Source organism: Palaemon carinicauda, chromosome 29 (assembly GCF_036898095.1).
Source record: "Palaemon carinicauda isolate YSFRI2023 chromosome 29, ASM3689809v2, whole genome shotgun sequence".
Taxonomy (NCBI): domain Eukaryota; kingdom Metazoa; phylum Arthropoda; class Malacostraca; order Decapoda; family Palaemonidae; genus Palaemon; species Palaemon carinicauda.
In genome coordinates this window covers 67,861,592-67,921,591 of record NC_090753.1, presented here as the reverse complement: position 1 = coordinate 67,921,591, position 60,000 = coordinate 67,861,592, and the positions used below count along the sequence as shown (strand labels likewise).

The following is a 60,000-nucleotide window of genomic DNA, read 5'->3' as shown; positions in this document are numbered from 1 at the left end:
AAGAGAACTCCAACCCAAGACAGTGGAAGACCATGGTACAGAGGCTATGGCACTACCCAAAACTAGAGAACAATGGTTTGATTTTGGAGTGTCTTTCTCCTAGAAGAGCTGCTTACCATAGCTAGAAAGTCTCTTCTACCCTTACTAAGAAGAAAGTAGCCACTGAACAATTACAGTGCAGTAGTTAACCCCTTGGGTGAAGAAGAATTGTTTGGTAATCTCAGGGTTGTCAAGTGTATGAGGACAGAGGAGAATATGCAAAGAATAGGCCAGACTATTCGGTGTCTGTGTATGCAAAAGGAAAGAACTGTAACCAGAGAGAAGGATCCAATGTAGCACTGTCTGGCTAGTCAAAGGACCCCATAACTCTCTAGCGGTAGTATCACAACCTGCTGCATTTCAAGCTGTAATATTCTATGATTCTAACCTTTTCTTACATTTATTCATTGCATCTACTCCTAAATATTCACATGATTTAACATCTCCTATTCTGCCATTATGCATTTTTATACTCATAGTTCCACCTTTCTGCTTTCCATCAACCCTCATTAGGGTGTACTTGCACACATTTATTCTTATCTCCAATAGTTCAGTGGCTACTTTCCTCTTGGTAAGGGTAGAAGAGACTCTTTAGCTATGGTAAGCAGCTCCTCCAGGAGGACACTCCAAAACCAAACCATTGATCTCTAGTCTTGGGTAGTGCCATAGTTTCAGTTGGTCGCTGCAACCTCACCATTCTTGTGAGCTAAGGATGGGGGTTTTGAGGGAGCCTATAGGTCTATCTGCTGAGTCATCAGCACCCATTACCTGGCCCTCCTTGGTCCTAGCTTGGATGGCGAGGAGGCTTGTGCGCTGATCATATGTATATATGGTCAGTCTCTAGGGCATTGTCCTATCTAAAGGGGCAATATCAGTGTCCCTTGCCTCTGCCATTCGTGAGCGGCCTCTATACCTTTAAACAATAATTCTCAGTTTAATCGTAGCTAGACTAAGAAACTGATGACTAGATAGTTGGAAGGGGAGGGCTGTAATCTGTAATCGACAGAAGAGTTTGCGCATAGGAGATCGGTCATTAAACTGATTAGGAGCTTTTTAGTAAACATGCATTAAACAGCTGTTTGCATAATATGTTGCTGTTCCCTTTGGTTGTTCTTGGTTTATCATTACTGAACGAATGCGTTGGTTAGGAAGGGACTTGGGGAAAATTGTTGTGAATGAGACCTAGGATTGTAAGAAAGGTGATATTCAAATGAAAAGGTGTAAATGTAAAATAAGAAAATAATTTGATAACAAACCTAATTCAAAAACAGTATACAGGGAGAAATTAAATGGTTTAAGTATGAAAATTGAATTTAGCCATGGTATAAGCTGTGTAGCTCAGGAACAAACTTTTCTTTTTCTGATTTACTCATGTATAAATACGATAAAAATACAATTATGAGGTTTTTACTACCTCATTAAACAGAGATGGATTATATTTTTGTACAAAATGGAAGTCATGAATAGACTAGAGGAATAAACTGACTAAATTTAGTAAGAAAAGGAGATGAGCTCACCATCATCTCTTACACCTATTGACGCAAAAGACCTAAAAAAATGAGTTGAAAGGAGAAAATATGAGTAAAACAGTAAGGTAAAGAACGGTCATTTATAAACTGGACCGAAAAAATATTTATAAACGATGGAAAGCCAGAAAATAAATTCTAAACTAAAACCCAAAGCTAGAAAAAGTATAAAATCAAGAAAAACCAAAGGGTAGCCATTACAGAGGCTACGAACCAACTATATACTGGACTAGACTGAACTTATACGTCTGGAAATCATTACAAAGTGCCTTCAAAATGAAACGAAGGAGAAGAACAAGCCCGAAAAGTGGAAAAAGTCAAAAACGAAAATGATAAAAAAAGTAAAGAAACCCACAGTAAAAGATCTAAGACCAATTGCCCTGACAAATGCCTCATACAAAATATTTATGGCCCTCATGAAAGATGAAATAGAAGAACACCTTGAGAGAAATATGGAGATGAAAGAAACGCAAGCCGGGTTCACAAAAGGAGGAAGAGTAGAAGATAACATATTCATTTTACAATACTGCGTAGAAGAAAGCTACAAAAGGAAGGAAAGTTTAATAGTAATTTCAATAGATTTCAAGAAAGCATACGACTCAATAAAGAGGGAAAAAATAATAGAAATTATGAAAGAATATAGAATACACCCAAATGTAATAGACACAGTGGAAAAAATCTACGAAGGAGACAAAACAAAAATAAACATAGGATATGAAGTAGATAAAGAATTAGAAGTAACGAGTGGGATAAAACAGGGATGTACGGGGTCAACTACTCTATTTAAACTGATCACATATAAAATAATAAATGAATTAGAAAAAAAAAGGAAAAGGCTTTGAAAACGAAATAATAAAAATTAGGGCATTGTTCTTTGCAGATGACGGTCTAATAATAGCAAAAAATATAGTAGATGCAGAAGCAAACATAAGAATACTAGTAGAAATATGTAGAGAATGTGGGCTAGAAATAAACAAGAATAAGAGTCATATAATCATATATAATATGAAAGAAAAACCGGAAGAAATAGAGGGTATTAAAGTAGCAGATAGTATAAAATATTTAGGAATAGAGATAGAAGGGAAAAGAAATATGTTTAAAAAACAAAAGAAGAAAATGATGGAAAAGGCAGAAAAGCTAGCAAACTTAACCTACTCAAGTATTGCGAAAAGCTGCCACAAAATACTAATATGAAAAACATATTGGAAAAATGTAGCCTTACCCGGAATACTGTATGGCACGGCAGTAATGAACATAACAGAAAGTGAAATAAAACGATTACAACAGATTGAAAACGGAGTAGGAAGAAAAATTTTGGGAGCACCATCATATGCAGCAGTAGCAACACTACGGGGAGAGATAGGAATGTCCGAAATGAAAACTAGGATAGCAGGAGGAAGGCTAAGGTTTGTGAAAGGGATAGAAGAGGGGAGAAATGATTTGCTGAAGACAATTCTAGAAGAAATGAAAGAAAATGAAAATAACAGGTGGATGAAAGAGACTAAGAAATGGATTAAAGATATGGAAATGAACGATAGAACCTTTAGGAGAATGGGAAGAGAAGAGCTTAAGGCCAAAATTAGAGAAGTAGATGGTAAAAAGTGGAGGGATGAGATAAAAGAGAAAAATAGTTTAGAAATATACGAACAAGAAAAAGGGCAAATAGGAGAAGAAATGTTTTATGATAACAAACCAAATTCTATTATTATGTACAGAGCTAGGGCCAACTGTTTGAAATTAAACGATAGGAAAAGACATGAAGCAGGAGGTAGGGTAGAATGTAAACTATGTGGGGCAGTTAATGAAGACCTCGCCCACTTTATTCTTGAGTGTCCAGACCTCAGCGACGAAAGAAGAAAAATAGTGGAATTGCAACAGCCGTATGAAGAAGAAAAGAAGAAGATAATAGGAAACGTGCTGTTCAAGAAAGAAGGAATAGAGAAAAGAAAAGAATATATCTATCAAATGTGGAAAAAAAGAGAGAAGAAAATAAAAGAATTAGAATAAAGAAGAAACCCAAGGAGGTGCCGATGGAAAGGCAAATCCCTCCGCCCAACAACAAGAACAAGAACTCGTTTTTAGGGGTTCGAACTGATTTCAGACAGCTTTTATTTTAAAGTAAAAACATTAATCTTTTTTATGAATTCAATAAGTTTGGTACGACGACTAAGCATTTTTCGTATATCAATACATAACAAAAATAACTCAACGTGGTCCTCTAATAGACCATGCATTCTTGTCCGATGTACGATAATGCCCAATAAAGCTCGATACTCATTTGAAGTTGGCTTGGATGTTTTATTTTTATTAGAAATTTATCAATTTATGATGAATCAGACATTATTTGTAGAAAGACCCATACCATAATAATTTTTTTTTATATACAGTGTAGACTACTGGTATTGCATTATAAATAAAAGCAATTTTCGCATTGTTAAATGTAATGTTAATGCTCTTAGGCCCATTCTTTTTTTAAATGTAGGAACCTAAATGTTGAAATTGGTTCCTTATCTATCCTTTAGTATTGTGCTTAATATTGAATTTAATTCCGTAACATTTATCAATCTTATATAACCATGATGAATGATTTATTCTATCAAATGCGAGAACTATGCTATCTTATCCTGCAAAAAAAGGGAGTTTCTTGCTTTAATTCACATATACATATAAGCACTACCATAAACAGTTAATTCGAAACTTCTAGAAATATCTCATTAATGCCAGTAATGCTGTACCTAGCTCACGTGACCTTTGGCAATGCCAATATAGTAGATGTTTCTAGATCCAACTAGAAAATTGGCACTCTACGAGTACGACAACTTTCTCGCGATGTACGAAGCTCAGATAGTATAACCATAGTACAGGGTTGCCAGTTTGGCCTTTTTCAAGTCAGAATAACTCAAATTTAGCCTTTTTCGAAAACTTGGCTGACCTTTAGTAATATGAAAAAAAGGCGGGCCTTAAATACTATAAATTTGGCCTTTTTTCTATTAATCGGTTGGCCTTTAAAAGCTTCTGTTGATTAGAAGTTGGCCTTTTCTCATTTATAAAACCTGGCAACCCTGCCCAAGGACAGGGCTGCCATTCGTACGATAATTATAGTACATGTACGATTATTTTGGGTCCGGTACGATGTACGATACATACCTTATATGTATATATACAATGTAGGTGTGTGTGTTTAATTCAACAATTATACTAAAATCTTTTGAAATAAGTCAATCATAGACTCCTTAATAATTATATTGAAAATGTGTACGATAATTTTGGTTAAAATACGAGAATTTTAAGGCTCATGTACGATAGTTCAGTCGAAATTAATAACATGGCAACCCTGACCAGAATCAAAATAAACACACGAGGCACGACGTCCATAACGTGAACAAATCACTAAAAAACTTTAATTAACTGTTATTTACTTTGTGATTATTAGTTTATTTATATAAAATGTCCGAGGATTCAACTCCAGAAGGCACAGTTGAACTTGGTTTTGTGGAAAAGGCGCCTTTATGGAAATTGAGGTCAAAGTTTTTCCCGAGTAAGGTGAGGAAACTATTTCGTATGTTATAAAGACTTCATTTATGACTAATTAATTATTATAAGCCTTTTAGAATATTTATTAAATATATGATTTAGTTTTCTGCAAGTATATTAATCGTAAAGTCTTAAAACTTAAGTGGTTTAGTTTTACGATATTTTGACATTTTACTCTGCAAACCAAACTAGTGTTCCCGGCTCTGTTATTATTATTATTATTATTATTATTATTATTATTATGATGATGCCCTAGTTGGAAAAGTAGGATACTATAAACCCAAGGACTCCAACAGGGAAAAATAGCCGAGCGAGTAAAGGAAATATGGAAATAAACTACATGAGAAATAGTATAGTTACCCTTAACATAACCTAATATTATATTTTAATTTGTCGTCAGATACATAAATCATACATTATTTTAGTTAGTCATGTTTTGTTTTATATACTTTTGGCTAGTATATATTTACTTGAACACTGAGCCTTTGTATATCAGCGGCCAGTTCCTCACGCTTTCATTAAAAATGGACATCAACTAACCTAAACTTTCCCCCCCTAACCTAACCTACAAGCCGTGGCCTTACCTACTTAACTAATGGGGGTGCCAACCCCCCCCCCCCCCCCTGCCATCCTCTTTACTCTGCCGTATTAAGTGAGTTTTCGTCCGTGGGAAGTATGCGCACACTGAAACCTTAGTTAGGTTTAGAGTAAGGGAACATTATGTTTTTATATTGGTAATGGTGCACCTGTAAATAAATACAGTTCTGACCATTATTGTTTGTGTAGATAACTTTATTTTTAATTTCGGGGTGTATGTCTGGTAACGGCTGACTTAGAATACGACAGTGGGGGTGTATGTATGATAGCGGCCACCTGTATGTATTATTTTGGCTAACCTAGAATACGATAGTGTTAGGGGTTCGCAGAGGGGCGTTAGCTAAGTAGGTAAGGACACGGCTTGTAGGGTAGGTTAGGGGGGAAAGTATAAGTTAGTTGATGTCCGTTTTTAATCACTGAGTGAGGAACTGGCCGCTTATATACAAAGGCTCCTGACGGTGTAAGGGGGTTTCGCCAGTGGGCGTTATCCCCCGTTAGGTAAGTAGGTAAGGACACAGCTTGTAGTTTAGGTTAGGGGGGATGTTTAGGGTAGATGATTACCATTTTTTATGCACATGGGAGGAACTGGCCGCCGATATACAAAGACTCCTAAATTTCTCCTGTTCCCCTTATATAACATTGAAAAAATTAATGTACTGCATTGTAATGGTAACCAGACACCAGTCTGAAATGGCCAAGCTACAACCCTAGTTGGAAAAGCAAGATGCTATAAGCCCAAGGGCTCCAACAAGGGAAAATAGCCTTGGGAGGAAAGGAAATAAATAAATGATAAGACCAAGTTAACAATAAATCATTCTAAAAACAGTAACAACGTCAAAACATATATGTCATATATAAACTATAAAAAGACTTTTGTCAGCCTGTTCAACATAAAAACATTTACTGCAAGTTTGAACTTTTGAAGTTCTATTGATTTAACTACCCGATTAGGAAGATCATCCCACAATGAATTGCGCTCTAACCTGTTTTGTCATCCTTGAAAATTTGCAATCCTTTTCTCACTTATCACCTACCATAACCTATTTTGCCATTATCGCTGGTGTAGTGTATGTATTCATCCTTGTCTATTTTTTTGGCTTTTTAGTTTATTTGTTGTTTTTATCTCAGTTTAATTAATGCTATAAGATTTTTCTGGGTCGACCTGTGGCGGCCGGTGAAAAGAGTCCTTCTTATATACCTTTTCTGATAAAACCTTCCAATTATACCAGAGAAAGATAAAAGCATGGAATGCTGAGGTTACAACCCTTGCGCGAGCACCTATAGTACATTGGATTCCTCTTTGGTTATGGCTTATTTTTCCTTTGCTTACACATACACCAAATAGTACAGTGGTAATGTGTTTGCCAAGCATTCGCATGGCGGAAGATTGATCTCAGCTCTGGACCGTGAGTTTAAGCTGTTTACTGGGGAGGCCTTTCCTGTGCTTGGGATCTACAATGGCGGGTTGGGCTTGCCTGGTTGATGTTCTGGTGAAACTGAAACCAAATATACATATCTCATTACCATGTTTTATCATTGCTGTCATTTTGATATTAATGTTCGGAGTTAGTTGTTGAATTGGCTACACACAATAAAACATTTTAGAGAACATAAAATGACTTTGTTCCGTAACCGATATACAAACCACGCTATTTACATAGGGTTTCCTTTCGGCGTAGCTGAAATGACGAGCCATTAAAGTTTTAACGAGGGTTTAACTACCCCTGCGCTAGTTAGCGGGGGGGGGGGGGTGTAGGAGAGCGGTAGCTAGCTACCCCTTCCCCCTCCACACACCGGTGAGCTGCCTCACTTCACTTTTGGCTCGGACGATGTACAGATGTTCTTTCGCGTCTTGCATATTGACAGCCTTAATTTGTTTGCTTTTTCTTCCAGTGTGTGTTTGTTGAAGTTGGCATCTACCTTTGCTTTCCACCATGTGGAAATGCCTTGGACTTCCCGATCGCCCCTGCGGAACTTTTATGTCGGCGATCGAGACAGACCCACTCTTTGCCCGCAGTGTCGAGGTCAACGGTGTAGTAATGATAATCTATGTATGGAATGTCGGGAGTGGCCTACCTCCCAGTGGGAGAAGTTTGCGCGGCGGTGTAAGAAGAATTCTAAGAGATACCGTTCTTCCCCCCAGGGGAAGGAAGGCTCCAAGGACTCTTCTTCTGTTGCCCGAACCTCCTCTGAAGCTACCACTCGTTCGGTCTCTTGTGAGAGGCCTCCGAATGGTAGCATAGGCCCTTCTTGTTCCCAAACTCGGTGTGTGGGAGAGGGCGTTACTTCCCATAGCAAGGCAGTTCCCCCTTGCCGCTGGGGGAGGATTTTATTGACTTTGTAGACTATGATCAAACATTGTCTAATAATGATCTCTTCCAGCTTTGGACTTCCTTGGGGCTTAAGGGCTCGCCCTCCAAGGAAGCCCTGATTGATCTGATCCAGTTAGGGGCAGTTGTCCAACAATCGCCGGTAATACCAGAGGTAGATCCTTTGGCTATTGATGACCTTGTTGTGACAGAGGCGTCTGACGGGTCGGGTCAAACCCCTGCTGATACTGTTGCTGTTGCTGCTGAAGACCCAGGGTCCCCCTCCGAACATCTTTCGAGGGGGAAGCTGGGTCCAACGGTCTCTCCTGCGGTGTTGCTTTCCCTCAGGGGAGTGCACTAACAGAGGCTCCTCTTCGGAGGACCGACGATGCTGATACCCTGCCACGTGGTCGCCTTCGCCATAAGGCTCGCCCTCCTCTTCGTCGCCGAGGCCTTCCTTCTCCTTACAAGGGAGTCAAGAGGCTCCTCCTCTTTGGGTCATCCTCGTCGTCCCCTGCGGAGGATTCTTCTCGTCGGGAGCAGACCGTAACAGGAGCACCTCTGGACCTCTCTGCTGATCGTTCGCGATCTCCTGTGCCTGCCAGATCTCCCTTGCCTACCCAAGCACCGGTCCCTTCGGGGCAGAAGGACTTCTCCCACAATGTGGGTGAGGCCCTTCCGCGCCAGTTTACACCTGTGTGCCCATCTGAAGTGCGCAAGCGCCGCCACTCACCTGATCGCCAACGCCCTCCTGCTCGCCAACGCCCTCCTGCTCGCCAGTGCTCTCCTGCTCGTCAGCGCCCTCCTGCTCGCCAGCGCTCTCCTGCCATAGAGTCTCCTGACTCTCCTTGCCAGCGCTCTCCTGTTCGCCAGCGCTCCCCTGCTCGTCAGCTCTCTACGGCAGATGAGTCGTCAGACTCTTCTTGCCAGCGCTCTTGCACCCTTCTGATCGTCAGCGCTCTCCTGATCGTCAGCGCTCTCCTGATCGCCGACGCGCCCCTGTTCGCCAGCGCTCTCCTGATCGCCAGCTTTCACCTGCTCAGCGATCGCCTGCACGCTCGCGCACTTCAGCCCCTGCTGCGCGTCAACAGTCTCCTGAGCGCCGCCCACATCCCGCGCATCAGCACACTGCAACACGCCCAGTTCCTGATACGCGCCCAGCGTGCCAACGCTCGCCCACGATCTTCGGATCTGGGCGCTGGCAAGGACATTGTTCCTCTGCCTCGTCAGCATTCCCCTACGCGCCGACCACCGCCTGCATTCCAGTCTCCAGCACGCACTAGAGTGCATATGTGCCCGCGCGCCCACGAACCAGATCCTGAGCCCGCCCACGAGACTTCACCATCGAGACCTTCAGCCCCGATGTGCCATCCTACGCGCCAGCATTCTCCTGCGCCCCCGCGCGATTCTTCACCTGTGCACGAGCGTTCATCAACGCGCCACCGCGCCCACGCTTATGATCGCCACAGGGCTCCGACCCGTCCACGCGCCAACTCTCCTGTACGCGGTCGGTCGCCCACGCGTTCCATGCATCATCGATCTCCAACGCGCCGTCGTCCGCCAGCACTCCGTCACTCGCCTAGGCCACATCGTTCGCCTACGCTCCATCACTCTCCTGATCGCCAGCGATCACCCAGGCTCTCCCGCTCGCCTGCGCTTTCACGCACACCCTCGCCTGCGCGCCCTCACGCGCCTGCTCCCTCATTTACACGCGCCTGCGTGCCAACGGTCGCCGGCTCGCGATCCAGCGCCCGCGCGCGACCCCACGGTTCTGCCATCGCGCGAGCACCAGCGCGAACCAGCGATCCTTCCATCGCGCGATCGCCAGCTCGAACCACCGATCCGCCCATCGCGCGAGCACCAGCGCGATTCCCGCTGGGTTTCGCAGCGCGCCCAACCTTGCGAGGCACCAGGCCCGCATACTTCTAAGTCATCCTCGCGATCGCCATCACGGAAGTGCCGAGCACGCATCCAGGAACAAGAAGAGTCTTCAGAGAGGTCCGGACAACTTTCTTCTTCCCTTTCTTCTTTCCAGACAGGACCTGTAGTATCCACTCCGAAGGATCAACCGATCCCCTTCCCTCCAGCGGGGATCACTGACACTGCGTCAGTCAGCCGTCAGCCTTGGTTCGGTTCCCTGATGAAAGCGGTGGTGCAGGCTATGAAGCCAGCTCTCGCTGATCTGGGACTGAAACCAAAGGCTCCCTTGCCCCCACTGAAGAGAAGGAGAGGAGTGGACTTCTCGGTGACTTCTCCCCGGGTTAAGCTGGCTCCCAAGAGGTCCGTCGGGAAGGCCTCATCCCCCTCGCAGACGCTTTCTCCTCCTGTGGATGAACCTGTCCCGTCCTCGGGAGAATCCAGCGAGGTGAGACACACTCCCACAGCACCAATGGGAGGAACCCCACCTCAAGGAAGAGAAACGTCTCGCGTAGGAAGTACCTTCCAGACCACTTTGCTGGAGTCCTGTATCCCTCCCAGGAGGGAGCCCAAGGACTCCAAGACGTTACCCAAATCATCGTCAAGGGTTCGTCCAGAGCCAGCCCTTCCCCCGAGAGAACGCCCGCATTTCTCCCCATGAAGAGCCAATGGGGACAGGAGACTTAGCTGCCAGTCCACAAGGAGGAGAGCAGCGAGAATCGGAGCACGCCTTCTGGCAGGTCCTTGGACTAATGAGGCAACTCAATAGTTTCAAGGATCCCGAGACCGCCCCTCGCGAAGGCAAGGATACGGTCCTGGACCAAGTTTATGGCACTCAGAAGACCCCCAAGACCAGTGCAGCCCTGCCCTGGTCCCAAGGGATGAAGAGTGCCAGGGACAAGGTCGAGGGCCAGCTTTCCGAGCTTGCCTCCTCCAGCCGTTCTCCTGCCGGGAACAAGCTCCTCCGATCTCCTCGCGTACAGCAGAGGAGGTACTTCGAGATCATGGAGGAGCCTTGTTTAACTCTTCCCCTGCACCACTCCGTGGAAGAGCTCGCTCACCAGGGGTCTCTCTGTGGAGAAACTAAATGCCCGGCAGGTGACATTCACAGCGTCGGAGGTCCTGAGCCAGGAGAAGGTCGCGAAGTGTGCCATGCAGGCCACTTCGTGGCTGGATGTCTGGCTAGGATCTCTGGGCATCCTATTGCGCTCTGAGGACTTGTCCAAGGAGAGCAATAGGAAGGCCCTGGAGACCTTCCTCCTCTCAGGAACGCGCTCCATCGAGTTTTTAGCTCACCAGGTCACTAACCTTAGGGCTGACTCGATCCTCAAGCGCCCTGACACGGTGACCGAGAGTTTCCACCCGAAGGTCCCCGCGATGGATGTCAGCAAGCTCAGACACTCCTCCATCATTGGAGGAAGCCTGTTCGAGCCCAAGGACGTAGAATGGACAGCTGAGAGGTGGAGGAAAACGAGTCAAGATTCGCTCTTCCAGAAGGCCCTTACATCCCGGCCCTACAAGCCTCCAGTTCCTCAACAACAACAGCAGCAGCCTCGCAGGACACCGAAGCAGGCTCCGGCAGCCAAGACCAAGGTGTCTAAACCGCAGCCCTTTCCTGTCAAAGACAAGTAGGGCACAAAGTCCTCCAGGGGAGGCAAAAATCCTAGAAGGAGCGACCGAGGCCGCAAGCGCTATGATTGGCAATCCCCCTGCGTGTCCACCCGTGGGGGGATGCCTTCAAAGTTGCGTGCTCAGGTGGCAGCAACTCGGGGCCGATTCTTGGACGACCTCTGTGGTCGGACAAGGATATCGCGTCCCGTTCATTTCATCTCTACCTCCCCTGACAGCGAATCCAGTGTCGTTGAGCTCCTATGCCACGGGATTGGCAAAGGGGCTAGCCCTTCGGGCAGAAGTCAAGACCATACTCAAGAAGAATGCTCTCCAGGAGGTCGTGGACGGCTCCCCAGGCTTCTTCAGTCGACTCTCTTGTAAAGAAGGCGTCTGGAGGCTGGAGACCCGTCATCGACCTCTCAGCCCTGAACAAGTTTGTCAAGCAAACTTCGTTCAGCATGGAGACAGCAGACACGGTCAGACTTGCAGTGAGACCGCAAGACTTCATGTGCACACTGGATCTGAAGGACGCGTACTTCCAGATCCCAATCCATCTGTCTGCCAGGAAATACCTATGTTTCAGCCTAGACAACAAGATCTACCAGTTCAAGGTACTGTATTTCGGTCTCTCCACAACACCTCAGGTGTTCACCAGCGTGTTCACACTGATATCTTCATGGGCGCACAGGAACGGCATCCGTCTCCTTCGTTATCTGGACGACTGGCTGATCCTGGCAGACTCGGAGTCGACCCTTCTTCGACACCGAGACAGGCTTCTGGGAATTTGCCAAGATCTAGGGATCATGGTAAATCTCGAGAAGTCCTCTCTGCTCCCAACACAGCGACTGGTATATCTAGGCATGATATTAGACACCGATCTCCACAGAGCCTTTCCATCAGACAACAGGATAGCAAGGCTGAGGATGGTTGCAAAGCCTTTCCTCAGTCGAGAAGACCTTCCAGCCCAATCGTGGTTACGTCTGTTAGGTCACCTAGCCTCCCTGTCCCGTCTAGTTCCCAACGGCCGCCTCAGGATGAGATCTCTGCAGTGGCGGCTCAAGTCCCGGTGGCATCAAGGCAACGATTCCCCGGACTTCCTGGTCTCAATAGGACATGCGGAACGGACGGACCTGCGGTGGTGGCTGGCCGACGACAACCTCCGAAAGGGAGTGGATCTTCTCGTCCTTCCCCCGGATTTGATGCTGTTTTCGGACGCGTCAAAAGAAGGGTGGGGGGCCCACGTTCTGAACCAGAGGGCCTCAGGCCTATGGTCAGAATCAGGGGCCTCAGGCCTATGGTCAGAATCAGGGGCCTCAGGCCTATGGTCAGAATCAGAAAAGTACCTCCACATCAACCTGCTAGAGCTGAAGGCCGTTACTCTGGCCCTTCAACAGTTCCAACAGACCCTGGCGGGCCACTCTATAGTTGTGATGAGCGACACCACGGTAGTGGCTTATATCAACAAGCAGGGAGGTACCTTTTCACAACAGCTATCCCATCTTGCAGTAGAGATACTGAGATGGACCGAAGTCCACTCGATACGTCTATCAGCTCGCTTCATTCCTGGGAAAAGGAATGTGCTCGCAGACAATCTGAGCAGAGTTTCGCAGATAGTAAGTACCGAGTGGTCTTTGGATCCTCAAGTAGCCAACAAAGTCTTGACTTTGTGGGGTTCCCCGGCAGTGGACTTGTTCGTGACAGCCTTGAATTTCAAGCTGCCGCTGTACTGCTCCCCAGTCCCGGACCCCAAGGCACTCTGGCAAGATGCCTTCCAACAACGGTGGGACAACATTGATGTCTACGCCTTCCCACCGTTCTGTCTGATGAGAAGGGTGCTCGACAAGACCAGACTATCGGTCAACCTGTCGATGACCTTAATAGCTCCGCTATGGCATCATGCAGAGTGGTTCCCAGACCTTCTGCAGCTCCTGACGCAACCCCCGAGAGAGCTTCCCCCATGACACGAGCTACTCAGACAACCACACTGGAACATCTTCCACAAAGCCGTAGCATCGCTTCGGCTTCACGCCTGGAGACTATCCAGAGAGGCTTTTCGCAACAAGTAGCGGAAAGGCTGTCTTGACACCTGCGAAAGTCATCCACAGGTGTCTACCTGGCGAAGTGGAGTCTTCTGTGGTTGGTGTCGTGGGAGGGGTATCTCTCCCCTCGATGTTTCTATTCCAGCAATAGCGGAGTTCCTCGTTTATGTGCGGGAGGAAATGCGCCTTTCGGTCTCGGCGGTGAAAGGCTATCACTCAGCCTTAAGCCTTGCCTTCAGGCTGAAAGGAATAGACATTTCCTCCTCGCTGGAACTTTCCTTACTCATACGTAGCTATGAGCTTACCTGCCCTCAGTCGGAAGTGAGACCGCCTCCTTGGAACGTATTTTGGGTCCTCAGGGCTCTGAAGAGAACTCCATTACGCCAGGCATCTGACCAACACCTGACTTGGAAGACGGTATTCCTGCTCGCTCTGGCTTCGGCCAAGCGAGTCAGTGAACTTCATGGTCCCTCATACGACATCGCCCATTCAAGGGGATGTGGGGAGGTAACGTTCAAGTTTGTCCCTGAGTTTGTTGCCAAGACTCACAACCCTGGAGTTCCGGACCCACGGTTCGACTCCTTCAGGGTTGTGAGTTTCCGCTCTGTAACAGATGACCCAGATCATCTGCTACTCTGCCCAGTGAGAAGTCTGAGACGTTATCTGAAGAGAACAGCTGCAGCCCGTCCCCGCGTGCAAGCCCTGTTTGTGAGCACTGGTAGGACGAAGAGGAGAGTCACCAAGAACACCATCTCAGCCTGGATTCGACGCCCCATCCATCACGCCTTGAATCCAGACCCTCCTCCGTCACGTCGCCCTAGGGCACATGTCAGGGGCATCGCCACATCCCTGGCCTTCAAGAGAAACTTCTCTGTGATGCAGGTTCTACAAGCTGAAGTCTGGAAGCGTCAGACGACCTTCACAGCCCACTACCTGCAGGACGTGACCCACAGGAGCCTCGATACCTTTTCTATTGGCCCTGTGGTGGCTGCACAACAGCTGGTCTAACCTCAGGCTCCTTAATGGACAGATAGCAGAAGGTTGAGGGCACTGTTACCCGGTTTTAGTCTGCGTGAATGAAAAAGTATATCTGGCCCTTACTTCTTTCTTCATCCTCCCCTCTCTTGGGGAATGCAGCATCCTGGGTCTCTGCATATCTGACCGTAAAGCATGCTTCCTTGTGTTCCTAGTATTAAGTACAATACTGTCATGTCCCCCATACCCTGACGAGGTGGTATGGGGACGTCCTAGCCTGGAATTCCATATAAAGGACTTCAGGTCAACTTCCTAGGACGAGTCACACTTCATCTCTCCACACACATTTATGTAGGCCTCTCGTTTCTTGCATAGCAACAAACTTGTGAGGTGCAGGGACTCTTTCTCGAAATGCTGCGCACTCAGATTCTGAGTCCCCGGGTAAGCCAAAGCCAGTAAGGCTGGGGACTTTCCACCCTGCCTAAGGGTAAGTTACCCTATGTAAATAGCGAGGTTTGTATTTCGGTTACGGAACAAATGACAAATTCAAAGATAATTTGTATTTTTCCTAACCATACAAACCTTAGCTATTTACACATATTTGCTCGCCAGCCCTGTCCCCCGAGACAAGTCCTACCTCTAAGTGAAGTGAGGCAGCTCACCGGTGTGTGGAGGGGGGAGGGGTAGCTAGCTACCACTCCCCTACCCCCCCCCCCCCCCCCCCCCCCCCGCTAACTAGCGCGGGGATAGTTAAACCCTCGTTAAAACTTTAATGGCTCGTTATTTCAGCTACGCCGAAAGGAAACCCTATGTAAATAGCTAAGGTTTGTATGGTTAGGAAAAATACAGATTATCTTCGAATTTGTCATTCTCTCTCTCTCTCTCTCTCTCTCTCTCTCTCTCTCTCTCTCTCTCTCTCTCTCTCTCTCTCTCTCTCTCTCTCTCTCTCTCTCTCTCTCTCAAATTTTTCTTTTTTTCAGGAGACAAGCTATTCTAACCATTTTGCAGTTATATGTAGTTTCATATAGGGTTGAAGATATTCTATTTGGAGTACCCTTTCAGATTTGTTTATCTGGTTTGGTGCAGTCTTGGTCTCTACACGATCATTGTATTATTCAACTTTTGGTGGGGTGTAATGTAAGCTTTATTATGTATACTGTATATACATTTTATAACTTGCTTGTCCTCGTTATTAATTTGAATTAACAAGGAAACTAGATTTGTAAAGGAATGTGATTATTGTTTCATTATAATTTATAAAGTATGCATTTTAGGAATCAAGCCAAAAGTCAGTAAACCTTGCAGATAAGTATTGTAGAAAGTACAGTGCCCTCTTGTAAAAATAAAGAATTAAAAGATCCACAGAAAAACATGAAAGTTGAGTTGATACAGATGAAATTGATTGCATAATTTATCACGGACACTCAAGAAATTCTATTTATTAAAAGCTCAGTTGTTTACTTTATGTAAATTCATTCAGTAATTTCATTTCAGGTTGGTGGATATCCAGCTTGGTTGGCTCTCAAGCATCTTCCAAGAACTGAAGATTTGTCATGCAAGAAATGTGGCAATCCTCTGGCCTTTCTGTGCCAGTTGTATGCACCCTACCACGATAAACCTGAATGCTTCCACAGGTAAGATACCAAATACTTTGAATGGATAAGCACTTTTCAAGTCGATTAAATTGTATGTGGGTGAGTTCATTTATATTTTGTTTGGTTTTTATTGATGTAGTATACATAGTCTACATTGCTCTTGTATATAAAGGATCCTTTTCTGATATTTGTTAAGATAATAGTTTGTATTTGAGTATCAACCTTGTTCTGTCAAAAGTTTTGTTTGTTTCGACACTTACTACAGACCTTATGCTATTTATTAGGGGATTATCTTTTGATGAAGCTGGAAGACTAGCCTTTAAGACTTTTAGCAAGGTGGCAATTACCCAAACTGCTAGTTAGCGAGGCTTAGTGATGGTGGCCAGCTACCCTTCTCACTCACACTAGTGAATCCAAGCCACTTTTTCTTTTAGCTCTCTGCTTCCTCCAAAGACTCTGACCATTGATCTTTCAGATCCTTTTTTTTCAGGTGTGTGTGCTCCTACTTCTGCAACCTCATGCGTACTTGTCCAGGGCCTAAAGGCCGCTTTTACGGTACCTTAATGTCCTCCGTCGAGACCGACCCCCCTTTTTTGTAACCGACTTGCAGGGGACGCCCCTGTGACCAGGGTAACACCTGTGAGGGGTGTAGGGAGTGGTCAGCCTCCCTGTGGGAGAGATTTGTGTGTTGACGCAAGAAGTATTCCAGGATGGATTCTTGGCCTTCAGGGTCTTCCTCAAACTCAAGAGCAAAGAAACCTCTGACATCTTCCTTGACCCCCGGTCTCTTCCCGAAGCTCCTGTTCACTTGATCTCTTTCGAGGGGCGGTTGAGTAACAGCGTAGACCAGCTAACTCCAGGGCAAGCTGCTGCTGCTTCCTCTAGAGAAGCAACTTTGGCCCCTCCCTTGGGTGAGTCTTCCTCACTTTCTGATTTGTTGCAGGTTTGGCCGTAGCTGGTTGTTGCAGGGCCGCCTTCCAAAGATGTTTTGGTGGAACTTCCTATAGAAGTCGTACCACTGGAGCTTCAACCCATCTCCAGGCCACCACCGAAAGACAAGGAACCTCCTATGGTTGGAAAAGCAGGATGCTATATGCTATGGGGCTCCAACAGGAAAAATAGCCCATTGAGGAAAGGAAACAAGAAAAATAAAATATATTAATTACAGAAACAACATTAAAATAAATATTTCCTAAATAAATTATAAAAACTTTAACAAAACAAGAGGAAGAGAAATAATATAGAATAGTGTGCCCAAATGTACAAATCCCTCAAGCAAGAGAACTCTAACCCAAGACAGTGGAAGACCATCGTAGAGAGGCTATGGCACTACTCACGACTAGAGAACAATGGTTTGATTTTGAAGTGTCCTTGTCCTAGAAGAGCTGCTTACCATAGCTAAAGAGTCTCTTCTACTCTAACCAAGAGGAAAGTGGCCACTGAACAATTACAGTGCAGTAGTTGACCCCTTGGGTGAAGAAGAATTGTTTGGTAATCACAGTGTTGTCAGGTGTATGAGGAGAGAGGAGAATCTGTAAAGAATAGGCCAGACTATTCGGTGTATGTGTAGGCAAAGGGAAAATGAACCGTAACCAGAAAGAAGGATCCAATGTAGTACTGTCTGGCCAGTCAAAGGACCCCATTACTCTCTAGCAGTAGAGAGGTTCAAACTTCCACAGGATGGCAGAAACTTTCCAGACCTTTGCTGGAGGACTACCTGCCATCACACACAGATAGTGCCCAAGAACTCCTAGGCATGAGCAGCTCTCCTTCAAGAGAGAGGTAGGAGATTTCTAGTTGCAGGAATGTCAGCAAGCGACATTCCCTCATTTGACAATCACAACTCAACCCAGGCTCCTATAGGTGAGAGCTTGGAGGTGGATGAAGACATGGACTCTAAGGATGGCTACCTCCTTAGGGTCGCTAGTCCTAAGTCCAGCTCAGATGCCGAGCGGAGGGTGTCTGAATACTCCTTCTGGCAAGTCCTAGCCTACATGAGGGCCATCAATAGGTTGGCTAACCCTGAGACGGCTCCTCGGGAAGGCAAAGACACGATCTTGGACCATAGATATGGTACCCAACAACTACTGAAGGCCAATGCAGCCCTGCCCTGGTCGAAGGGATTAACAGCAGTCAGAAAGAAAGCGTTCTCACAGATCACTGGCTTCTCTGGCTCGCTTCGAGCAGTCTTGTCCTCCAAACTCATCCCGCCTCCCTCTATCCACCAGAGGAGATATTATGAGGTCACGGAGGAACCCCTTCTGACTTTGCCTCTTGATTCCTCCGTAGAGGACCTCTCAACGGGGGTCCCATTCGAGAGGCTTTCTGGGCTCTCAGCCTTGTTTTCAGCGTCTGAGATCCTGAACATGGAGAAGGTGGCGAAGTATGCCATGCTGGCTACTTAGTGGTTTGATCGGTTGTTGGGATCAGTGGGCCACCTTGTTAGAACTGTAGATTGGTCCAAGGAGTCTACAAAGATGTCCATGGAAACCATTCTCTTGTTGGGCACTTGAAACTTGGAATTCCTCACCCACCAGGTTGTTAACCTATGGGCGAACGCATTTCTTAGGAGGCAGTATGCTATGGTTGAAAGGTTCTACAGGCATGTCCCCAAGGCCGAGATCGGTGCTCTTTAAGCCAGAAGAGGTCGAGAGGGCAGCTGAGCGATGGTGGAAGTCTTTCAAGGACTCTCTTCTCCACAGGGCATCACTCTAAAGACAGTGATCCTACTCGCTTTGGCTTCAGCCAGAAGTTTGTGAATTTCATGGTCTCTCTTATGACATCGCTCATTCAAGTGGATGGGGAAAGGTAAGTCTCAGCTTCGTCATTGAGTTTATTGCAAAGACTCAAAATCTGGGGTTAGCGGATCCTAGATTCGATTCCTTCCGCATTAAGAGTCTCTGTTCTGTAACCGATGACCCAGATCAACTGTTACTATGCCCATTAAGGAGTTTAGGTACTGTTTTACCTCCAAAGGACATCTGTAGCTTGCCCCCGAGTGTCGGCACTCTTCGTCAGCACGGGGAAGGTCAAGAGAAAGATCACAAAGAACACCCTCTCGGCTTGGATTCACAATGTCATTGACCTGGCCCTGAATCCCGATCCTCCTCTTATACGTCAACCCAGAATTCACGACGTCAGGGGCATTGCAGCGTCCTTGTTATTCAAGGGTGGTTGTGGAAGCATCAGACGACCTTCACCACCCACTACCTGCAAGAAGTAACCCACAGGAATATGGAAACTTTTTCCATTTGTACTGTGGTGGCTGCACAAGTGGTTCTACACCTGAAGCTTCTTGATGGACAAGTAGCAGAGGGTTGAGGGCAAAGGTTATCTGGCATTAGTCTGGGATGAATGTTCAAGAATCACTGGCTCTTTCTTTTCTTCAACTTCCCCTCTCTTGGGGAAGCAGCACCCAGGGTCCTCTGCAAAGCTGAACTCATTTACCTGCAGGTAAACCATTTCCCCTTGTGTAACCTGGTATTGTTTCAATACTTGTTGCTTCCCCATACCCTAACGAGGCGGGTATTGGGTAATGTCTTGGTAACCCTTGAAAATTCCTATGACTCAGAAGAGTTCTTTCGTAGACAGTCACATTGCTAGTATCACAAGTACACAGCTTGTGTAGGCTGTGGACCATGTTTAAAGGTTATTACTGTTCTTAAAATATTTTGTTTTAATTGTTCATTACTTCTCATATAGACTACTGTAGTTTATTTCCTTATTTCCCTAACTCACTTGGCTATTTTTTCATGTTGGAGCCCTTGGGCTTATAGCGTCCTGCTTTTCCAACTAGAGTTGTAGCTTAGCTAGTAATAATAATAACAATAGTGATTATTTTGCTGATCGGGGCAGACATTGGGACCCTAGAAAGTGTCCCATTTGTTTGAAGTGGATCAATTTTGCCCTGAATGCTGATCCACTGGTGGAAGATTTGAGAGCTAAGGCTGTTTTTTCCTTGCCATATGGGTGAAAATATTCGCTAAGATTGCAATAGATTATTCAAGCATTTATGATAAGGAGAAAAATAAATGGTATATTTTATGGATAATCAAGATAATTTTGTATACTTCAATACAAAATTCCTAGTTGTAGGGGTACTGTCCCCAACTCTTTTGAATGGTTTCATCCAGATCTATCTTTAATATGCATCTACCAAGGCACTTCCCCCAGTTTTGGGAGGTAGCCATCATAAAAAACAAAAACAAAAGGGGACTTTTCTTCTCATAGCTCCTCCTAGCCTGACAAGGGATTCAGCCAATTTTGGTTGGTAACGCTAGGGTACCAGAGCCCACCCTCCCTCTATTGTCCACCACAAATGAAGCTTCATATGCTGAATCCCATACTGCTGCTACCTCAGTAGTTACCAAGGCAACCGGAGGAAGCAACAGGACCTATTGGAACTTCATCAAAATTGCTCGCCCATTCATTCCTATTTCTAGCACACACTTTTGCCTCTCACATCTATCTTCCTATCACCTAGAGCTTTCTGCACTCCATCCATCCACTCAAACCTAGGCCCTCCTCTTGTACTTTTTCCATCATCACTTGCATTGATCACCTTCTTCAGCAAATGGGAATTTTCCATTCTTTCAACATGGCCAAGCCACCTCAACACATTCATATCCACTCTAGCTGCTAAATCATTTCTTACACCTGTTCTCACCCTCACTACTTCGTCCCTAACCCTATATAATCAAGATACACCAGCCATACTCCTCTGACACTTCGTCTCGAACACATTCAATTTCTGCCTTTCCGTCGCTTTCATTCCCCACAACTCCGATCCATACGTCACAGTTGGTACAATCCCTTTCTCATACAGAACTCTCTCTGCATTTATTCCTAACCATCTATTCTTTACCACTCCCTTCACTGCTCCTAACACTTTAAATCCATCATTCACTCTCTGACGTACATCTGCTTCTACTCAACCATTTGCAGCAACAACAGACCACAAGTACTTAAAATGAGCTACTTCCTCAAGTACCTCACCATTCAACATACATTCAACCTACCACCACCCTCCCTTAATCATAATCTTACTCTTACCCACATTAACTCTCAATTTCCTTCTCTCACACAACCTTCCAAACTGTCACTAATCGACCTAGCTTTTCCTTCGAGTCTGCAATCAGTACTATATCATCTGCAAACAACAACTGATTTACCTCCCACTCATGGTCACTAATCTTCTTCTTCTTTGTCTGCATCTTTTCCCACATTATGTGGGGTTGATGTTTCTGGCCAGCGTTCTCTATCTACCTCTGTCCCACACTTCATCTTATATACAGTATACCCTAGCATTAATTCTAATCTCACAATTTCCACTGGTCATATTGGTTTTGACTAATTTTTCATGGCCGGATGCCTTTTCTCCTGCCAACCCTCCCCATTTACCCGGGCTTGGGACCGGCACCAAGTTGAGGCTGCCTTGCCCCCCTCAGTGGCTGGGTTCATGGTCACTAATCTATCATTTTAAATATTTAACTTAGCCGGTGAATATATAATAGCTGAGCCTCCGGCGGCTCGACAGAAAAACACAAAAACTCGCGAGCGATCGCTATGAAGGTTGCGGGTGTGCCCACTAGCGCCAACTATCGGCCAGATACCGCATATGCATGTAAACAGACCCAATTCTTCTCTGTCGGTCTGATCGACAAGATGTACCATTACTCGCTGTTAACCTGGAGTTTTTCAACAGTCTTGGTGAAGTACTTCCTTTTGGTTTGAGCTTTTGCAGTGCAGGTGTTTTATCTTCAACTTAAATCTTGAACTTTTTTTGGATAGGTTTAATTGTTGATGACTTTGGATTGTTTTTTGGACTTTCTTTGACTTTTAAAAATGGCTGACCCTTCCCTTAGTATGGAAGTGTGTTTTAGGCTTTTAGCAATTATCTTATCACGTTATAAATTGTTGTTGTTAATTATAGATTTTCCTCTATATATTTTATATCTCAACCGCCTTTTTAGGCCTCTTCGATTAGCTTTCCATTTATAATAAACATCAAGATAAATTTTAATGATTTGTTTATATGCGACCTTACCTATTCCTCCCCTAATCCGAGAGTAGGCGGTCCTAACTTGGAAACCGAAGTTAAACAACGTTGAGCCCTTTCAATCGTAAATAACTTTTACAGAGCAAATGATTTAAAACTTATTAAATGAATATTTTTTAGTAGATATTTTATGAAAGATTTTCTTTGAATAGTCTTCGTACTGTTTCAAAGATGAACTAACGTTTGGTTTATTTATGCTACGCAGTTTGCGCTCTATCGTTACGATAGAGAGAGAGAGAATCACGGTTTCACTTTGCAGAAAGAGTAAATCGATTCTGACGTTTTGTTCATTCTTCTTTCAAACTTAAATGTTTTAAATACTAATTTAAAGGAACTTGTTAATTTTCAATTTCTTAGTCCTTTCAGTTTTTTCCTTTGGTCAAATAACCTGTTTATTGACGAAAGGTGTGTGGGCTTTTCTCTACGGTGTGAAATCAAGAGAGAGAGAGAGAGAGAGAGAGAGGAAGAGAGAACGTTCCGATCTTTATTCTCGTCCCAAGCGAGTAACGTTCTCGAGTCAGTTTTTTACTCTCGTCCCAAGTCTCTGTACGGGGAGAAAGGATAAAACGTTTTTAGTTTTTATTCTCGTCCCAAGGCACTGTACGGTGAGAGATTGAAAACGTAGTTTTGAATGAACTAGTGTTTAGTCTCCTCCCCAGTCACTGATCTTTTTATCTTAATATATGTTTACTGTTTTTTGCTTGTATTAATGTGCTTACATTATACGACTTATTTCGCAATTATAACCTTTTGATGTAGGGTAGAATTGCGTGCTTCAGGTAGAAATCAGTTTTATTCATGCCCAATGTGAATTGTTGAAAAATTCGATTTCAGTGAAGTAAGTGTAAAACAGAAAATCGTAGTGATAAAGTGATAATTGCGCAAAGTGTTATCAGTGTTGCGACCGAGGGTTCGTCTGTTCGTGCCTGTCGTTCGCCTAGTCCGGGACCTCTTGCAAGCTCCCAAGCCCCAGGAAGAAGTAATGTCGTACGACTTATGGGTTCGAGAGGCCTTGATCAGCGAACAGACGTTCCCTCTATGGTTTCAGGTGTGTCTCATCAAGACCGCCCCTACCATAAGACGAGCGAGACGATTTTCTCCTCGTCATCCGAAGGCTTTTGGCGTAAGAAACCGTGGAGCAAGGTTTCGAGGCCCTTAAAGCGAAAGTCAGTCCCTTCAGGACAGGTCCAGCGTCCTGGTTGTAGCCATTGGGACAGCTCTGACCCTATGCAGTCATCGGAAGACTGCTCGCCGCCTAAACAAAAGCGTAACACAGGCTCCGAGAGTCTTATTGTAGGCAAGGTTTTGCAGTCACAGACGTTACCCTCGTCTCTTACCGCACCCATTCCCGTTGATCCTAAATGGGTTGTACTGCAAGACATGCAGAATAAGCTTGCCTCTCTTATGGAGGACTATTCTGCTGAGCAGGTTCACGATGATCCTCGCCGCTTAGCTGATCGAGATCCTGGCCGTCAGCCGCCCAAACGAGCCTTTGCTCGTCCTGTTGACATTGACGTTACAAAGTCACGTCAATCATGTTTTGTAGAGCCTCACTCGATGCAGTCCCGTGTTGACTCTCAGCCGCTTGTGGACGTTCAGCCGCTGCCGCTTGCTCTTGTTGACGTTCAGGACTTTCGCCAACCAGCATAGTTGACTTGTTTTGACGTTGAGCGTCAAGCACCGCAGTCAAGAGTTGTTTTGACTGCTCAGTCTAGGCAGTCAAGGCAGTCTCGAGTTGACGTCGAGCGTCCTCCCGCACCTGTTGTTGTTGCTGGTCAGTCCTTTAAGCAGTTACATGACATAGCGTCCTTGACTGCTACTGTTGCTCCTTTGCGTGTGGACTCTGCTTGTCAAGCATTGCCACCACGGCAGGTCTCTCCCTTGCTTGAGACTCGGCAATTGTCGGACAAGGTTCCTTCAGATGAGGAAGTTGCTGATCCCCCTCCTACTGATATTCCCTTGAGGACTCTGTCAGACGGAGAGGAGCCTAAAGCTGCTCAGCCCTCTATGGACTTTAAATAAATCATGCTGATTTTTAAGGATCTTTGTCCGGATCTTTTTGTAACTGCTGCTCCTCGTTCGCCTAAACGTCAGAGTTTACACTAGGCCTAGCTACTTCGAAGCCGTTGTTTTCTAAGCTAGTGCTCTCTCGCTCTTCTAAGAGAGCTTTACGTTTGCTAGGCGACTGGTTTTTCACCAGGAGGAGTTTGGGGGAGTCAGCCTTTGCTTTTCCTACTTTTAAGCTGGCTTATAGAGCGAGAGTCTGGTATGACACGGGAGAAGTTCTCGGCTTGGGAGTTCCTGCCTCTGCCCAGATAGACTTCTCAAACCTCATAGACTCTCCCTGGCGCCTGGCCATGAGACGCTCCAAGATTTTATGGTCGGCTTCAGAGCTAGACCATCTCCTGTTAGGAGTTTTTTTTTTTTTTCGAGCGTTTGAAGTTTTGCTGTACAATTATGTCATGCATAAACAAGGCTATCAGGGATGGCTCCAATAATCTGACAGCCACGTTCTCTGCAGAAACAAGTCTATCAGGGATGGTTCCAATGATCTGGCAGCCACGTTCACTGCAGGAGTACGTAAGAGGCAAGTGCGCTCAATGTGTTCATTGTCAAGACAAACTTCACGATGAAGTCTACCAGGCTGTCTTGACAGCATTAATGGAAGGCGACTGGATGGTCTCTCTCGACCTTCAGGATGCATACTTCCACATTCCTTTACACCCGGATTCCCAACCGTTTCTGAGGTTTGTTTACAGGAATGTGGGGTACCAGTTTCGAGCCCTGTGCTTTGGCCTCAGTCCTGCTCCTCTCGTGTTTACGAGGCTCATGAGGAATGTGGCAAAATTCCTCCATCTATCGGGAATCCGAGCCTCCCTGTACTTGGACGACTGGCTTCTCAGAGCATCGTCCAGTCTTTGCTCTCTGCAGGATCTACATTGGACGTTGAGTCTGGCCAGGGAGTTGGGACTTTTGGTCAACCTAGAAAAGTCCCAACTGATCCTATCCCAGATTATTCTATATTTGGGGATGGAGATTCGCAGTCCAGTTTTTTCGGGCTTTTCCGTCTGCCACCCGAATAGAACAAGCCCTGCTCAAAGTCCAACTAATGCTGAAAAGAGAACGTTTGTTCAGTCAGGAGTTGGAACAGTCTCGTAGGGACTCTCTCATCCCTGGAGCAGTTTGTCTCGCTTGGGAGACTACACCTTCGGCCTCTCCAGTTCCATCTAGCCTCTCACTGGAACAAGGACAAGACGTTAGAGACGGTATCATTCCCAGTCTCCGAATCAGTAAAGGCATGCCTGAAATGGTGGGACAGCAATATCAGTCTGAGAGAGGGACTATCCCTAGCAGTCAAGAACCCAAACCACGTGTTGTTCTCAGACGCGTCGGATTTGGGTTGGGGTGCGACCCTGGACGGTCGGGAATGCTCGGGTCTGTGGACCTCAAGTCAGAAGAGCATGCACATCAACGGCAAGGAGCTATTAGCAGTCCACTTGGCCTTGATGAAATTCGAAAGCTTTCTTCGAAACTAAGTGGTAGAAGTCAACTCAGACAACACCACAGCTTTGGCGTACATCTCCAAGCAAGGAGGCACACACTCCCTCACGCTGTACGAGATCGCAAGGGACCTTCTCATATGGTCAAGAAATCGAGGCATCTCCCTGTTGACGAGATTCATCCAGGGGGACTTGAACGTCTTGGCAGACTGTCTCAGTCGGAGGGGTCAGGTGATACCCACGGAATGGACCCTCCACAAGGATGTGGGCAAGAGTCTTTGGGCTACTTGGGGTCAACCCACCATAGACCTCTTTGCCACCTCGTTGACCAAAAGGTTACCAATCTATTGCTCACCAGTCCTAGATCCAGAAGCAATCCACATAGACGCGTTTCTACTGGATTGGTCTCATCTGGACTTATATGCATTCCCACCATTCAAGATAGTCAACAAGGTACTGCAGAAGTTCGCCTCTCACGAAGGGACAAGGTTGACGTTGGTTGCTACCCTCTGGCCCGCGAGAGAGTGGTTCACCGAGGTACTTCAATGGCTGGTAGACATTCCAAGAAGTCTTCCTCTAAGGGTAGATCTCTTACGTCAGCCCCACGTAAAGAATGTTCATCAAAGCCTCCCCGTGCTTCGTCTGACTGCCTTCAGACTATCGAGAGACTCTCAAGAGCTCGAGGCTTTTCGAAGGAGGCAGCCAGTGCGATTGCGAGAGCTAGGAGAGCTTCTACCATCAGAGTATACCAGTCGAAGTGGGAAGTCTTTCGAGACTGGTGCAAGCCAGCATGTGTGTCCTCTTCCAGTACCTCTGTAGCCCAAATCGGAGATTTTCTTTTACATCTGAGAAATGTTCGCTCCCTCTCAGCTCCCACGATTAAGGGCTACAGGAGCATGTTGGCTTCGGTCTTTCGTCATAGAGGCTTAGATCTTTCCAACAATAAAGATCTCCAAGATCTCCTTAAGTCTTTCGAGACCTCTAAGGAACGTCGTTTGGCAACTCCTGGATGGAACTTAGACGTGGTCTTAGGTTCCTCATGTCAGACAGGTTTGAGCCATTACATTCAGCCTCCCTGAAGGATCTCACCCTCAAGACGCTTTTCCTAGTGTGCTTGGCTTCGGCTAAAAGGGTCAGTGAAATTCATGCCTTCAGTAAGAACATCGGCTTTTCTACAGAAAAAGCCACATGTTCACTTCAACTTGGTTTCCTGGCCAAAAATGAACTGCCTTCTCGTCCTTGGCCTAAGTCTTTTGATATACCTTGCCTGTCAGAGATCGTAGGCAACGAACTTGAAAGAGTGCTGTGTCCAGTTAGAGCTCTTAAGTTCTACTTAGCTCGTACTAAGTCCTTACGAGGTGGATCTGAGGCATTATGGTGCTCAGTTAAGAAACCATCATTGCCTATGTCAAAGAATGCTTTGTCACATTTTATCAGATTTTTAATACGAGAGGCTCATTCTCACTTGAACGCTTGCTTAAGGTTAAGACGCACGAAGTAAGAGCTATAGCAACTTCCGTGGCCTTTAAGCAAAATAAATCTCTGCAAAGTATTATGGACGCGACCGTTTGGAGAAGCAAGTCGGTATTCGTGTCATTTTACTTAAAAGATGTCCAGACTCTTTACGAGGACTGCTACACACTGGGTCCATTCGTTACAGCGAATGCAGTAGTGGGTAAGGGTTCTACCACTACATTCCCTTAATTCCAATATCCTTTTAATCTTCTCTTGAAATGTTTTTTAATTGGGTTGTACGGAAGGCTAAGAAGCCTTTCGCATCCTTTTTTGATTTGGCGGTTGGTCAAATATCATTTCTTGAGAGCGCCCAGATTAGGGGTTTAATGAGGTCCTGTTGTATGGGTTGCAGCCCTTGATACTTCAGCTCCTGGGAGTCTTTCAGCATCCTAAGAGGATCGCTGGGCTTCGTGAGGAAGACAGACTAATAAGGCAGAGTAATCGTCTAAGTCAACTTCCTTACCAGGTACCTATATATATTTGGGTTTTGTTATGATATAACTGTCAAAAACTCTAAGCATATACGCTGTAAACTTAGTTAACTCTGGTCTCTACCCACCACCATGGGTGTGAATCAGCTATTATATATTCACCGGCTAAGTTAAATATTTAAAAATGATATTTTAATTATAAAATAAATTTTTGAATATACTTACCCGGTGAATATATAAATTTAAGGCCCCCCTTCCTCCCCGATAGAGACCCAGCGGGATGAGAAGAATTGGGTCTGTTTACATGTATATGCGGTATCTGGCCGATAGTTGGTGCTAGTGGGCACACCCGCAACCTTCATAGCGATCGCTCGCGAGTTTTTGTGTTTTTCTGTCGAGCCTCCGGAGGCTCAGCTATTATATATTCACTGGGTAAGTATATTAAAAATTTATTTTATAATTAAAATATCATGTTTCAATCCTCGGCCAAGCGCTCGAGCATTCACCTCTCTCACAGGTCTACTGTAGTGTAGTAGTAAAATACAAATTTTAGAGAGCACTCTAAATTTCTCCAACCCATTCTATGCTGGATAATATCATGAAGAAATTTAGAATCTTGTTTGCAGTATGTTCTGTATTTGATTATTATGAAAATTATACATATGTTTCTTGCAATGTCGTGTTTAAGGTTATGTAATTTATCTTTGCAGGACAGTGTTTGTGTTCGTCTGTCGTAACTCAGACTGCTGCGAGGAAAATGACGCCTCAAACATTCGCGTTTTCAGATCGCAGCTTCCCAGAGAAAACGATTACTACCGTACCATACCAGCTGAGGTAATATTCAACTTTCTCAACTTTGCTATTTGTCACACAAAGTTACATACAAACTATTTATAGTAAAAAGGTAGCTGAAAGGTAAAGGTAGCTGGTTTCAGTTCCGGTTCCATCAGAATAGATGCTCACCAGAACGTCAGCCGGGCAAGCCCAACCCCCCACTGTGGTGCCCTACCACAGCAGTAGCCTCCCCAGTAAACAGCTTAAACTCACGGTCCTGGGCGGGGATCGATCTCTTGCCACGCGAATGCGAGGCAAACACGTTACCACTGTACTAGCCAGTACTTGAATAATTTTGCTGATCCCTTTTATTTTGTATTTCCTCTCATTGCTTCCATTGCCTGCACATAGATATACAAAAAGTTTTAAGTCATTATGCTTCAATTGCTCTGAATGTTCATGTCTGTAACTATCATTTGTTGTTCTTCCTATAGTACTGTAATGTTATGTATCCAAATCTAATGTGCCCATGACATAAATTGTTTGTGGATCCATTTGTATCTTGTTTTTGTGTTGATGATAATTTGCAAGGCAGAGTTTTTTTTTGTGTTAATTACAGTTTAGATTATGGTAGTAATTGTAGGGAATTATATAATTTTGGATGTTTAATATCTTGAATTTTCTAGGCTATATGTTATTTTTACTTGACAGATTTTGTTTAATGATAATTTGCAAGGCACAGATTTTTTGTGTTAATTACAGTTTAGATTACGGTAGTAATTATAGGGAATTATATAATATTGGATGTTTAATATCTTGAATTTTCTAGGCTATATGTTATTTTTTACTTAACAGATTTTGTTTGATTTCAAAAGTCTGGATACTCAATGTACCAGATAACTTAAAGATCTTCTTTAGTGATTTATTAGATCAAGTATTTTCAGTGTCTTGCTTCTGCATTTTGTTTGTTCCTACACGTAATATAAGCCATCATCCTTTAATAGGAGTAAGACTTTAATGAAGGTGGAATGGCTATTAAACTTTTAACGAGGTAAACGTCGTTACCTGTCGGGTGGAGGAACCCTTACTTTTTGCATTTGCTTTTTCTCTTGACAGTGTTTGTACTGCTCATTTCTGATTGTGAGTCCATGGGTGGACTTGCGGCATTGTCTTAGCATGCTCAGCTGTAATTGTGGCTGCTAGTGAGTAAACCTCATTTGGATTACTATCAACTCTATCTTTTGTAGTGGACATAACTGTTCGCAGTCATCTTGCGATGATTGCAGGAGTCACTTCCTCTTCAGTGAGTGGAGTTTACAAAGAAGAGGGATTTATTAGCATCTGACTTGCCAACACCCAAGCTTATGGCGAAGAAACTTTTTAGTTCCTTCCAAGCTTTTTGGGCAATAGACATGTGGTTAGGCTGACAGAATTTTTATTCTGGGGAAATGGAATGATAGAAATAAACTGAGCTGGAGAGGCCAAATGCTTGGGTCAGAGAAGTCCCTTCTTCATCAAGTGGTGAAGACACCAGTAACTTTGTGAGGTTTCCCAATGATAGACCTGTTTGTAACCAGACCAAACCACAAACTCCCATTCAGTGGATTGTCTGTCCTGAACCCTGCGGCATTCATCAAGGGTACGTTTCAACACCCCTCAGACGAGATGGATATGCAGGATTCCCCTCCGTTTTTGCCTGATCAGAAGATTCCTAAATAGGGTCCTAATAGCACCAAAACTCCGGCTAACCCTATTGGCACTAAGGTGGCACCACTTGGAGTGGTACCCAGACCTAGTCTCCCTCCCTGTGGAAGAACCTTGAAAGCTACCACTGAGGCCAGACCTGTGCACCAGACCTAGTCTCTCTCCCTGTGGAAGAACCTTGAAAGCTACCACTGAGGCCAGGCCTGTGCACCAGACCTAGTCTCCCTCCCTGTGGAAGAACCTTGAAAGCTACCACTGAGGCCAGACCTGTGCCAGCCCCACATGCAAAGATACCACAGTGCACTGTTGTCCCTGTCTTATTCACAAGTGGAGGCTACCCAGTTGGGAAAAAAGGGAAATTTCAAGAACTACGAGAGAGAAGTCCAGATTCCTCAGAGAATCCTCCTCAGCAGTATACCAAGAAATGGTCAGTCTTCTGTGCTTGGTGTCAGGGGAAGGACATCACTACAATACCAGCTTTGGTGTGTGTGATAAAGGTCTTCTTGTTCTCTCTTCTATTAGACATACAGTGGTCATTACCATTGGTTAAAGGTGGCCCGACTGCATTTAGGTCAAGTCTTCCTACTCAAAGGAGGAGTTTCGAACAGCTATTCCCACTCGCGTCTTCCAGAATGGTATGTCAGGGAAAAAAAAAAAAAAACATTCCAGGAAGCTTCAGAGAGAGACTTAACCCGCAAGGTGGTTTTTTTCTCTTGGCACAAGCATTGACCAAGAGAGTCAGTGAAATCCTCTTTATCTCGTACCAGGTCTCACACTTTGAAGGTTGGAGAAAGAATACAGTGATCCCTCGCTACTTCGCGGTTCGACCATCGCGGATTCACCACTTTGCGGATTTTTTTCATAATGCATGTATATACATATATCGCGGATTTTCCGGAAATTTCGAAAATACCGCGATGTGACCGATGGTGCGAGATTGGAGAAAGTAATGAAAATTGAATCATGATTGATTTTCAATATAAATGAAACTTTGAGGAGCAACAAAGATATCATTTGTTAGAGAGATAGAGAGAGGTAGGGAATGGAGGTAGTGAAAAGTAGCCCACAGAGAGAGAGAGAGAGTGTGTTGTTTTAAATGTAATAAACAAAAAAATTTGATAGGTTATAACACATTGGTGCTTATGTAATATCAACTGTATACTGTACTGTAGACGGTTTGAATAAGTTAAGAAATTGTATAAACGATACTTTGTTAGTGTATTCGTACAATCTCAAGAGCGGCAGATAGACGTCACTTGATCTAATCACAGCCAAAAGTAAAACAAAAAGAAGTCAACAATACTCGATTTTTAAAACACACCCGAAATTTAAAAACAAAAGTAGACGCTTTCTTAATGTGCAATTAACTATTTAAAGAGTAGCAATTTTCTAGAATAAAATGATGTTTCCCAAAAAATAGTGGTTTGCTGATGAAATCGGATGCCGTATTTTTAGCAACGATTGAAATGGATGTAAACTCGGCATAATTTTTTCGTTTTGTATTTAATTGACACTAAGGAAACTAATTTTAGTTTCTTCATCTATATGTAAGTATTGTATAACACGAAGAGAGAGAGAGAGAGAGAATGAATCAGCTGTTGTAATCGAATGCCGTGTTTTTGTTTCGTGAGAATTTCATCGCCACGACTAACAACGACATACTTTACTGAACTTTACAGTATTATACAGACTACTGTAATATAATAAAGTAAAATATTTGTAATAACCTATTTTATATGAAATGGGACTATTTTTTTGTTTAAAATTTACATTTACGTATGCAAAACAACTCTCTCTCTCTCTCTCTCTCTCTCTCTCTCTCTCTCTCTCTCTCTCTCTCTCTCTCTCTCTCTCTCTCTCTCTCGTAAATTGTTTTCCTGCTTTGCTACGTATGTATGATTTTATATAGATACGGTAAATAAGGGATTTTGACAAAGGAAAAATCTATTTCTGGGGAGAGACCTGTGGTGCCCGGTGAAAAGAGTCCTTCTTATATATCTTTTCTGATAAAACCTTCCAATTATACCAGAGAAAGATAAAAGCATGGAATGCTGAGGTTACAACCCTTGCGCGAGCACCTTTTGGGTGTCGTGTATAAAGCAAAGGCGCGTGAAATCCACTATTCACAGGTTGTCTTCCATTTAGTTAATTCCTTCGTCAAAGGGATGGGGCGATACAAAGGCCCTAGCCAACCCCCACCGCCACACCACCCACGCCACGACGCGAGCACCATCTGAACAACATCCTTCTTTTTGGAATCTTAAGTGTTGAATTTTTTTGTGGTGCTCTCGGTCTTTTTTATCAATCGTGGATTTATTTTGTCATGTCCGAAGCTCCATCTTCACACATTCCAATGTTAAGTACCATAGTTTGTTTTGACAGTTTTTTATTGTACCGGGCTTTTGTTTTATATCCCGTATAGTCTGTTCTAAAAGCTTTTACTGTAATATCATTATTTATCACTTTCATCATGCGCGTTAAATGCCTTCGTTTGTTTACTGAGCGTACTTTATGATGCCGTCGTTTCAGGCGGCGTCATAAAGAAAAACATTTCATTTGGAAGTCCTAAGAAAAATTAAGTAAAACATTGGTAATAACAAAATCAACATACTGTACTGAATAATCAATATAATCGATGCAAAAACTAACCTATACACATATGTGTAAATGTGTTTGTTTCTTCATTATGATCAGAGATAAACGTAAACAAAACATTGGTTGCCATTTTTTATCGTGCTTTTTGGCGTGTTTAGGAAATGCATGATATAAAATCGCCTTTAATATTTGTGCCTGTTTTAGTTTAGGGTACTGTAGTACATGCATTAAGTGTTCTCTACATTAAAGGGTAGTTTGTTAAGAGTACTACGTACAAGGGAAGGTTTTAAAAGTCTGAATATACATGTTAAATAAATACGTAAATATGGTGTCACTACTTCGCGGATTTTCACCTATCGTGGTCGGGTCTGGAACCTATCTACTGCGATAAACGAGGGCTCACTGTACATTCAAATTCGTGTAGGAATTTGTGACAAAGAACCCTGCTGTTCGGGACAAACGGTTGTAATCTTCCTCCATTTCCTACCTGTAGACTATTTGTGATGAGCCAGAAGAGCTTCTTTTCTGCCCTGTCAGTACCTGAAATGGATATCAAACTACATACCAACCATTCATAACATGCTGTGGACACGGGTATGGTAAAGAAGAATTTTTGTAGGAACACCATCTCTTTTTGACTATAGGGAAACGATGAAGAGGACATTCAAGAGTAGAGACAACATGACCCTTATCGATTTTCAAGTTACTGAAATGCGATGGGGGAGGACCATGTGGTTTTCAGGAAGAACTTTTGAAAGCAGGAGTATGGAAGAGAAAATTGATCATATGCCTCTACCTTTTGGAGGTTACTCACAGGCCTCTGAACACATTGGTACCCATTGTAGTTCCCCTAAAAGTGATTTAAGATCTTGGTCAGATTGATTCTGGATCCAGACGTGAGAAAATGCATAAAGGGCTGATACAGGCCTTTATGTCCCCCTTTTTCCCTATTCCAATTAATAACACATGGTCTTTCACCCAAGCAAAGAGTAGCTTACCAGATGAGACTTATAATGAAATGTTGGTACATAAAACGATCTCCTCCTCAGAAAGAGTGAGAAGGTTAGACTGGATGAACCCAGATACTCTGATTTAGCCTAGAAGGATGACATCTTCCAAGACCCAAGGGTTCCCCTCCTTTCAGGGGTAGCCTGTGAAGAGCTACATCTAGGTGGCCTAGTAAGGATGGCTAAAATACAATCCTAGTTGGAAAAGCAGGATGTTATAAGCCCAATGGCTTGGACAGGGAAGATAGGCCAGTGAGGAAAGAAAATAAAGAAATGGAAATAGATAGAATAGTGTGCCTGAGTGTACCCTTAAGCAAGGAACTCTAACCCAAGACAGTGGAAGACCATGATACACAGAGGCTATGGCACTATCCAAAACTAGAGATCAAAGGTTTGTTTTGAGTGCCCCCCTAGAAGAACTGCTTACCATAGCTAAAGAGTCTCTTCCACCCTTACCATGGGAAAGTAGTCACTGAATATTTACAGTGCAGTAGTTAACCTCTTGGATGAAGAAGAATTTTTCAATTATCTTAGTGTTGTTAGGTATATGAGGAAAGAGGATAATGTGTAAAGAATAGCCTAGACTATTCGGTATCGTTTAAGCAAAGGAACAATGAACCATAATCTGAGATGGGTCCAATACAAATTTATCTGGACAGTCAAAGGACCCAATAACTCTAGTGGTATTATCTTACAGGTGGTTGCCTTGACCAACTTACTACCATTCTAATCAAGTTTTCCCCTTTGGTCCAAGAACAGATGTTGAGAGAGTAGGGTTCCTTCTCAAGGCATTTTTGTTTTTTGGGTTTCCCCCTTTTAACTGTCTTATTTAAAAGGATGAGGTTTATGATTGTATCGGAACAAATCACAAACTTTAATCGTTTGTACTTTTTATAATGACATAAACCCAAGTCCATTTAAAATATATTGTCTACCTCATCCTTCCTGGAAGCCCTAGGCTGGGACATTCAGAATGGTGTTTTGGGGTGTGCAGAACAGCCAAAACTCCTTCCTCACACTCCAGCTACTCTCCCCCACGTGATATGTTATTTTTCTACCATTGGAGTTGGACTTTACTCTTATTTAAAAGGACTCTAGTTTGTATAGTTTGGGAAAATACAAATGACTAAAATTCTGGATTTTTATTAATTTTGCAAAAATTTCCTCTGTTGCTCATAATCTTATAGCAATTGTTAGTTCTCTGGATTTCACATGTCAGCCTGAAGACTAGTTTATTGTTCTGGTGATACTGGTTTCTTTGCTGATGATGCAGACTTTAAATTAGGTGCAAGGAATTAGTCCCTATGAATCATTGTTAAGTAAACTGATTAATAAAAGTGCAGATGGCCAGGGATACAATACCTGGTATACAGTACTATCAAAGTATTCAGATGTATCAGAAAAGAACGACATGAGTGCGATTCCATTCTTGCAACGGAAAACAGTTGTGTGTTGGCAGATCGACAGTCAGAAGAAACTGATACTAGTTCTTGGCCTGGACTGGAACTAGGATCCTGTGAAGGCAACTGATAGAACAAGCAAATACAATTGTGGTTCTTGTCATGTAACATGTTTAGTGTCGAGTATCTGGTAGGAATAACAAAAAAAGAGAAAAAAAAATGGACAGTGTCATAACCATGTTACTGTACCACGACTGCACATCAAAAGAGTTATGAGGATGACTGATGTAACAAGTGGTAATGGCTTCCAGGATTGGAAGCACTGTAGATATGACCAACTAAAGAAACATTTTACAGTCTTGGATATACAACTTGCCTTAGGTCATGCATTTAATATGTCTGGGAATCTTGTGAGAAAAAATGATAGCTTTTGGTATCTGCAAGACCATTCCGGGATCAACTGCAATGATTGAACAAGGATTGCCAGGATTTTTTCTTGTAGCAGAAACCTATTTGTTAACCTTAAGCTTGCTAATCTATAAGAATTGGGAGGTTTAACTCTTTTAGGTTTGTAGTTTAAAGTCTCGTGCAGAAGCAGACCTCCCAGTTTTACCAACACCAAATCTTTGATAATTTTCATCTCTCTTGAGTCTTTGATCTCTTGAGACTTAGTTACTTCTGAAATTGTTATTTGATAATTGAATATAATCAGCATAAGTCAATAGCTTTAGGTTCTTTTATGATTATTTCTCCTCTGCAGCATAAAGGAAAGGGTCGGGCTGTCACAACTTCACTTATAGCTAGAATGTATCTCCAAATAATCAGGATTTCAACCTTGTTACCTTCACCTTTTAGAGATTAAATTGCGTGTTTTCTTCTCATCGAAGTACAGGATGTTATTTACCTATTTTATTATTCATTTTGTAGGTAGATTTCAAGGCCGTTCATCTTCACCAGTAGTTACTGGAAGTATGGCCAATAAGCTTGTGTTTACTGAGGCTCATACATTTAGCTAAGTAATTAATGGTTGAATTGAGTAGCCTTAACATTTTTCCCTTACCCGATTCTCTCCTTTCTGTCTTACGGGAAATTCTATCATTCTTGTAACCATCACACAGTTATAAGATATTTACAATCGTCTGAGGTTGTGGGTGGGGTAGGGACCACACACACATGACTGGTACTTGGACAGTCTTAACCTGCGATGAAGTTGACAGTCCTGATATGTTCCATTGTGAAAGGTTGACAGATTCACGCATATCCTTTTATTCATCCTTTTGTTTTAGGATAACATCCTTCAAAACATGATCCTAAGTACAGTATATTGACTTGTCTTCACAGACATCGTAGCTTAATGTCTTGATGGCTTGATAGTTTCATTATAACTTGATGTATACTTACAAGTCTTGGATCCTATGTTAATCTCAATCCTATCTTTTAAAATCAGATCCTTATTCAAAGTCAGCTAATTATTATTATTACTTGCTAAGCCACAATCCTAGTTGGAAAAGCAGGATGCTATAAGCCCGAGGACTCCATCAGGGAAAATAGCCCAGTGAGGAAAGGAAATGGGGAACTAAAAGAGAAATAATTAACAATTAACATAAGATATTTTAAAATCAGTAACATTAAAATAAATCTTTCATATATAAACTATAAAAACTTTAACAAAAGAGGAAGAGAAATAAGATAGAATAGTGTGTCTGTGTGTACCCTCAAGCAAGAGAACTTTACCCCAAGACAGTGACAGATCACGGTACAGAGACTCTGGCACTATCCAAGGCCAGAGAACAATGCTTCTCAAATACAAGACTATCATTTATATCAAATGCCCAACCTCCCAACCACACTGTTTGCTTGCAGTTATAACCTGACTGCCTGGGACCCGTTGTCTAAGGGGCTCATCTAGATTTTGATTATCCATTCTTCAGACATTTTTATTTGTCTTGCTGCTTCCTCCGGTGCCTTAGATGACCGCGGAGGTAGCAGCAGTAGGGGACTCAGCAGTATGAAGCTTCATCTGTGGTGGAAATGTGGGAGGTTGGGCTGTGGCACCCTAGCAGTACCAGCTGAACTCGGCTGAGTCCCTGGTTAGGCTGGAGGAACGTAGAGTGTAGAGGTCCCCTTTTTTGTTTGCTTCTTGTTGATGTCGGCTACCCCCCAAAATTGGGGGAAGTGCCTTTGGTATATGTATGTATATGTATGAATGAAGTGTCTGTGATTCATGAAGTCCATGAAAGTTAGGCTAAAATTGTTGTTTTTTTCTTTGAAAAAAAATTTTGTTTTAAAACTCATTTTAATTTGTTTAAACATTAGAGGAGAATCTTTTACCAATTTTCTATTTATATTTTTATTATTATTATTATTATTTGCTAACCTACAACCCAAGTTGGTAAAGTGGGATGTTATGAGCCCAAGAGCTCCAACAGGGAAAATAGCCCAGTAAGGAAAGGAATTAAGGAAAATTTACAAGAGAAGTTGCAGAACAATAAATAATATTAAAATAAATCTTTCAAATATAAAATATAAAAACTTCAGAATAACAAAAGGAGAAACAAGATAGAATAGTGTGCTCGAGTGTACCCTCAAGCATGAGATCTCTAACCCAAGACAGTGGAAAACCATGGTACAGAGGCTATGGCACTACCCAAAACTAGAGAACAATGGCATGATTTTGGAGTATCCTTCTTCTAGAAGAGCTGCTTACCATAGCCAGAGAGTCTTCTACCCCTACCAAGAGGAAAGTAGCCACTGAACAATGACAGTGCAGTAATTAACCCCTTGGATGGAGAAGAATTCTTTGGTAATTTCAGTGTCGTCAAGTGTATGAGGAAAGAGGAGAATGTGTAAAGAATAGGCCAGACTATTCTTTGTATGTGTCAGCAAAGATGAAATGTGCCATAACATAGAGAGGGATCCAATCTGGTACTGTCTGGCCAGTACCACTAAAAGGTCTATTAATTTTTCCTATTGGTAAATTATTTCTCTGAACCTCCCCTGAAGTTCATATTACATTTCTTGATGCTGGTTAATTATTAATGTCTACTTCATATCTATAAATGTCTCATTTTCCTTTCTTTTAATAATCCTGCTGCTTTATTGCAATCTTGATATTATATACTGGTGTATGGAAATACTTGCAAGCCCACTTTGAAAAGTATTTGTACTAGTGCTCTAGATTGTGATTTTGTGATTTGTATGAGTTATATACTAATTATTAGTTATTATAGAATAATAGGGGATGTCTTCTGATTCTGCTATGCATTCATATTCATTCGACTGATGTGTAACTGTTGAATGTTCTTTGGTTATTCTTTCACATAATCTTTTAGTAGTTTTACTTGAATAGAATGGTTATTAATCTATTTTATATTTGTATCATAACTTTAAAAAGGCTACCTGATTATTTGAAATGATAAAAGTACAATATTACTTTTTTTTTTCCAGGAGAAAGAGGAAGGCTCAGAGAGTCCTAATGCTGCCGACTTTAATCCACTATGCCGTGTTTGTGGAGCTTTGGGACCAAAGGTAAATTTATATGAATATTTTTCTCTTCATTACACAGGAAAACCATGACACTTACACTTTCATGCACAACTTTTTTACCTTCTACACAACTTTTTTACCTTCTATTCATTTTAAAAAATCTCTTAGAAGAAGTGGTGTAAAGTTTATTCTATGCTTATGAAATATAAACGGTAATACAGGTACGAAAGAGCTCATCAAATTATGCTTTAGTATCAAAGCAGTCACGATGGAGATTGAAAAGGATGCAAAGGAAAAAACTCAGTAAGGGAAGTAGCCCTGTCGCTGCAGTGAGAAAGATGTAGCACAAGAGATGTATAGGACTACAAAATATACGAGGAGCTTGAGATTTTCAATTCCTTGAATGATTAATGAGCAAATGATGGACAAAATGTAGTTGAGAACTTTTAATGGTAGATGGACAGGTTCTAGAAGGGGTAGAGCATTTCCTATAGCTTGCCAATTTGCTAGACTGTGATAGAAGAGTAAAATAGAAAGTTATTACAGCAAGAATAAAATTGAGATAAATAGACCGACTACTGGTAGATCTGTTTCATTAGTTAAGAGAGCAAAGACTTTTGATGGATAAAAGAAGGCTTTACAGCCAGCCCTTAAGAGTTGTGGTGGTGGTTATTTAGGAAGATATCTAGAATGTTGGAAACCTGCTTATAGATATGTTACCCCTTAATTTCTTGTACTGTACTGCAAAGCTCAACAAAATCCTTTGTGTACATTAATCTTGACAAAAAGACATTAAGACAGTGATATTTGAATTATATAACACCAAATACAAAGAAAAAAGAAGCCATTGCTGTATTCTGCAAGGGGCTAAAAATTTATATATACAGTATATCAGTATTAGTCTCCTTAGCTTACTATTCCCTGTAGTATAACTGAATGCTGTCTTCTATTTGCTCTTACATAACTGGGAATACTACATATTGCTTTTAGTCTTTTTTGTGAAGCTTTTCTCATTGCTTGTAGAGCTTTCTTTAGAGGAGAAGATCTTTCTTCATAACAAATCCATGTTTTCAAGCCCTGTCGCAAAAATATATTTTATCTTTTCCATTAAGATGCTCTTACATAATTGTGAATATTCTCTTTTATTTACTGTTACCAAAAATATAACTTTTGAGGAATTTTCATCCATTCTTGTAAATAATAGAATTTTCAAATGTTAAAGGCTGACTGTACTACACCATGCTGGAGAAACATCGACATTGAAAAGGAAAAGGAAAGATATTTTAAATAGATATGTCTATAGAATTTTAGAATTCATTTGTATGAGGTATGTTGGAAAATTCGTATTCTAAAAGAGGACTTGGCAGAAAGGTGGAGTGTGTGGATATTGTACTTGAAAAAAATATACAGAGAACTCAAAGACTGAGGTGTTTTTGGACAGGCTATGAGGTCTGTCTGTGGAAATTTGTTGACAATGAATGGTTGGTTGTATAGTTATGGGGTAAGTATGAAATTATTTTTGTTTATTAAAAATTGAAATGTCCAATCCTTTGGCAATTGGAAATTAATAGAATTTATCTTTTAAATAATCTTTAAATTTTGATTATTGTATCAACTTAAATTTCATTTAAACTTTAAGATAATGATTGTATTGTGCTATTTTCTTTATTTTAATAGACTTGCGGAGGTTGCAAGGTAGCTCGTTATTGTTCAAAACCACATCAAGCCAAAGACTGGAAAGCTGGTCATCGGCAAGAGTGTCAGCATCCAGGTACGTTAATGAACTATACTGTAATGACGAATTTGTGTTAGTATTTAATACCTGTATACAAATTCATTTTAAGAAAATTCACTTTATTATTTCCTTTAATAGGATTATCAGTAACAAGACTTTTTTATGATTTTTCTATTACAGTACTGTAATTGTTTGTAGAAGATAAAAAAAAAAAGATTTTGACAAATGAAAATCCTATTTTGCATATTTTTTTTTTTTTTTTTTTTTTTTCTTTTGACAAAGGAATCGAGTTTTAGGTATTTAGTTAAAAAGTGTTTGTGTCGTGGAAATGGTTCGGAAATCTACAACCACCACAGACCTTTTGAGACTATTCTCTGTCCCCACTGAGAAGACAGTCCGTTGCTCTTGAAAACGAGGATGACGACCCCTTGCATGCTAGAAATAGGAATAAAGGCCGAACAATTGTGGCGCAGTTCTCGTAGGCTCTGCTGCTACCTTTGGTGATTCTCTCTCTCTCTCTCTCTCTCTCTCTCTCTCTCTCTCTCTCTCTCTCTCTCTCTCTCTCTCTCTCTCTCTCTCTCTCTCTCTAACAGATACTAGATGTAGTACTGTAAAACATGATATATGACATAATTTATTTCTCAGTAAATCTAATACATCTCTCAAATATACACATATGAAATAAAAAAGTACCCTAAAATTGTACAGTCACTTGTACAGAAGTTGTAGGTTGCCAATTAGTAGATTCAATCATGTTTTTACCCTACTGTGACATACAGGTGTAAGATACTAGTTAGCAGCTAGAGGGGATATGAATGTGTTGAGGTGGTTTGGCCATGTTGAGAGAATGGAAAATGGTTGTCTGCTAAAGAAGGTGATGAATGCAAGAGTTGATGGGAGAAGTACAAGAGGAAGGCCAAGGTTTGGGTGGATGGATGGTGTGAAGAAAGCTCTGGGTGATAGGAGGATAGATGTGAGAGAGGCAAGAAAGCATGCTAGAAATAGGAATGAATGGCGAGCAATTGTGACGCAGTTCCGGTAGGCCTTGCTGCTTCCTCTGGTCGCCTTGGATAACCGCGGAGGTAGCAGCAGTAGGGGATTCAGCGTTATAAAGCTTCATCTGTGGTGGATAACGGGGGAGGGTGGGTTGTGGCACCCTAGCAGTACCAGCCAAACTCAATTGAGTCCCTTGTCAGGCTGGTAGGAACGTAAAGAGGAAAGGTCCCCCTTTTTTTCATTTGTTGATGTCGGCTACCCCCCCAAAATTGGGGAAAGTGCCTTGGTATATGGATGATGTAACATACTCTTCCTTTGGTCCTTAGGTTCCAAGAAGACAGGTTAGCAATATTCACTTACTTTATTTAGGGTATTAATGATAAGTATGCAGAGCCATACTGCGAGTTTAACAGTTCATGTATGTAGGGAGACAGACAACAACAACTCCCAGAAGGTTCAACACAGTAGCATGAGAGATTAGAGTTTCTCAATACATCACACCTACAAACCATTGAATTTGATTTTCTCTCTTGTAGTTCTTACAGAATACCTATATGTCAATAGACGCTAGCAGCGGCATGAAATCGAAGGCTACAGATGCACATCTAATGATGGTTAAAACCCCTTTTGAATTTTCAGCCTCATTTGAGGATTTTTGTCAATTTTCAGAAATCTGTTCTAGAACCAGCTAGACAGATTATCCATTTGAATTTTATGTTACAGTTCAAGTTGTTTTGTGTGGAAAAGGATTCTATTCCGCCTTTTCTGATTGTGAAAAGAATGATGTCATATTTAAAGTTATTCAATATTTTCAAAACAAGAAAATCCTTAGACAGCTCACTTGTGTATGTGACTTTTGGTGAAGTTTTTGTTCCTTTGAAACTTCTACAAAAAAGAACTGGAAATTTTCTTTGTTTGTAGAAAAGATGTATATCCAAAAAGTTACTCATAAATCCATGCTTGAGTGTGACCTGTTTAATTCTACGGTGAGACAAACTACTCTCTTTAACTAGGGTCATGAGTTTGAAGATTCTGATTCCAGATCAATCTGTCTACTTCAAATAATCAAACGTAGGTTGAAGTGCATTTTGTAGGCAAGATTTATCCCACAGATCAGTGGAACTTTGGGTATTGTTATTGTTGGTGCACATCAAATGTCTGGAATTACTTATGGTATACTAAGTCTTAATTTAGGAAGAACCGCAGGTTGTAGGAAAATAACATCAGCGTATATGAATAATACTACTACCTTATCATATATCTAGTTGAGAAAGAAAATTGGTTCTTCTCTAGTATTAGCCTCTCCATCTCTTTGCTTGTCTAGAACTTTACAAGTAATGTGGAAGGCCAATTGGGGAATAGTTTTTCAACTTGTTTATGTACCAAGATTTTGGTCTTGCTAGCTGATACCAGATTCCAAGACTTAGTTGAGGGATTGCTAGTTTGAAAGAATATAGATCTATAAGTCTCCCCCCTTAAATGGTTGATCCAGACACTTGTTAACAAGTTCAGAGAATCTATAAACAAACTTGCATAGCTACTTCTGGTCTGTAAGACCTTGATTTTACCGTATGTGGCCACTGATAACCACTCAAACAAGATTTATCCAAGCAGCGACACCTAGTGTACTGCATCCACTTCTCCACATGCTTCAGCTCCCTCAAAGGAAACTTTTCATCATACTTTATAAAGCAAAGGTTTTCTCAAACCACTAGATTACTGAGTCTGATTTCTAAAGGTGCGTCCACACTGGCAACATCGTGTCTACCGACATATCAACAACAAAGTTGGAAACCTTACCGTCAACATCGGTACACATATCGACAACAATGTATGAAACTTTGCCTGCTACAATGTCTAGCAACATATTGGCAACATGCGTCAACTTGGTGAAGCCGTCCACACCCCATTTTAGAGACTTGAAAAGTATGTTGGCATGCAAGGACGCACTGGTGGCTGCTGCTGCTGTTGTTGTGCTTATGTGTTTACAGCGTAGGAGGCACCGTCGTAGAGTCTAGACGAGACCCTCCCTAATACTTAATAGGAAAAGTGAAGAGCCTTCAAATCTCGTTGTCAGTGTTGTGTGTCTGTCCGGGTATCTCCAACCACATCGACTTGTCCACACCAGGGTTGCCAACATATCACCAATAAATCTCTACCAACATCTCGACAACAATGTTTCGTCAACAGTCTAACAACTTGTTGCCTACAAAGTTGTACACAGTGTTGTCGACATGTTTTGTCGCTAGTGTGGACGCATCTTAAGATGGCAAACTCATTATGGTTTGGTGTGAGTAGGGTCATGCTGTTATCAAGACTAACTTGGATACCTTTGTTAGTTTCTACTTTCTTGGTTTTCATGAGAAGATATTTCATTTTCAGCTATCAAGGTGGGATCTTACATAATTAGCATTTTTTTCTATTTATTCTATAGTCGGTGTGATAACATTAGGTTCAGAGTATTTTGGGTATCACTCTCCCTCCACCATGGAAATGTGTAGTTCATCATTTTATTTGTCTAAAGTAAGATTCATGGAAATAAGCAGGACTTTTAAAAGTAAAATCTATTATTTCCATACCTAACATTGAAAATTAATAGTTCCCCATCCTCCTCTTTACTTTTCTTAACATTAGATGTCACTACTGCGATATGAATCCCATGTTTTTTCAATATTAAACTTACCCGATAATCATGTAGCTGTCAACTCTGTTGCCCGACAGAATTCTATGGAGGGATACGCCAGCTATCACAATACTAGAAGGGGGTGTACTTACCAGCGCCACCTGTGGCCAGGTACTCAAGTACTTCTTGTTGACACCTCCTCAATTATTCCTCTGTCGTGCTTCCGGCAAGACGTTCTGGGATACGCTTATGTTCTTGGAGTATTTTCACGACTTTGGTGAAGTATTTCTCTTTGTTTTCGGTTTTACCTGTTAACATATTATGCTATTTTAATGTCTTTGAAAGAATTTCTTTGATAGTCTAGTACTGTTTTCAAAGTTGAACTAACGTTTTGTTTTGTCTCTGCAGTTGTTGACGTTCAGAACGTTCAACTTGCACTCTATCGTTACGATAGAGAAAGAATTTTCACGGTTTCACATTGCAGTAAGAGTAACCGTGTCTAGCGTTTTGTTCATTCTTTCTCAACTTAATGGTTTTAATCCTAATAAAGGAACTTTTCATTTTGGGAAATATTTCAGTTTTTTCCTTTAACAATAATATGTTTTAACGATATATATGATTGGGCTCTTCTCTCAGGTTCTAAGTCAAGAGAGAGAGAGAGAGAGAGAGAGAGATAGAGACGGAGGGAGAAAGAGGAGGATAAACGTTTCATTCAAGCCTGCCAGGCGTACGAGTAACGTTGTTATCGTTTTTGCTCTTCTCCCTAGTCTCTTTAGGGGAAGAAAGTAAACGTTTCTAGAGTGATCTAGTGTTTAGTCTCTTTCCAGCCACTGAATTATTTATCTTTCATTAGATTTTTCTGTTACATTGTAATTCTGTTTTCGCAATTACTAACTTTTGAGAAAGGATAGAATTGCGTGTTTCAGGTACAAACCACTTAAAGTTTCGAGTTCAGTGAAATAAGTGCAAACAGAAAATCAAAGTGATAAGTGATTAGCGCAAAGTGTGTCAGTGTTGTGCGTGAGGGTACTTCTGTGCGCGCCAGTCGTTCTCCCAGTCCGGGACCTCTTGCAAGCTCCCAAGCCCAGGGGAGAAGCAATGTCGAAGGACAAAAGGGTTCAGCAGGCCTTGATCGGCGCACAGAAGTATCCTCGGTGGTTGTGGGCGTGTCTTACCGAGACCGTCACTCCCACCCGCAGACGATTGAGCCCTTATTTTGCTCGTCTGCAGAAGAAATTTAGGGGAGAAAACGCTGGTCTCAGGTCTCAAGACCTCTTAAACATAAAGTCCAGACCTATGCCAGACGTACGAAGTTAGAGTTCAACAACCCGGATGCAGTCATTGGGTTAGCTCTGACTCTCCTCAGTCATCAGTTGAATGCACTCCGCCTAAGAGGAGTAAGGTTCTGCCGCAACAGATCTCTGCTGTTAAGGCTTTACCTCAGCAGACCTTAGTGTCTGCCGACCCCAAGTTGACTCTACTGCAGTCCATGCAGTCACAACTTTCGGTCTTGATGCGTGAGTGTCGGGCTGAGAGTGTTGCGCCTCCGCCTCCGCCTACACTCCCTCCGCCTGCGCTCGCTCCGCCTGATCGCAGTACCACCTGCCAGGCGTACGATGTTGAGCCACGTTCTGAGTTGGCTGTTCCCAGTGGTGCTCAGCCTCCGCCTTCTTTAAGGCAACCTTTACAATGGGATCAGGAGGATTATTACTCTCTTCCTCCGCCTCCACTTGCTGCTCCACCAGTGATGCAACACTCGGTTGAGGTACAACAACCTCTCCCGTCCTTGAGTCAGTCTCCTCAGCTCTCGCTGCAGCGAGCTCAACCCTCCACAAGGCAAGCACCACTACACCTTAGCCTTGCGCCTCAGGAGCCTCAGCTTGCGAGACATTTACCTTGTTCTGCGCAGCCTCTACCTCATCGCGCTCCGCTCACACCACAGGAACAGGAACTTGCTACTCCGCTTCCGCCAACCGCTCAGCAAGCGCAACCCTTGGGTTCAGCCACTCATGCCAGGAGTCAGCCTCCTCCACCCATGCGCCTACCTTCTGCTACTTCCTTTGATCAGCCTTTGCAGACTGAGCCTCAGGTGTTCCCTCAACAGAGTCTTGAAGAGGAAACCACAACTATTGTTGTTCCAGCTCGTTCTGACTCTGCTGTTCAGCATACCTTACCTCCATTTTCAAACCTTATGATAATGGAGGTTATTTGTATTACTTATAAAAATATATTTGTATTCCTTGCAATATATTTTTAACAATATCGCAGAATATGGCAAAAAATATGAATCATGAGTTATGAATGTAAGGTAAATATTATGTTGATATTTAAACCCCATGCAAGCATGCATAAAGCACTCTAGCACTGGTCATGGAATTTCTGAGAAATGTTAAACGCCATGCACACGCTCTGCTTACCTTACAGCATGCTCTACATACAGCATGCTCTGCTTACAGCATGCTACATGCTCTGCATACAGCATGCTCTGCATTCAGCATGCTCTGCATACAACATGCTCTACATACAGCATGCTCTGCATACAGCATGCTCTGCATACAACATGCTCTGCATACAGCATGCTCTGCATTCAGCATGCTCTGCATACAACATGCTCTGCATACAGCATGCTCTGCATTCAGCATGCTCTGCATACAACATGCTCTACATTCAGCATGCTCTGCATACAGCATACTCTGCATACAACATGCTCTGCATACCTTACCGCATGCTTCTCAGTCACACATCTTTGGTTGTTGCCAACTCACTAGACTGTCAAGCAGTTTCATAACGTTGCCTTCTAGTCTGCTGCTTTTGCACCAGTGAACCCTCACTGAGAGAACTTAGCTTTTCTAGGATATGGTCCCTGTAGATGAGAAAGTTCTTTTCTCCCTCCTTCTGATATTCCCTTGAGGACTCTGTCATTTGGAGGGAGCCTTTAGCTGCATAGCCTCCTATGGACTTTTATTTAAGCGTAACATGCTTCCAGGGAAGGTAATGGTTCCACTTCAGTCGCTAATCCCGTCTGTTACCACACCTACTCCCATAGACCTTGAGCTGTGTTGCAAGACATGCAGTCCAAGCTCAGTCCTTGTTAGAGGATTTTTTGTTTACGGAGTCAATGTGTCACGGGGAAGACGTTCAACAACCAACAGAAGTGACTTGTTGTGACGCAGTGCGGCAACCTCAGCAACCCGATAAGGAGTTGTCTGTACGACCCAGACAGTCTAGACAGATTCGGGTTGTCACTGTACTTCCTCGCTTGCCCATGATTGACAGTTCACAGACTGTGCAGCAGTACCATGATCTTGTGTCCGGCTCCGTCAGACGACTGGCTTTTAAGAGCTCCCACAAGTCGTCGCTGTCTGGAGATTTTCAAATGGACTATGGATCTGACCAAGGAACTGGGCCTCCTGGTCAATTTTGAGGAGTCTCAGCTCGTTCCATCCCAGACCATTGTCTCCTTGGGTATGGATCTTCAGAGTCGAGCTTTTCGGACTTTTCCGTCGGCCCCAAGGATCTTCCAAGCCCTAGAATGCATCCAGAGCATGCTGAGAAGGAACCGATGCTCAGTCAGGTAGTGGATGAGTCTAACAGGGACACTTTCATCGCTGGCCCTGTTCATCGTGTTAGGGAGACTCCACCTCCCCCCCCTTCAGTATCATCTAGCTGCTCACTGGATAAAGGACATGACGCTAGAGACGGTCTCAGTTCCTGTTTCCGAAGAGAGGAGGTCTTCTCTCGCGTGGTGTAAGAACAGCTTTCTTCTCAAGGAAGTCTACCTTTGGCTGTTCAGAAACACGACCGCCGTCTCCTCTCGGACGCATCAGACACGGGCTGGGGTGCGACTTTGGACGGACAAGAATGCTCGGGAACATGGAATCAGGAGCAAAGGACACTTCACATCAATTGCAAGGAGTTGTTGGCGGTTATTCTGGCCTTGATAAACTTCAAGTCCCTCCAGCTTAACAAAGTGGTGGAGGTGGACTCTGACAACACCACAGCCCTGGCTTACATCTTCAAGCAGGGAGGGACTCTTTCGTGGAAGTTGTTCTAGATCGCAAGGGACCTACTCATCTGGTCTAAAGATCGAAAGCTAACTGGTAACGAGGTTCATTCAGGGCGGTATGAATGTCATGGCAGATCACCTCAGACGGAAGGGTCAGGTCATCCCCACAGAGTGGACCCTTCTCAAGAATGTTTGCAACAGACTTTGGACCCTGTGGGGTCAGCCAACCATAGATCTGTTCACTACCTCGATAACCTAGAGACTCCTGTTGTATTGTTCTCCGATTCCAGACCCAGCAGCAGTTCACGTGGATGCTTTTCTGCTGGATTGGTTCCATCTCGACCTGTATGCATTCCCGCCGTTCAAGATTGTCAACAGGGTACTTCAGAAGTTCTCCTCTCACAAAGGGACACGGCTGACGTTGGTTGGCTCCACTCTGGTCCGCGAGAGAATGGTTCATAGAGGTACTGCAATGGCTGGTCGACATTCCCAGGACTCTTCCTCTAGGAGTGAAACTTCTAAGTCTACCTCACGTAAAGAAGGTACACCCAATCCTCCACGCTCTTCGTCTGACTGCCTTCAGACTTTCGAAAGACTCTCAAGAGCTAGGGGCTTTTCGAAGGAGGCAGCCAGAGCGATTGCCAAAGCAAGGAGAACATCCACTCTCAGAATCTATCAGTCTCAAGGGGAAGTCTTCCGTAGCTGGTACAAGACCAATGCAGTTTCCTCAACCAGTACCACTGTAACCCAGATTGCTGACTTCCTGTTATATCTAAGGAAAGTAAGATCCCTTTCAGCTCCTACGATCAAGGGTTACAGAAGTATGTTGGCAGCGGTTTTCCGCCACAGAGGCTTGGATCTTTCCACCAACAAAGATCTACAGGACCTCCCTAGGTCTTTTGAGACCTCAAAGGAACGTCGGTTGTCCACTCCAGGCTGGAATCTAGACGTGGTCCTAAGGTTCCTTATGTCATCAAGATTTGAACCTCTCCAATCAGCCTCTTTTCAGGACCTCACATTAAAAACTCTTTTCCTCGTGTGCTTGACAACAGCTAAAAGAGTAAGTGAGATCCACGCCTTCAGCAGGATCATTGTTTTCACATCTGAAACGGCTACATGTTCCTTGCAGCTCGGTTTTTGCTAAACGAGCTTCCTTCACGTCCTTGGCCTAAGTCGTTCGAGATCCCAAGCCTGTCCAACTTGGTGGGGAATGATCTGAAGAGAGTACTTTGCCCAGTTAGAGCTCTTAGGTACTATCTAAAAAGGTCTTAACCTTTACAAGGACAATCAGAAGCCTTATAGTGTGCTATCAAGAAACCTTCTTTTCCAAGTTCTAAGAACTCAGTTTCTTACTATTCAGGCTTCTGATTAGAGAAACACATTCTCATCTGAAGGAAGAAGACCTTGCTTTGCTGAAGGTAAGGACACATGAAGTGGGAGCTGTGGCTACTTCAGTGGCCTTCAAACAGAACCATTCTCTGCAGTGTTATGGATGCAACCTATTGGAGAAACAAGTCAGTGTTCGCATCATTCTATCTCAAAGATGTCCAGTCTCTTTACGAGTACTGCTACACCCTGGGACCATTCGTGGCAACGAATGCAGTAGTAGGCGAGGGCTCAGCCACTACATTCCCATAATCCCATAACCTTTTAACCTTTCTCTTGAATACTTTTTATGGGTTGTACGGTCGGCTAAGAAGCCTTCCACATCCTTGTTGATTTGGCGGGTGGTCAATTCTTTCTTGAGAAGCGCCGAGGTTAAAGGTTGTGATGAGGTCCTTTAGTATGGGTTGCAGCCCTGTATTCTTTAGCACCTTTGAGTTGATTCAGCCTCCCAAGAGGAACGCTGCGCTCAGTAAGGAAGACGATCTTATTAAAGGCAGAGTAACGGTTCAAGTCGACTTCCTTACCAGGTACTTATTATTTCATTGTTATTGTGGATAACTGATTATATGAAATACGGGATACTTAGCTATCCTTTAGTCTTGTACACTGGTTTTTCACCCACCCCCCTGGGTGTGAATCAGCTACATGATTATCTGGTAAGTTTAATATTGAAAAATGTTATTTTCATTAGTAAAATAAATTTTTGAATATACTTACCCGATAATCATGATTTAATCGACCCTCCCTTCCTCCCCATAGAGAACCAGTGGACCGAGGAATAATTGAGGAGGTGTCAACAAGAAGTACTTGAGTACCTGGCCACAGGTGGCGCTGGTAAGTACACCCCCTTCTAGTATTGTGATAGCTGGCGTATCCCTCCATAGAATTCTGTCGGGCAACGGAGTTGACAGCTACATGATTATCGGGTAAGTATATTCAAAAATTTATTTTACTAATAAAAATAACATATTTTATTAAATAGAATTATCCCTCGTAGTTATCCGCCGTCTGATCGAGGCGAGGTACGTTGAAGGTGGTATAGAGATTCCTCAGAGTTGGGCTGCATGGCAGAAACAAGGAAACCATTTCATTGTTTTTCATATTAATTTTTTGTTGTGGAATTGAAACCACTGAACTAATACCATTTTACTTTTCAAATGTTAGTATAGAAGTTATGTTTCAATACCATTTTACTTTTCAAATGTTAGTATGGGAGTTATAGGTTTCAATACCATTTTACTTTTCAAATGTTAGTATGGAAGTTATAGGTTTCAATACCATTTTACTTTTCCAATGTTAGTATAGAAGTTATAGGTTTCAATACCATTTTACTTTTCCAATGTTAGTATGGGAGTTATAGGTTTCAATACCCTTTTACTTTTCCAATGTTAGTATGGGAGTTATAGGTTTCAATACCATTTTACTTTTCAAATGTTAGTATGGGAGTTATAGATTTCGATACCATTTTACTTTTCAAATGTTAGTATAGAAGTTATAGGTTTCAATACCATTTAACTTTTCAATTGTTAGTATAGAAGTTATAGGTTTCAATACCATTTAACTTTTCAAATGTTAGTATGGAAGTTATAGGTTTCAATACCATTTAACTTTTCAAATGTTAGTATGGGAGTTATAGGTTTCAATACCCTTTTACTTTTCCAATGTTAGTATGGGAGTTATAGGTTTCAGTACCCTTTTACTTTTCCAATGTTAGTATGGAAGTTATAGGTTTCAATACCATTTTACTTTTCAAATGTTAGTATGGAAGTTATAGGTTTCATTACCATTTTACTTTTCAAATGTTAGTATGGAAGTTATAGGTTTCAATACCATTTTACTTTTCAAATGTTAGTATGGAAGTTATAGGTTTCAATACCATTTTACTTTTCAAATGTTAGTATGGAAGTTATAGGTTTCAATACCATTTTACTTTTCAAATGTTAGTATGGAAGTTATAGGTTTCAATACCATTTTACTTTTCAAATGTTAGTATGGAAGTTACAGGTTTCAATACCATTTTACTTTCCAAATGTTAGTATAGAAGTTATAGGTTTCAATACCATTTTACTTTCCAAATGTTAGTATAGAAGTTATAGGTTTGACTTTAGAAAATTGTTTCTTCGATGATTTAAAATTTCTATTCTTCCACAGATAAGGTTGGTAATTCCTCCTGTCCTGGAAGTAAGCAGTTTTTGTTCCCAGAACACGAGATTGCCATGGAACCAGAAGAACTTGAGGAAGAAATTCCCAAGACGGAAGAGGAGGTTATGAAGGAGTACGAAAAATTGTTAAACTCTGGTCAGGTTCCAAGTACTGATGATGATGGTAAGTTGTAGTTATTATTATTATTATTATTATTATTATTATTATTATTATTATTATTATTATTATTACTTGCTAAGCTAAAATACTAGTTGGATAAGCAGAATGCTATAAGCCCACGGCTACAATGTAGAAAATATACCAGTTAAGAAAGGAAACAAGGAAAAATGAAATATTTTAAGAACAGTAATAATATCAAAATAAATATTTTTTATATAAACTATAAATTCTTTAACAAAACAAGAGGAAGAGAAATAAGATATATGACTTTTCTGTCAACTCTGAACCTTGTACCTTGTTAGTCAAAGCGTTGAAGTACGATTATAAGAATAATAATAAAAAAAAAATCTTATGACTGATTAGGTCTAAATATTTTGGTGTATTCTTTTCTAATTATATTCATTCTTTATAACTTTGGGAATACTATATTTACCATACAAGTTTACCCTCATCAAAATAGAAATTCCAAATTAGTTGTGTCCCATGTACAGAGGACCAAGAGATGACAAATGATTGAGTGGTACTCATAATTGGTAAGATCATATGAAATTTATATATACTGAAGCATTTGTCTCTAGATTTAGTATTGGTTTTTGGTGGGTGGTGCATCTTTGATAAGGCCAATTCATCATTGAAGGTAATGTGATTGGTTCTAAAGAGCCTGAATCCATAGGTCTCCCTAATACACGCTGTCTGTGCATTGCCCATTGGTGCAATAGTCCTTGGGGACCACACAGACAGTACCTCACCTAAAGTATGTTTTTCCTTCATTTAAACCTCTTATTTTGAAGTGCTTCATTCTTCGAGCAAACAGTATTTTAGCTTTGCTTTTTGATTGATTCCTTTGGAGGGTATGTGACAAATAGCTGATATTTCATGTACATTTACTGTATGATTTTGATGGCCAACGTTGACTTGGGTGTATGTGTATAAATTATTTTATTTTTATGTTGCTATACAGCATTATCAAGTAAGATTTTGTGCTGCTCTCTATAATTAGATGTATACAGTATATGCATTAGATGTCGGCTTTTTCATAGGCCTTTTCTCATGTACCTTGTGATATTTAATTTTAATATAATAGTGAATGCAAAAAAATTTATGTATTTCTATTTCTCTTTAGATACAGATACGCAAGACCTTCTTAAGATGGCTATGAAGGAGACCGACAAGCAGTTCCAGAAGTTTAGAACTCGTATTAAAGAATATGAAGACCAGGTAAGTTATCAAAATATTCATGTCATTAGAAAATTCACTAATATTTAAAGATTTTGCACTCTTAATGCTTGTACATTAAATGAAGTTATATTGCAAGTGTGAAAGTTTGTAGTTCACGTATGCAATTAGCTGAAGCTATTGCCAGTAGGAAAAATGTTTCAGCCATTATATCTTTCAAGAAGAGATTTTCCAATGGTTCAAAATTTGGACCTTTTTTAGATACTGTAAAACCACATCCTAAGTCCAGAGAATTGACCTTAAAAAGGGATTTTGACGAAGGAAAAATCTATTTCTGGGGAGAGACCTGTGACGCCCGGTGAAAAAGTCCTTCTTTGTACTTTTTCTGATATAAATCTTCCAAATATACCAGAGAAAATTGAAAGCATGGAATGCAGAGGTTACAACCCTCGCGCGAGCACCTTGTTGGTGTCGTATATCTAACAAGGGCGTTTGTAAAACACTATTCACAGGCTGTCTTCCATTTAGATAATCCCTTCATCAAAGGGGGAGGGCCGTGACAGGCCCTAGAGAATACAGTTGGTCTAACTACATCTGCTCAAATACCTGAAATGGACAGATCTATTCCCAGATGCTTGAGGATGGAATTAAGCTTGGATCTGTATCCCTTAAAGGCCGAAATAGAAGAATTTGTTCCACTTGGACAAGTCTACAGTAAATTGATGGTTGAAGGTCTTCAAGGTCTTGTGATGGCTACTGGTGTTTATAGAGAAAAACTTTGAAATTAAGGCTTTGCCGGTTAATGTAAATGTGTGAAAATGAAGTTTAGAATATCTGTGAACGGGTGACTTGCTACAGATGAAGTTTAGATACCAGAATTATTTTTATGTTTCTGATCTGGGTACATACATATATATACCAAAGGCACTTCCCCCAATTTTTTGGGGGTAGCCGACAACAAGAAGAAAAAAAAAAAAAAAAGGGACCTCTACTCTCTACGTTCCTCCAGCCTAACCAGGGACTCAGCTGTACTGCTAGGGTGCCACAGCCCACATTTCCACCACAGATGAAGCTTCATACTGCTGAGTCCCCTACTGCTGCTACCTGATCTGGGTAGTTAGAGGAAAAGCAAACTTTGAGAGCAGTTTTTGGATTTATTTTCTAGGGTGCCATTGAGTTATATGTGATAAGTTTCTATTTATTGTAATCATGAAGATATCCGTCATAGGAGTGGCCCACAAATGCAGATTTCTACTCTCTGCTACTACTATTCTGTGATAGAAGTTCCTGCTTTTTCCTATTGATATGATATATGTGGTGTTTCTTCTACTGAACATTAGGTCTCGCACCTAAACAAATAAGTTAACAAAAGTTGAAAAAATTTATTTCTTTACTCACTAGATGTTCATATTGTTTCTAGAAGCTTGGTTTAATTGACACTTTATTTTTTTTTAAATATCCCATTTTCCTACGATTCGTTAAATACATGCCTTTAACAATGGAATGAAACCTTCTTGCAGTAAGTTGTAAAAAGCCGAGAAGTACCACATCAGATACTCTTTGTCTTTTCAGTTTCAGTTTTCTTTTTCTATTGCTCGTGATCATGTGTTTTCAAGATTGTTTACAGAATTCAGAATCAGGGTCATGCCTTCCCACATAACATCAAGTTGAACCATGCCCTCAAAACACATCAGAGCATGGATTCTTTTTTGGCACAAAAGTTTATGCTTTTTTTTTTTTGTCTTTTTATTCAACATGAAGATTTTTACCTCGAGTATTCAGTGTCTTAGAGTAGAGCCCTCCTCTTTTGGAGGTATGTGAGCTATCAACATGTCTGTCATCACTCAAGTGATCTTTTTTTGCTGACAAATAAGTGAATGCTGGTAGCTCCAACTCCAGTTGGATAATGTCTTGCCCTTTTTCCAGTAACATTCAATAAACTGGTTTCAGAGGGTCTGGTATCCGTACGCTTAATGTAAGCTCATTGTGTACCTTGAAAATTGGTCTGTTGAGGGAGAGACAGGTGAGATCCCTTCCATGAATTTCAAGCTTGGGAGTGATAGGAAAGACCCCTTCCATGGAATAAAGGAAGTTCTGCTAGCATTCCAAGTCTGAACATTTTCTAAGACCACTAATGGATAATTGTCTTGTATAGTTGTTGCTGATCATGACCTAGACCTTTATAAATTAACTATAGAATCAGCTTCTTTGGTCACATCAGGTATCCAGTGTGGGATTGCCAAAGCCTGGCTCAGGTGTTTGGGCTTTTGAACCTGTCTTCAAGAGTAACAATCTCATTAACCTGTCCACTGTGGGGCAAGTCAAATCCTCTTCCATATTGAAAACCACGATTAGGTTAGTAATTTTCATCGATGGCAAGCCTAAATTCTTCTTGTTGATTGTAGTCTAAGGTTTTGACAGACTTGGAGGTTCGGTTATCTCTGCCACTATTTTTGCTTCCACAAGCCGTAATTAAAATACCTCCTGACTGATACTGCACCTATGCCCTCAAGTTATCAGTGTAAATGAAAGTTTTTTCCTAGGAGACAAATGAGTTTGGATGTGTAAATATATATCCTTCAGTTTCACAAATATTAGAATATACCTCATCCTGATGAGTTGCTGTACTATCTTTGTTCTGGTGGGAAGTCTGCCTCAAAAATTTTTTCAGTAAGCACAAATAAAGGACTATCCTTGTATTTTATTATTTTCACCACTTTTTTCCAGTTCATCATTATCTGCATACATAAAGCTTCAGTCTGAAGCCTTTTGGAATTGTAACTTTGAGTCATAGGATTGGCTACAATATAAAATAGTGATTTATTTCTATGAACCTCCCTTAGTGTTCATATTGCTTCTCCAGAATCTTTACCTGTATTTTTTAATTTCCCCATTTTCTTTCTCTGTAATAAACACACCTTAAGTAAAATAAGGAACATTCTAGGTATAAGTGGTAACTGATGCACCTGTCTGTTGGTTGTGTCATATTCTCAACAACTGCAAGCGAATCATAGAAAATTTTGTTGGATCAGTACTTATCTTTTTGACCATATAGCAAGCACCAGCATAGTAAACAAACTTAATATTTGATATACTGTACAAAAGATGGGTAAACTTAGGACATTAATCATAGGCATGTATATGATTGATAGTATGAAGGTAGTACAGTATATTCACTTTTTAATAGTTGTGTTCTTGGAGGAAGGTGAGAATTACATCATGACAATTTAAAAGAAGATTATCAACTTTTGGAAGAAACTAAAGGGAATGAAGGAAAAATAAGACTTAAAACACTGCAGCTTGTGACTAAGGCATTTGTGAGAAGGGCTGTGTTAGGCATGCTGAAGTTAGTACTTAGAGGGACTTGTTATGGAAGATAAGTTGCAAATTAGATTACAGATGTTCTTGAGAAAGACTTTTCCTTGAAATTAAATGTGAAATCATTTCTAGGTTGTGAGATATGATCGTGGAGGAGAACCTTTATGGGTTTCTTCGGAAAATAAACCAAAAGATATACCGCCATGTCAAGCTTGCGGTAAACCCCGTCAATTTGAATTTCAGGTAAGAAGCCGAACGAAGATACAGTGGTAATGGCAAGTTATTGATAAAATCCCCCGTGTGCATGGTAGATACTCAACTGGTATGGGTTGTAACAACATGCTACTAACCTCATCCCAAAATGATAGCTTATGATCAGAAAGTTAACATCATCTTTTTAATGTTTTTTTGCTGATATCTATAATGTATTTCTTGAAAGATTGCCAATGCAAAATGATGGATTATGTCTCAAATGAACAATTTTATTTATCTTCACTCTTTAAGATTCACTGACATTAGATATCTTATTTTTTTTTTATAAATTTATACACCTTCACTTTTTGTTCCAACAGGTAATGCCTCAACTTCTAGTTCATATGAAAGTTGATAGCACAGGTAAGAGTATCGACTGGGGTACTGTTTTAGTATATACATGTCCGGACAGTTGCGAGCAGAATAAAGAATATATCGAAGAAGTAGCCTACAAACAGGATTACTCTCCCATATCTCAAGTATTGAAAAACCAGTAATGACACTGTCGATAGTCATTCGATATTATTAGTTTTCGTACGTTAATGATTGCGGAAGTTTGCTGTGTGATATGTAAATTCAAATTTGAAAAAAAAGGATTCAAAAATTTTAAAAGGTCTTGCTAATGCACGTGAAGTGTGTATAGCCTAGGCATCAGTTGATATTGTGGAGTTCTTAACATTTGCAAAAGTATTCTTGAAGAACTCTGGGACATGAATATTTACAAAAGAAATTACAGAATCATGTCTTCAACAAAATAGAGCAAACTATATCTTACTTTCAATGTTTATAAATACGCTATCATGTGTTTCTACCTCTTGACCAAATTGCGCAAGCAATGTTTTACTCTTCAACTTGTTTGATCTTCTCCTTATACCAATCACTTCCTGAATGTGGATTTGTTTTAATCTTCTGTACTTCCTAACTCATCCTACATATCATATTGTAACATTAGTCAAATATCACAGCAGTTTTCATCAGAAAAGTAGAAATATAAGAAAGACATGGCTTAGATGTGTGATGTCAAAATTAGGTACAGTTATTGATAAATAGTTGAAGCATATTGCTGAAATATATTTTGCTCTACTAGGTATTGCCAAAAGGCTTTTTCCTATTATACAGTAAATTTAATCTTGATAAATTAGAAATTTTAAGTTCAACAACTAGATAAACAATTTAAAAAATAGTAAACAGAAGTAGCGGGACAAAGACCAACTGGAACACCCACAAAATGAATTAAGGGGATAGAAGTCTCTTCACAAGATGGAAATTTGACCAAAATGTTTTTGTCAAGGGGTGATTACTATTTGTAAAATCACTTCCTTTAGGTCTGGAGTCAAGATCACCCTTATAACAGTGTTATCCATATATGGAGACTAACTACTATTATGATTTCTGCTTATATTCGCCCTCATACGCTAGTTTTGGGCCCCACATTATTTGTGGTTGATATTAGGGTTTCATTGTGAACTGTGGTGATAAGGCATTTTGCCTCTTCCTGGAAGATTTATCCCTGATGTTAATTAATTTAATTCTTACATCCATGACTGAATTGTAAAATTCAACTTTCAAGTTTACTTGATAGCAAAATTAAAGTGACAAGTATTTATTTAATAACCATTATGCTACACCGTTACACGAAACCTGTTAGAGTTTTCTATCGCATTTACAAATGCTGTCTTCCTAATGCCATAATGGTAGACTTTTACTGATGAAAGATTGTTTCAAAAGTCTTATGTAAATAGTTCTGGACTGGAAACTTTTTTAATGATTAAGGAAGCAGTACCAATTTAGGGTAATATTCTTTCTGAGGATGTGTATTGATTTCAATTCTTTAAATTGATAGCTAATTTAACCTGATATAGAAAATTTAATCGTGCTACTCTGTGGTATGAGTACGCTATAATAAATGTTGATTGTTATTGAAGTTTTCTTGAAATTCCTGAAAATTGTTCGGTATCATATAAGAACCAGAGAAATAAGTTCAGTATTTATAATTGATAACTTCCTCCTATGTATTTAATAAAAAAGCAACATTCATGAAATTAGTGAGTAATGTTAAGATACAAATTTCAAATAAAACTTTGTAGACCAGGCATTAAGTAATAATGGTAGATTATATTTCTTCTTACACATATAAATCTATCACTCTTTATTACGGCTGAAAGTTCTGGCATAGCTGGAATCTAGCCGTAAACTTCTTAACGCAAGGTGTTAATGACCCTCTGCTAGTTAGCGGGGGTAGCACACTCGCCCAGTACGTTATGTCACTTTTGGTTTTGGTTCAGTAGATTGAAGACTTGCCATCTTGCTCTACCGTAAACCCATTTTTCTTTGGCCGTAAACTCACTTTTTTTCATTTTCTTTGTAGGTTTGCTTGATTTTCTGAGGACTGCTAATATGTAGGTTCAGCTGCTCTTTCGGCACATTCAAGTTGGCCAGGGAGACTAGTCCACGACACTCATGCACTCAGGCCTCTCTCCGTGAAGATTGTCGGGAGTGGTCATCCTATCCTCCCAGTGCAGAGGCAGTGGTATGATAGGCAATTGAAGTAGTAGTCTGAAAGGGATTCTTCATCTTCAGGGTCTTACACCAAGTCAAAGAAATCCCATCTTTCTCCGGCACCTTGTTCTCACCTTGCTGTTTCCGCTTGTTCGGCCTTCTCAAAGAGGGAATTTGAGCAAGAGTGATGACTGTTTAACCCTATGACACCCTTCTGGTGCGGAGGGCCTTGTCACTTTCCCTAGCGAAGGGGGTTACCCTATCCTAGAGGAGTCTAGCTCGCTTGGAACTCTGCATCAGCCTTGGCCTTCCTTGGGGCTTTCAGTTCCCCCCTCTGTGGAACATTTTGTAAAGGTGCTTAAGCTCAAGGTACAGCAGGAGCGCACATCTGCTTCTTCAAAGGTAGGCCATAGCCTTTCTCCCTGAGTCTCTGAAGCTGTGTTCCCTCTATTAGGCCTCATGCCCCTTACTGAGGTGTCCTCTCCAACTCATCACACACTTGAGGAGTCGGTGGCTGGTTCTCTACGGAGGAGTACCTGCCATGCCTGCGATCACCCGCAGTGAGCGCAGCCCACAGAAAAAGCTATCGGCTCCTCCACCCTCCGAGATTGATCGCACTTCTCTTCCTCACTAGACTAGTCACCCCCTCAAGTGCTTGGAAGCGGGTATTCAATTCATCGATGACCTGTAGTCACATCCCTTCCCACAATGTTTCCAAGGTATCACGAGTCTAGTAAGTGCTCTTCCCTTCAGGGCCCCACCTCGGGCGTGTACCCCTCTGAGGGAAGCGCCAGCGAGTTCTATGTTAGTGAGCCAAGAACAACCTACCTTTGCCGTGCTCATCTCCATTTGACCATGTACACTCTACAGGCAAACACAAGGTTACTCGTGAACCTCCTACAGGTTCTCTTGCGCCATTTCATGGTGCTTTGGCTTGTGAACGACCATTCCCTTTACAGCGGTAGTCATACCCATCTTTGCACACTAGCCAACAGGTGGGTTGGAGGGCGACCTCCTACTACTGACAAATGTCTGCGCACATCTCTTCCAGCACTTACCATTTCAGTACGCTCGC

At 41.9% G+C, this 60,000-nt stretch overlaps 1 protein-coding gene across 1 annotated transcript; it reads left to right on the top strand.

The window, feature by feature from the left end:
* The first annotated feature begins 4,919 nt into the window (after positions 1-4,919).
* Zfrp8 (Zinc finger protein RP-8) lies at positions 4,920-58,345 on the top strand. The gene is made up of 9 exons (XM_068352694.1): positions 4,920-5,108; positions 16,042-16,181; positions 28,357-28,480; positions 38,574-38,654; positions 40,290-40,383; positions 51,510-51,683; positions 52,804-52,898; positions 56,307-56,417; positions 56,747-58,345. The coding sequence occupies exons 1-9, from the start codon at positions 5,013-5,015 to the stop codon at positions 56,921-56,923; spliced, it is 1,092 nt and encodes a 363-aa protein (XP_068208795.1). The 5' UTR covers positions 4,920-5,012; the 3' UTR covers positions 56,924-58,345.
* The last annotated feature ends 1,655 nt before the right edge of the window (positions 58,346-60,000 follow it).

Bases quoted from the DNA above. Each gene is read 5' to 3' on its own strand.
- Zfrp8 (XM_068352694.1), top strand. From the start codon at position 5,013: ATGTCCGAGGATTCAACTCCAGAAGGCACAGTTGAACTTGGTTTTGTG. The intron at 16,182-28,356 runs GTAAGATACCAA...TTATCTTTGCAG, and splicing joins AAACCTGAATGCTTCCACAG to GACAGTGTTTGTGTTCGTCT. The intron at 51,684-52,803 runs GTAAGTTGTAGT...ATTTCTCTTTAG, and splicing joins TCCAAGTACTGATGATGATG to ATACAGATACGCAAGACCTT.